The following is a 72089-nucleotide window of genomic DNA, read 5'->3' as shown; positions in this document are numbered from 1 at the left end:
TTATGTACCTCATTTCAGTGTTAATATCTATTTTTAATCAAGAAATATGAGGTTTTACATTTAACTTTGAAACTTTTTAAAGAAAAACAAGAGTTTAAAGTTTTTGTATTATTATTTTGTATTTATATATTGCCCAGAGGTAACAAATGTATACAAGATCGATCAACACATTTTTATTTTCAACTTTAAAAGTTTATTAAATAAGATATATTACAATAATACAAATGCACTAACATTAATACTCTCAGTCATAATTTCGTTAATGTAATACTGAAAAATTAAGAAGTTTACAATCATTAAGATAACCTGTTTGAAGCTTTTGTTTCTGCTTTCAGGAGTAATTATATATTTAGTCTTTTAGGTTTGAAAGATGATGTTTGGATACATATGTAGTGAACAAATGGTGGTATTATATCAAAATGTTAGACATATTTTATAAATTGGTCCATTTCTCTAAATAAAATATGTTGTGCAAAATACATTCCTGTGGTAAAATACTTAGCGTTAAACAGATTTTATACAAAATAAAATATGCATTGATTAGTCAAAACTTCATAAATAGAACAATAGCACACTTAAACAAATTGTAAAAATTCTTTTTTCTTTCTATTCCAATAAGGTTAATACGTGAGAGAAAATACATGAAAATAAAAAACACGTTCAAAACACAAGGAATGTACATTATTTAAACTATTGTTTAATTTATTCATCAAACAATGTTTTCTGAATTTTAACCACAAACATGACAGTGCTGTTAAGATCAAATTAGTTAGTTCAAAATACGTTTCAAGTAAGACTGTACAAAATATATTTATCAAAGAGTCAGAACATAAACGAAAACTGCAAATAAGCTAAAGCACTCCAAGAGGAAATAGAAATTTGCACATTATCTCATGCGAAAGATGTGTGACACCAAATATATCATTTTGAATTAATTTATTTCTGCATTAATTCTGCTCTACATGTGACGTGTGTTGCCAAAATTTATACCACTGGCGTTTGCACCTTTATTGGACCCATACTGCAGACTTATAATGGCATCACCTGCCTTCAGTTGTTCCTTTGTCCACTCTCTGACGTTAGGATCCGATTCTTTTGGTCCTAATGCCTTTTGGCCAAACTTGGAGCCCTGGGAAGATAATTGTATATGAGAGATTAGTGAAGGTTACTAAAATATCAAAAATAAATGAAAGCTCTTTACACGTAGTTTATTCTATATGATGTGGATCTAGGTGAAAAGATTTACTTATTATTTAGCAGATTCGTATAGAAGCCAAAATGTTTTGATGACTAGAATATTCATGGTTTTAACTCAGTATGAACGATGCTTTCAGATGTTAAAAATGATTAACTAGTTCAAAGTATCGTTGAAGTTGTGGTATTAGCAGTCCATATTTTCTGACTACAAGAACAAGAACCCAAGGTAATTGGAAAAACCAACAGCAATACAATTACATAAAGGTTTTAATGATACACGTGACAGTTGTGATGATATAGAAATGTAAAAATATTTATCCAGTGCAAAAGTATAAACTATGCCTAGTACTTATGTGCAATGTTGTGTGCATGTATGTGTATACATGTTTATATATATATTCTAAGTCTACAGTTATTACAGAATGGATTGTTAAAGGAGTTTTCGTACTTCAAAATTACAGTTTAATAACTTTTGAAAATGAGAATCTTTGAAATTGTTACGTTAAACAACTTGCCTTTCGTGCAAGGGATTCAAGACAAGTAACAACAGCTGCAAGGTTTTGCTGTTCCCATAAATCTACGGTTTGGAAGCATTCCTGAACGGCCACACCCAGTTTCTGAGCACCTTCTAGAAAGTAATTAATGTTCTCCATTTGTTTGAAAGCTGCTTTGGAGGTGTTTATTTTGTTCTCTGGAATTGTTCCGGGTTGGAGTGAGTTAATAAGCCTGCAGAATTAAAAAAAAATCTCGATAATTTTAAAAACTCGGTTTTAACAGATAATAATTTCTAAGTCAAAATTAAAAAGCAATTCAATTTCAAAATAAAAGCCATCATTCAAACTTTAGAAGTATATAACCGTAGTTATTCGAAAATATGAATTTATATCCTTTCAAAGGTTTGTTGATTTTAACGCAAAGATAAACGAGAGCTATCTGTGCCAGGCGTTCCTAATTTCGAAGTGTGTTTGTGTTTTCTAACAGCAAAGCCACATTGGGCTATCTGCTGGTCCACTGAATTTCGCAGGGAAAGCAGTTAATTAACAATAACTTTTTGGCTACTTTTTCAAATGCAGTAGTGGAAGTTGACGGTCACGCTGATAACAACCACATCCCAAACGAGCGCAATTTTTTTTTTCAGAGGGAACAACGGAACTTCAGCTCCACAGTCATGTTAATCACTTCAAAGTTCTTGACTATTTCAAAAGGATAATTTAAATTTACCCATTTATGAAAGTTTATTAATCTTTCAAGATAAATCCCAAAACATGCATCACATTTTACTCTCTTTCATGCATGTACGTTTAAAAATTTCAGGGTAAAGGCAATAAGATGAAACTCGCTATGGATTTTAAAGTTTGTTGTTCTTTTTAAATTCGCGCAAAGCTACACGAGAACTATCTGCGCTAACAGTCTTTAATTTAGTAGTCTAAGACTAGAGGGAAGGCAACTAGTCATCACCACCTACCGCCAACTCTTGGGCTACTCTTTTAGCAAAAAATAGTGGGATTATTTGTAACGTTATAATGCCCCCACGGCTGAAAGGGCAAGCATGATAGGGATTCGAACCCGCTGCCCTCATTTTACGAATCGAGTTTCATAACCACCTGTCCATGCTTGGATTTTAGTGTTTCTTATGTTCTGAAGAACGTATCCACGTTATAATTATGAAGATTATTGTACCTTGTTTGACAGACACATTTCTGAAGGCACGGTATGGCCAGGTAGTTAGGATGCTTGATTCGTAAACTGAGGCTTGTAAGTTCGAATCACCATCCCACGAAGTATGCTCGCCTTCTCAGCGATGGGGCATTATAATGTGACGATCAATCCCAGTATTCTTTGATAAAAGAGTAGAACAATAGTTGGCGGTGAGTGGTGATGACTAGCTGCCTCATCTCTAGTCTTTGATTGCTAAATTAAGGACAGCTAGCGGAGATAGACCTCTTGTAACTTTACGTAAAATTAAAAATGAGCCGAACCACATTTCTGAAATTTATTTAAATAATCATCTTTCAGTATACAATCCACAAGAAACTCTACTTAATGTTAACCAAAGTTATTAAAAAATGTCTTCAATAATGACTTGAAACAGATACCTGCATAGTACTTGACCGTCCTTTAGCACTTCATGGAATTCGGTCCGTTCTCCACTTGTATTGATGTCCAACCCGGTAATTTCTCTCACCCATTCCAATATCCTACCAGCTAATTGTGAGTCGAATTTTTTCTGAACCTGAAATGAAAAATAGTAAATGTTACATAAATCTGATCCTTAAAGCACTTAGAATATCTTATATTTATCGATCTTTGGTGACGTTCTCAAAGAAGGAAAAGACCTGCACTACAACAAGTGCCTCCCGACGAGGTAAAACTTTTTCACCATTTTGATCACTTTCTGTTAGTTTTCCGCCACCACTCGACAAGCACATTTGCTCAGGATCAAAGTTTATTTGGTTAGATGGATTATAGCAACCACGTATAGTCCTAGTTGAAATGTTATTATTATACCTGCTTTAATTTACAAATAAATTTACAATACGCAATAACTAAAAAAAAAAGTGTGATATATTTTTGTTCAGTGTATTTGGATACATATATATACATGGCGTCAGAAAATGAATTTACCAAAAAGAAAATTGAATAACATTTGTATTATTTCAGATAACAACAAAGCTCAAAATAAAACATCTTCTAAAGGCTTGTGAGTTTTATTTTATTTAATTAATAAACCTTTATATTTTCTCTATCATTAGCTATTATCAACCTAATTCTTTCTGAGAACATGTTTTCCAACCCGATTGTAGGGATGGATAAGACAACATCACAAATAAGAAGTTTCAGTTTCTTGTTTTGTTATGATAGACATTCGTTGTAAAAAGATCCAAAGGGATGAAATCAATATAACACATTCATAAATTTGTTCGTTTGTTTTCGAAAAATTTCGCGCAAAGCTATACGAGGGTTATCTGCGCTAGCCGTCCCTAATTTAGCAGTGTAAGACTAGAAGGAAGGCAGCTAGTCATCACCACCCACCGCCAACTCTTGAGGTACTCTTTTACCAACGAATAATGGACTTGACTGTAACATTATAACACCCCCACGGCTGAAAGGGCGAGCCTATTTGGTGCGACGGGAATTTGAACCCGCTACCCTCAGATTACGAGTCGATCGCCTTAACCCACCTGGCCATGCCAGGCCCATTCATAAGTAATGTAGGTAAAAACGATGATAATTAACTCCAATAAAACAAACAAGCCTTCAGAAGATACTTTGTTTTGAATGTTGTTGTTAACTCAAATTATAGAAAAGTTTTCAACTTTTTTTTGTGTGTATTAATTTTGGACCACCCTGTATGTGTGTGTAAGTTTGTCGATAAATAAGGAGCGTCAACCTATGGGGAAAAATCATTTATTTATATATGATATGAAGCACAGTCGTAAAAACTGAAATTAAATAGTAGTGTGATAAAAATAATAAGAACATTACAATAAAAGTTTTTTTAAAGAAATAAGACTCAGAAGAAAGAATGCTTCCTAATAACAGTTAACATAAAAGGGAAGAGAAATGTCACTTAGATTTAACCAGGCATCATAGAGAAGTTACTGCTGAATTAGACACTTCTGGGGTATTGGTTTAAATAACTTGGGTCCTGGGTGGCCAGGTGGCTTAAGGCGTTCGACTCGTAATCTCAGGGTGTCGGGTTCGAATCCCCGTAGAAACCACACATGCTCGCCCTTTCAGCTGTGGGAGCGTTATAATGTTACGACCAATCCCACTATTCGTTGGTAAAGGACTAGTCCAAGATCTGGTCTTAAACTGCTAAATTAAGGACGGCTAGTTTCCAGAGAGACAGAATATAATAATTATATTTACATGACTGTTGTAACTTCCAATAATTTTGAATCAGTGTTAGAAAATAGTTTTTGTGCTAAGCAAACGATTCGAGTATGAAGCAAAAATATATCTAAGATTCTTTGTTACTTGTTCTAATATATGCTAGTTTTGAACTAACATATTAAATAAAACTTAATTAATATCTTTGACAACTAATTGGACTGAAGGAAGTACTATAATAGGAAACATAATATCTGAAAAAAAGAAACGTTGGGAAAAGTTTTCATTTTGATTTTATTACATATTTTTTCTTCTTGAATCTAGAATCTTCCTTAATAGTTATTTAAATATTTAACTGAAGCTTGAGCCTTGATACTTCACTTCAAGTTTCATGTTTTTGTTTCTTGATAATATCATAAAAGTTATCACGCACATCTTGTTTATCTTAAACTGTTTACGTTCATTAATGATATGTTACTTTTTAAAATCTTATCCACTTAGTTTCTTTTACGTTCTAACAGATTAGTCATAGAAAAGAAACTGCTAACATCATGACAGTGCACATATATATGATTGTCTTTCTTCATTTAGTTAAGAAGAATTATTAGTTGCTATTATTTGATGTTATAGAGAGTTAGAAACTAAGAGCATTTTAATACGTCTTATTAATTATCACAATCCAATTACTGTCATTAGTGTATATTTTATTTTTAAATATTTAAGTTGTAATTACTTTTCGATTAAACTTTCTCGCCGCCAGTGTTTAAAAGCTATTAATAAGAATTGTATTGTTGAAGATAAGAATAAATATTCTAGAAAGTTTCATACAATACAACAGTTGGACAACACCATTTGTGGTTAGTAGTTATCATACGAATATTTATGCTTTAAGTTGTAATTATTTAGTTTGTAATCTTCTTCCTGTCTAAAAGTTATTTATAAATATTGTACTGTTCGAAGTAGTCTTCCGGAAAACGAGATAAAATACAGTAGTTAGACGACATTACGACATTTGTTTGTTTGTTTTTGAATTTCGCGCAAAGCTACTCGAGGGCTATCTGCGCTAGCCGCCTCTAATTTAACAGTGTAAGACTAGAGGGAAGGCAGCTAGTCATCACCACCCACCGCCGACTCTTGGGTTACTCTTTTACCAACGAATAGTAGGATTGGCCGTAACATTATAGTGCCCTCACGGCTGAAAGACCGAGCATGTTTGGTGCGAAGGGGGTTAGAACCCGCGACCCTCAGATTACGAGTAGAACGCTTTCACCCACCTGGCCATACTGGGCGTCTACAACATTTGTGACCAGGAGTTATGAACATGTACAACATTTGTGACCAGGAGTTATGAACATGTACAACATTTGTGACCAGGAGTTATGAACATGTACAACATTTGTGACCAGGAGTTATGAACATATTTGCCAATACTTCTTTTGATTCAAAAAAGGTGATAACTTTTTAAAGAAGACGACAAAAATGTAACATGTTTCAGTCAAAACTAAAATTCGTTAGCAAATCACTACAAAAACAGTTTTTACCAGTTAGTAACACACATTATAAAGAGTACATTGCACTGGAAGCGTAACATTTTGTAACAAGAGTCACATCTATCTCATATTCAGAGCACGGATTGGAGATAATATCAATTGTTTAATGTACACTTTCTTCTATATAAACTATTACTATAACTTATAAAAATAATATGAATATTAATATTCACTCTGAACACTGGAACTGGAAATGAAAAATGAAGAATATTAAACATTGCAACATCTTACTGTTCCATCTGTAAACTCGCAAAGATACATATGAGCTATCTATGGTAAGTATTGTACGATTAATAGTGTAACTATTTATCTATTTTCAACTATTTTTAGATAGATTTTTAATTACATTATGTGCTCATTATAAAGAAGTACAGTTGAGGTATAAATGAAAATTTCTTTCATCGTATCAACTAGTTTAAACATCTCATCAATCAATCAGTTATGACATTTTCAGATCATGATGCAGCTCAGACATTAACCATTTGGATGTAATATAAACACTTGATTTAATGTTTGAACTCTAGTCTAGGGAAACGTTCATTAACCTGCAAGTTGAATATACTGGCCCTATTTATCTCAAATTACATTACTTACACTTATTTTCACGTAGTTTAAAGAGGAAATGGAACTAGATTGGTGCTTTTTATAAGTGAAAGATGATGACTTTCCTCAAAATTTTGTTTTATTTATAAACATTGTCTAATAACCCCGATAGACTGTTTCAAGTATATTGATGACAAATATACTTATAATCGCCATAGTTCAGTTACGAAAATAATTGTTTGGATTTGGTTTGTTTTGAACTTCGCGTAAAGCTATATGACGGCTATCTTCGCTAGCCGTCCATAATTTAGCAGTGTAAAACTAGCTGAAAGGCAGCTAATTATCACCACCCACCGCCAACTCTTGGGCTACGTTTTTACCAACTAATAGTGGGGTTGACCGTCACATTATAACGCCCGCACGGCTGAAAGGACGAGCATGCTTGCTGGGACGGGGATTTGTACCCGCGACTGTCAGGCTACGAGTCGAGTGACAAAATTTTGTGAACAATTAAACCTGTTATAAAAACGTTAACTAAAATATGTAGTAAAGCCATGTATTATTTAACCTCCCATGCCTGCATTCAAGAGTTAATTCAATCGGTTATTAATTACAAATATTATACTTTTTTGTAGATAATATTCTATTTCCTTGTGTTTGTAAATTTTAAACTGAGATTTTAACGTTTCATATTGTGTACATCCATTTCAATTTCCAACTCTTAAAGTGTGTGTTTTCTTACAGCAAAGCCACATCGGGCTATCTACTGAGCCCACCCAGGGGAATCGACCCCCTGATTTTAGGGGTTTAAATCTGGAAACATACCGCTGCACTAGCGGGGTACTAACTCTTCAAGAAATACTCACTTATATTCTTATACAGTTCTTCCACGAATGATTTTAGGTCTAACTCATAGATAATTTATGGCGTACAGAATCTGTGAGGCAGACTTTTCTAATTCTTCTAATATAAATGATATATATATATTTTTTAAATCGCACGAAACTTTACCCTCATAAGTTGTTGGTTTTAATTAAGCACAAAGCTACACAACTGGCTATCTGTGCTCTGCCCACCTCTGCTCTACCGCTGAGCCACTGGGGGGCTTATCCACATAAGAACAAAATACTATGCATTTACTGTTATTGCCTTATCAATAATATTATTGCATTTTAAACCTATATTGTACACACCACAAGTAAGTGATGTTAAATAATCTGTATATACATGGTGAATGATGTCAAAGAACCTGTTTATACATAGTGAATGGTGTTAAAGAATTTGTATATACATTCTGAGTAGTGTTAAAGAACCTCTGTACACACATAGTGAGTAATGTTAAAGAACCTGTATACACATAATGAGTGGTGTTAAAGAACCTGTATGTACATAGTGAATGGTATTAAAGAACTTGTATATACATTCTGAGTAGTGTTAAAGAACCTCTGTATACACATAGTGAGTGATGATAAAGAACCTGTATACACATAATGAGTGGTGTTAAAGAACCTGTATGTACATAGTAAGCGATGTTAAAGAACCCGTATATAGATAGTGAGTAGTGTTAAGGAACACCCTCTTTCATCCTCAGTACGTTATTCCTTTTTATTATCAAACACAAATCTGCACAATTAAATTATATAAGAATTTTATGATGCTAAAACAATATTAACTTAAAAAGTCTTATACTTAATGAACAACATTTCAACAAGTTAACCCCTGCTGGAAATTCAAAGAAAAACTGGTATAATTTGTTTTGTTAAATGTTTTGATAAAGTGTCTCAGCACGAATATCGAAATTTTGTACAAAAAGCATTAAAAGACAACTCCTTTCCATCCAAATATGGGTGAATAAACATATACCATTTATTGCATGTTAAACTGAAACATATATTAATAATATTTGTTTCCCTCTTTTGTGAGCAATAATAAATTCTTACAAGTTTGAAAAACAGAGAAATGAAAGGTTGTGAAATAAGTAAAATTAAATATGAAATATTAAACAAAGAAATATTTTATTGTAAATCTATTTTAACTGGTAGTGGTAATCTGAATTAACACTGATACGAAGAAGATTCTCTATCAGGGTTTGAGACATCTCAATAAATGTATTTTAAGCGTTCATAAAATGTATGAGCACTCATATTCAGTATTCTAAGTATTTTTTAAATTAAATATTAATTAAAGTTTTGTTAGAAATCCTCTCATGGCTTATCCTGTGTAATAAACACGATTCAGAATGTGATGCTTACCCTTTCATAAGCTTCAGCGGCTAAACCGGATTTGTATGCTCTGTTTTGGGCCATTCTTTCAGTTCTCAGTTCAATAAAATGTTTTAGCTAGGTCCGATCTTGTGCGCAAGGCGGCAAAACGTATTCTGTATGGTTGAAAAGACTGATGAAACTAGTCAGACACGCCGGTTCGTGTGCCACTTAATACTGCCCCAATACCAACAGAAAGATAAAGTTGTCACGTGACTCTATCGAAAAACCAATTGAATAACACCTAAAAATGAGTCATACTGACCCTAACTCTTCCTTAAAGCCATGTGTATGGTCTAGTAACGTTACTAACGTATAGTTACTGCCTATTGTTTATCATTATTATTACGTTACAGTATTTCTGTGTCAGTAATCCAGCAAATAGGTTAGGGAATGTGGCATTTTCCAACAACATCAGAGAGATTTACTTTCTATATAATGGTGACCTATTTCGTTCAATAGCTATTTCGAAGTGAGTTTCAGTTACAACTAGACAAGTTTAATACTTAAAAAAGTACATTTGTTTGTCCAGATGTTTCAATATGTGATGATATTGCAAGTTGTTATTTTCTTACTTAACCTGTAACTTCACCTCATTAAAAATGTGGTTAGTTTTTTACCTGCAGTAAACTGACAATATTTGTTTCAAAAACTGAAGACGTGCACAAAGCATTTTAATAAAATGGTTATAGTAGAAGCTCATTGAAGAATTAATGGCTAAACACTGGTAATATTTGTATATTGCGATTCTTTATGCTAATTTTGAAGTTTCATAAAGTTTGTTTAGCACGAAGCTACACTAGAAGTTATCCTATAGTTATCCATCAAATGAATCGAATTCTGAATTCTAACATTATACACCCTCATTCTTGACATCGAGATATCGGGGAACAAGCTGCTGTTTTTTTTTTTTTTCTGTAAACATCACAAACAGGATCTGTAGTTAGTTCTGAGAACTTAAAGTAATAAAGAAAACACACTATTTTGAAATATAAATCTGAAGATGAATACGGATCGTTTGTTACCAAACTGTTTACACGTAAGGCCTAAGTTACGAAAATAAGTTAAATAATTTATTAAAAGCCAAATTTTCGGGAACTAACTAATAAAATATTTGTAATCAAATTTATTCTTGTCATCAAATTGAAAACTTTCATTAACTGATTAGGGTAAGAATAAGTTGACTGTTTTCAGATTCTCTTTCAAAGGAGTTAAAAATAAGGGCCGCATTCTCAACTGAATAGTCTTCCCTATATTTCCTAATTTATTTTTCTGTCATCTCGCTCAATCGCTCTATAAAACATGCTAGGCTACGTTAATGTGTTGTATGTATTTCTATTTTGTTGTTTATATATATATACATTTAAATGTCTATATACATCTCCATTTTCTAGTTTTACATTAGTTTACTAGTTTAGATATACTTAAGTATGTATTATATATATTTATCTGTCCATACCTCACTTTAAAAACATGTCTAGAAATCTTACTTTGCATATCTGTTTGGACAGACATTTGACTAGCCAATGAATATTTGTTGATATCATTCCTACAAAAAATGCTAAACATTTCGGATGAGATCCACCTCTTTTCAGACAACATCCGGGACTCTGCCAAGGGTAAAAGGTTAGTAATGGCGGACTGCTTTAAGTCACTGACAAGAAGGGGAATCTAAATTATAAGATCTCATGGAAGCCATAAACCATATTGTATTTCGTTTTGCCTTCAAAGAATTAAAATACACAAAACAAACAAACAAAAACGTAGCTACGCACATATATCTTACTGGTGTTACTCTTTGTAATTATGATAAACGCGGTTTTTAGAGTTGTGTGCCTGCAGACTTGCCGCTGATCCACTGGGGGGGGGGGGCTAGATAAGAATATATTTAAGAAATCGTGTTTTTTTTTGTTTTTTTTACTATAACCCTAGCTGATAAATTAAATATGTTCACTAATTTATGCGATAAGGTTGAAAAACAAATACCATTACTAGTTTAAAACTCCATACTACCTCCACAACGGCGACCCTAGGGGTCTTACAACGCTAGAAACTCGGTTTTGAAAACCATGGCTGTCACTAAATTTTACCATTCACAAGTGTAACTTAAACTACAATCAAACAAACAACATACTCCATAACTAAACATCTCCCGCTGCAACAGCGGTAAGTCTACGGATTTACAACGCTAAAATCAGAGGTTCGATTCATTTCGGTAGAATGACCGACATGGCCAGATGGTTAACGCACTCGATTCGTAATCCGAGGGTCGCTGGTTCAAATTCCCGTTACACCAAACATGCTCGCCCTTTCAGCAGTGAGGGCATTATAATGTTACGATCACTCCCATTATTCTTTGGTAAAAGAGTTGGCGGTGGGTGATGATGATTAGTTGTCTTCCTTCTAATGCTAAATTAGGGACGGCTAGCGCAGATAGCTCTCGTGTAGCTTTACGCGAAATTCAAATCAAACAGACACTTCGGTAGGCACAGCAGATAACTCGATGTGGCTTTTCTATAAGAAAAAAAAACATACAAACACACCCAAAACGAAACATTACTTATTCTACTCAGTCAGAGAAGTGGATAACTTTTCGGGTTATTACACTTTACCAAAGCCGAAAGAAAATCTGTGCAATATACACCGATTTTACTAAAAAGAAAACTAAAGAAGTTTTGCATTCAAAAATAAAAATAAAATTATAAAGACTCGTTTTGAAGGTATTAAATATGTGTTGTTATTATAGGTTGAAGTGTATCTAATTCAGTACAAAACTTCTACTTTTGTTTTTTTATGTACATTTTAAATCGCTTAGCAATTTGCTCAAGACTATTCTGGAAATAAACCAGACCAGTAATTTTGTGCTACTCGTCATCTGTTTTTAAATAATAAAGGAGTTAATATTTTTCGTATGTGTAAAACGAAATATTAATCTTGGTTGTTGTAAAGCCCAAAGCCACTGGGGAATAATAGAATATTAATATTAAATTATTGATAAAATTACATATGATTTATGGATGAAACATTATATCGTTTACAGTTTTCTTATTTTGTTCACAGTATTAACGTACTATTTGTTTTAGATTTACCTGTTTAAGTAATTCACTCTTAACTATTATTAGAAGACGTTTATGATTTTAATTTTCTGAACACTATTCAGGGTATGAAGTTAGGCTTGAAAATTAAGCCTAAAGTCTCACACGAATCTCAAATGTACCACTTAACTCATATTTCGTGTTAAGATTTTAGATAAATTGATGTGATATGTAGACTATACCTGACAAGATAGAAAATGTAAGTATTATTGTTTCACAGTGAGTTTCTTCTCATCAGTAAGTAAAGAAAATAAAGATTTCGTAAATATCAAAATGTCAAATCAAGTGTTTGCCAGTGCATCGATCTCTAATGTTAGGTTTAAGGTCCATATGTTTTGAATCAATTTTTCGCAGCGGAAAGGAAGAATTTTTATAAATCTCTTATTTGAGATTTGTGAAAATCGATAAACTTTGTTTCGTCTCAGTCACTAATGACATAACACAATTTTATACATATGTATCTTGTTCTTAAATATGTTACGAAATAAACTAACGACAAATAAACTATCACCCTTAGTTTGTTTGTGTTTTTTGGAATTTCGCACAAAGCTACTCGAGGGCTATCTGTGCTAGCCGTCCCTAATTTAGTAGTGTAAGACTAGAGGGAAGGCAGCTAGTCATCACCACCAACCGCCAACTCTTGGGCTATTCTTTTACCAACGAATAGTGGGATTGATCGTAACATTATAACGTCCCCACGGCTGGGAGGGCGAGCATGTTTGGCGCGACGTGGGCGCGAACCCGCGAATTACGAGTCGCACGCCTTACGCGCTAGGCCATGCCAGGCCATCACCCTTAGAATCATCAACCTTATTATCGAAATGATCAGGATAATGAGTGTATCAGTTCAAAGAAAGTTTAATCAATGACCATATTAATTTCATCATAGAAAAGCTTGCTTAGCAATGAGACTTCACTAAACTTTCAAAGTTATTTAAAAATATTAATATATATATGTGTGTATGTATGTACGTATGTATAAATGCTTAGAAATCGTGCATTTGACATTTAATTCATTTTATGTTATCTAATACTTTTAACTGAGTGATGGTTTAAACATTTGCTTATATAATAAAAGTTATATTGTTTGATGGTTTATTTATATTTAATTATGAACCTGGCATGTCTAGGTAGTTAGGGCGCTTAACTAGCAATCTGAGGGTCGTGAATTTGAATCCCGGTCAGAACAAGTATTTTCGCCCTTTCAGCCGTGGAGGCGTTATAATGTTACGGTCAAAGAGTAGCCCAAGAGTTGGCGGTGATGACTAGCTGCCTTCCCTCTAGTCTTACACTGCTAAATTAGGGAAGGCTAACGCAGATAGCCCTCGTTTAGCTTTGCGCGAAATTCAGAAAAAACAAATATCTAATCACAAGTCTAAGAATTGGTTGTAAATTTAGCAGCTGGAATTTTAAACGTTTGTTTATTATGTGAGAACGTTTACTGTGTGTGTGTTTTCTTATAGTAAAGCCACATCTGTCTATCTGCTGATTCCACCGAAAGGAATCGAACCCCCTGATTTTAGCTTTGTAAATTCATAGACTTACAGCTGTACTAGCTGGGGAAACGTTTACTATATGAACAATGTAACATATGTGCTTTAAATATATATATCGTAAAAAACAATGGGTTAAAAGAACTGCACTGATAAACAAAACCAATAACCTATCAATCTTTTATATTGATTATGAGATGATGAATATCGGAATATATTTTCAAGAGTTCTGAGAAAACCGAAAAGTGATATTTTGATCGGTTGGTCAACGTCTAGCGGGAAATTCGATGCTTTCAGTGCTGTCACATTTATATAACAATGAAAACTATTTACATACAAATTTGTCGTGTAATGCCCAGACTAATTAATTTCCAAGCTAAATTTAATTCTGAGCGAAACTTTATTGTTACTATACGCAAAATCGAAAAAAACAAAAAGCCTGCCAAGTACTCTCTGAAATTTAATTAGATTTGACGATAGTCCTTGAAGCTTGTTGGTTAAGTTCAACTACGCCTGCCAGGTAGTCGTTAAAGTTCAATCTGTCTGATATTTCTTTTAGTATCTTAGTCTAATGGCCATTATAACTCAAATAAACCTGGCAGGCAATGTTTGAAGTTCAACTTTATATACCTATTTATTATTCGTTGATTTTCGTGTCCTCTGTTTAATAGTGGGGAAAATTTAAGTACACCTGTCAGGTAGTCCCTGAAAATCGACTACATCTATCTGATAGCAGTTGTATGTTTTACTAATCCTAATCTATAGCGTCGAAACTGGATTATTCAAGACTGGCAATATTTTAAGCTTTATCACACCTATCTAGAATTTATTCAGAACTAGGACACCATGCACGTGTAGCAGTAGAAAGTGTGATGATATTAATATACAAGCCCTTATTCAGAACTAGGACACCATGCACGTGTAGCAGTAGAAAGTGTGATGATATTAATATACAAGCCCTTATTCAGAACTAGGACACCATGCACGTGTAGCAGTAGAAAGTGTGATGATATTAATATACAAGCCCTTATTCAGAACTAGGACACCATGCACGTGTAGCAGTAGAAAGTGTGATGATATTAATATACAAGCCCTTATTCAGAACTAGGACACCATGCACGTGTAGCAGTAGAAAGTGTGATGATATTAATATACAAGCCCTTATTCAGAACTAGGACACCATGCACGTGTAGCAGTAGAAAGTGTGATGATATTAATATACAAGCCCTTATTCAGAACTAGGACACCATGCACGTGTAGCAGTAGAAAGTGTGATGATATTAATATACAAGCCCTTATTCAGAACTAGGACACCATGCACGTGTAGCAGTAGAAAGTGTGATGATATTAATATACAAGCCCTTATTCAGAACTAGGACACCATGCACGTGTAGCAGAAGAAAGTGTGATGATATTAATATACAAGCCCTTATTCAGAACTAGGACACCATGCACGTGTAGCAGTAGAAAGTGTGATGATATTAATATACAAGCCCTTATTCAGAACTAGGACACCATGCACGTGTAGCAGTAGAAAGTGTGATGATATTAATATACAAGCCCTTATTCAGAACTAGGACACCATGCACGTGTAGCAGTAGAAAGTGTGATGATATTAATATACAAGCCCTTATTCAGAACTAGGACACCATGCACGTGTAGCAGTAGAAAGTGTGATGATATTAATATACAAGCCCTTATTCAGAACTAGGACACCATGCACGTGTAGCAGTAGAAAGTGTGATGATATTAATATACAAGCCCTTATTCAGAACTAGGACACCATGCACGTGTAGCAGTAGAAAGTGTGATGATATTAATATACAAGCCCTTATTCAGAACTAGGACACCATGCACGTGTAGCAGTAGAAAGTGTGATGATATTAATATACAAGCCCTTATTCAGAACTAGGACACCATGCACGTGTAGCAGTAGAAAGTGTGATGATATTAATATACAAGCCCTTATTCAGAACTAGGACACCATGCACGTGTAGCAGTAGAAAGTGTGATGATATTAATATACAAGCCCTTATTCAGAACTAGGACACCATGCACGTGTAGCAGTAGAAAGTGTGATGATATTAATATACAAGCCCTTATTCAGAACTAGGACACCATGCACGTGTAGCAGTAGAAAGTGTGATGATATTAATATACAAGCCCTTATTCAGAACTAGGACACCATGCACGTGTAGCAGTAGAAAGTGTGATGATATTAATATACAAGCCCTTATTCAGAACTAGGACACCATGCACGTGTAGCAGTAGAAAGTGTGATGATATTAATATACAAGCCCTTATTCAGAACTAGGACACCATGCACGTGTAGCAGTAGAAAGTGTGATGATATTAATATACAAGCCCTTATTCAGAACTAGGACACCATGCACGTGTAGCAGTAGAAAGTGTGATGATATTAATATACAAGCCCTTATTCAGAACTAGGACACCATGCACGTGTAGCAGTAGAAAGTGTGATGATATTAATATACAAGCCCTTATTCAGAACTAGGACACCATGCACGTGTAGCAGTAGAAAGTGTGATGATATTAATATACAAGCCCTTATTCAGAACTAGGACACCATGCACGTGTAGCAGTAGAAAGTGTGATGATATTAATATACAAGCCCTTATTCAGAACTAGGACACCATGCACGTGTAGCAGTAGAAAGTGTGATGATATTAATATACAAGCCCTTATTCAGAACTAGGACACCATGCACGTGTAGCAGTAGAAAGTGTGATGATATTAATATACAAGCCCTTATTCAGAACTAGGACACCATGCACGTGTAGCAGTAGAAAGTGTGATGATATTAATATACAAGCCCTTATTCAGAACTAGGACACCATGCACGTGTAGCAGTAGAAAGTGTGATGATATTAATATACGAGCCCTTATTCAGAACTAGGACACCATGCACGTGTAGCAGTAGAAAGTGTGATGATATTAATATACAAGCCCTTATTCAGAACTAGGACACCATGCACGTGTAGCAGTAGAAAGTGTGATGATATTAATATACAAGCCCTTATTCAGAACTAGGACACCATGCACGTGTAGCAGTAGAAAGTGTGATGATATTAATATACAAGCCCTTATTCAGAACTAGGACACCATGCACGTGTAGCAGTAGAAAGTGTGATGATATTAATATACGAGCCCTTATTCAGAACTAGGACACCATGCACGTGTAGCAGTAGAAAGTGTGATGATATTAATATACAAGCCCTTATTCAGAACTAGGACACCATGCACGTGTAGCAGTAGAAAGTGTGATGATATTAATATACAAGCCCTTATTCAGAACTAGGACACCATGCACGTGTAGCAGTAGAAAGTGTGATGATATTAATATACGAGCCCTTATTCAGAACTAGGACACCATGCACGTGTAGCAGTAGAAAGTGTGATGATATTAATATACAAGCCCTTATTCAGAACTAGGACACCATGCACGTGTAGCAGTAGAAAGTGTGATGATATTAATATACAAGCCCTTATTCAGAACTAGGACACCATGCACGTGTAGCAGTAGAAAGTGTGATGATATTAATATACGAGCCCTTATTCAGAACTAGGACACCATGCACGTGTAGCAGTAGAAAGTGTGATGATATTAATATACAAGCCCTTATTCAGAACTAGGACACCATGCACGTGTAGCAGTAGAAAGTGTGATGATATTAATATACAAGCCCTTATTCAGAACTAGGACACCATGCACGTGTAGCAGTAGAAAGTGTGATGATATTAATATACAAGCCCTTATTCAGAACTAGGACACCATGCACGTGTAGCAGTAGAAAGTGTGATGATATTAATATACGAGCCCTTATTCAGAACTAGGACACCATGCACGTGTAGCAGTAGAAAGTGTGATGATATTAATATACAAGCCCTTATTCAGAACTAGGACACCATGCACGTGTAGCAGTAGAAAGTGTGATGATATTAATATACGAGCCCTTATTCAGAACTAGGACACCATGCACGTGTAGCAGTAGAAAGTGTGATGATATTAATATACGAGCCCTTATTCAGAACTAGGACACCATGCACGTGTAGCAGTAGAAAGTGTGATGATATTAATATACGAGCCCTTATTCAGAACTAGGACACCATGCACGTGTAGCAGTAGAAAGTGTGATGATATTAATATACAAGCCCTTATTCAGAACTAGGACACCATGCACGTGTAGCAGTAGAAAGTGTGATGATATTAATATACAAGCCCTTATTCAGAACTAGGACACCATGCACGTGTAGCAGTAGAAAGTGTGATGATATTAATATACGAGCCCTTATTCAGAACTAGGACACCATGCACGTGTAGCAGTAGAAAGTGTGATGATATTAATATACAAGCCCTTATTCAGAACTAGGACACCATGCACGTGTAGCAGTAGAAAGTGTGATGATATTAATATACAAGCCCTTATTCAGAACTAGGACACCATGCACGTGTAGCAGTAGAAAGTGTGATGATATTAATATACAAGCCCTTATTCAGAACTAGGACACCATGCACGTGTAGCAGTAGAAAGTGTGATGATATTAATATACAAGCCCTTATTCAGAACTAGGACACCATGCACGTGTAGCAGTAGAAAGTGTGATGATATTAATATACAAGCCCTTATTCAGAACTAGGACACCATGCACGTGTAGCAGTAGAAAGTGTGATGATATTAATATACGAGCCCTTATTCAGAACTAGGACACCATGCACGTGTAGCAGTAGAAAGTGTGATGATATTAATATACAAGCCCTTATTCAGAACTAGGACACCATGCACGTGTAGCAGTAGAAAGTGTGATGATATTAATATACGAGCCCTTATTGGCCAAATACTATAGCTTCTTTTCTATTGCTTCAATGCTTAAAACCTCGCGAAAGGTACAAAAGTATACAGACAACAAAAAGAAGGCTAGAAAAAATGTGTAGAAAAGGTATACAGAGCGCTTTTAGGGCATTTTATTTCTTAGAAAATGAACTACGTCATCTTTTGATAACAAGAAATAGGGTACATTAAAACGAAAAATGAAACGAAACACCTTAATTGTTTTCTAAACTATGTTCTTCAGATGAATTCTATAAAGATTAGCGCTATTTAACATTAACTGCAAAGTGCTTAAAATAATCCACTTTATTGTCGTTCTCTAAACAACTTTACACACAGGAATAAATTTACTTCAGAGCAGCAACTGAAATAAAAGTTACAGAATGGGAAACTGTTAGTCCTGATGATTTGTACGAGATGGTTCTTCATTTTTAATATTTGGTTTATTTACATAAAGCATCAACCGAATATGTATTTCATATAACATAAAAATAACAATAGAAGTTATGTGATTTCACATTCCCTCTCTATCATCTAAGCTGTATATATAATTTTATAGGATTTTTATTCTAATTTTTTCAAACTCTTTTAAGATAACAGTCAAATTTATAATTTTTTCTCCTGTCTTGTAAATTTTCATTTGAAGTTCTGGGATTTTCTTTCTCTTCTCTTATATTTTTTGAAATATCAGAAAATATATTCAATTTATTTGATATATTATCTTATTTAAAATGCCAAACAATTTATTGGGCTTTCGACCTTTTTTCTTTCATCATGTTAACTGTCAAGTACATGCTTACGTCTTTTTCTTGAAATATATTTGCAAAAGTTGTATAAATTCTTCGTTTTCTTCTGATATCTGAACTATTAATAATAGTTATCGATTTTCCTTTTGTGTCTCATTTGCTGAAATATCAAAGTTGCGGAATTTCATCCTTATACTCTTACAATACAATATAAAATGTAGGTTTACTTTCTTTCATCTTTTATATTAATTATTAACCAAGGTTATAGGATTTTTGTCTTTTTTTCTATCACCTTGGATATCAATAAAATTAGAGGATTCATTTTTTCTCTATAATTTAAAATATAAGTAAAAAATATGGAATCTTCCTTTAAAATATTTGCCAACATCATGTTGTTATTTTCTCTTCTAATTTTCTAAAATATCAGTTGTATAATTATTTCCCTCTCCTTGATCTTTTATACTAGTTGAACTATATAACTTGTCATTTCTCTTCTGTTATCTTATAAAATATCAGTTGTATAATTATTTCCCTCTCCTTGATCTTTTATACTAGTTAAACTATATAACTTGTCATTTCTCTTCTGTTATCTTATAAAATATCAGTTGTATAATTATTTCCCTCTCCTTGATCTTTTATACTAGTTAAACTATATAACTTGTCATTTCTCTTCTGTTATCTTACATACCAATCAAAGCTACATAACATATCTTAAATAATAGTAATATTTTTTATTTTATCTCATTTTAAAATACTAGGCAAAGTTATAGGACTTGTTGTTTCTTCTATCATCTAAAATGTCAGCCGAGGTTACAGGATATCTTCTATTTCCTCATTCTTTTAAAATACAAGCCGTTTAAGATAACCACTAAAATAACATAAAAAATTCTTGTTACCTTCTGTACCTTTCAAAGTATCCATCAAAATTAAAAATTATTTTTTCTTTGTACATTTAAAATATAATTACAGATTATAATCACATAATATTATAAAACCTCTGATAAATTTATCAAATATTTTGCTCCTCCTTTTCAGGTATCCAAGATGAAAAAATGTGAAAAGACCCGCTTTTCCTTTAATATATAAGATATTAACTAAAGCAAGAGAATTCCTAAGTTTTCCATTATGATCGTAAATAAAAATTAAAGTTGTATAAGTTTTTTCTTCTTAATATGGCCTGGCATGGCCAAGTGGTTAAGGCACTCGACTCCTAATTTGAGGGTCGCGGGTTCAAATTCCCGTCACACCAAACATGGTCGCCCCTTTCAGCCGTCGGGATGTTATATGTGACAGTCAATCCCACTATTCGTTTGTAAAAGAGTAACCTAAGAGTTGGCGGTGGGTGGTGATAACTAGCTGCTTTCCATCTAGTCTTACACTGCTAAATTAGGGACGGCTAGCGCAGATAGCCCTTGTGTAGCTTTGCGCGAAATTCAAAACAAATAAACAAATCTTCTTAATATCTTAAAAACCATTGTACAGAGGTTTATCATTCTCTTATAAGATCACAAATGCCAAACATAGGTAAAAACCTGGATCGGTTCAAAAGTAGAGCTTTGCATTTCGGAACTGGCAAATGCGATACCTCAAACTATTTTCCACTCTTTGAACTGTGTGTGCGTTATAAGAGTGACAGTTAATCCATCAACATGGAGGGTTTATAGTATGATACCTGATTCTCTCTGGTCAGTTGTTCAAAATGATAGAAAGTGACAGATATCCTTAGCAACTTTTCCAACTATAAAAATTTCTTGAATATCCAAAATATTGCACTAAAATATATATCTTCTGCATTTTCCACTATTTTCTAAAATTTCAATTAGATAAAACGATTTTTGCTTTAAAATACAAACCAAGATCATAATATTTATGTTTTCATTTATTATTTTAAATATATGTATAATAAAGTTCAATGACTTTCCGATTTCAGCTAAGGATTCTAAATTTTTCTCCGTTGTCTTCTAAAATCCGCTCTCCCCATGATAGTCATTGTATTTTTCTTTATTTTCTATCTTTTACAACAGGGGCGGGCAACTTACTTCTCATAGTGGCCACAACTGTGACTAATAAAAACAGCGTTGGCCACACTATTAAAAAAGAGAAAACAAAGATGTTCGTTTAATCAAAATAATTGCAATTCAACTAACCTTTAATGTGAAAATTGATGGGGTTTTCATCAGCAAGTTTCTTGAAATTTGACTTAATATCTGTGCTCAATGAGCATCTTTGCTCTGCCTCTAAATTTATGTCAGTAAGCAGAGATCTGTATCTAGCCTTGAGAAAATCTAGCGTAGAAAAAGTTGACTTGCACACCCATGTGGATCCAAACATGGAAAATACTTTTGAAATCGCTATATTTAAATGTGGAAGAATCTCATTTATCAGAATAGTTAGCCATATCTCTCTGATAAAACATTTTTATTTACCTTTAATGTGTTTTGTACTTTGCAGGGTAAGCATCTCGTCTTCAAATCCACACTTATCTTATCCACAGATAAGAAAAGATGTAATTTCCTTACTGAAATTTCCTAAGTCAAAATGAAATGGATTGTGCAAAAACTTAAATATCAATTTCAAATTTTTAAATTCGGAGAAACGTTATTCAAATTTTTGAGATAAATTTTTGATCCAGTTTACATAGAAATCATCTTTAGCATCAGAGAAATCATAGTCCTTATTATTTTCTAGAAAAAAAAGTATTCAACTTTGCAAAATGTGTCAAATTATTCTTTTGTAATTGTTGCCCAAGGAGGTTTAGCTTTAATTGAAATTTATGAATAGACTGTGATTGCTAGCTTATTATTTTACCTTTTCCCTGAAGCTTCGTATTCAAATTATTCAAGTGAGCTATCATGTCGCACAGAAAGTACAAATCACACTGTCATGACATTTCAGGGAAATTTTTATTCTTACCTTTTTCAACAAGATACTCGTTTATTTGAGGAAATAAGGAAATAAGTTGTTCCAAGACTTTTTCTCTACTTATCCATCTTACATTTGCAAAATCAGTAAGATCATTAAATGTACAGTCACTGCTTTTCTTCAAAGACTCAACAAACTGTCGATGGAGGAGAGAGAGTCCACTTTTAATATAATTCACAATTTTTACGACAATATCCATCAAAATTTTCAGTTCATCTCTTTCAGACATCTGAGCACATAATTTTTTCTGATGCAAAATACAATAAAAATATGGCAGCGTGGACTTCACATTATTTTCAATTAAATACTGCTTCAAAAGAGAAACAAATCCTAGTTTCATCGCAGTCATGGCGGGAGCACTGTCTGTTGTGACAGAAATCAGTTTTTAAAATTCAGATTGAATTTTTTTGACATTTCAAAAAATTTTCTAAAGATGTTTTTTCCACATGTTTGATCTCGTAATCCACAAAGGCTAAGCATTTCTTCCCTCACTTGAAGATCTGAAATTACATATCGAACCCAAAATATCAATAGTGCAGTGTCACTAACATCTGTTGACTCATCTAGTCCTAAAGAAAAATACAGTCTTTTAGTTGTTCAGGCAACTGATTTCCTATGTCATTCGCTAACTATAGCATTCTGCGAACAATTGTTCTTCTATTTAACTGCAAATTATTTACCTTTTAAAGAATATCATCTTTTATTTTTGAATCATATTTCTCCAACAGAGTTTCAATGACCACAATCAATATTTCTTTTAGTAGTTCAGCATCAGAAAATTATTTATTTTTGAGCTAGAATTCAAGCTACCTTATAGCTAGCTAACGTAACTAGTTCTATTCATAATAAAAATATTTTTAGGCCTCCCATTTGTTCATGAAGTTGTGCTTCAGACAGCTAATTTCATTCGTAAGATTTTTGCTACGAACTGGAAAATTTATTTCAAATTCGTTGTGAAAAATTGTTGAAAGTGTTGTTTAAGGTTGTATACTTAATTTTCTTAAAAAACATTGTTACACAGAAGACGCACTGGTTTATTATCTGTTTCAATCATTACAAATTTTAACTCCAATCTTTCATTAAGTTCTTGTTTCACGTTTCTCCAGTCACGCGCCATTTTCTTTTCTTCAGTAATGCCAGAATGAATTAAATTGTCTTTATTTTTTAAATGTTCACCATCATCTGGATTCTTTCGTTTTCAATTTATCCTCTTATCCATATCATGGGATTAAAAATAAAATATATTTAAACACTTGAAAGTTGCAAAATAAAAATAAGTTTGCAAACGCATGCAAGACAATGCACACTCGATAACAATAATTTAAACCAGACTGACGTTACAAAATGGGCAGAGTCTGTGGCAGTGATGAAGCGAGCGACATTAGTGATGACCTGAGGCAGTGCAATTGCTGATTACCAAATTTGCGATACAAAAGAAATGATGAAAAAAGTTGATTCCTAAACTCCAGCTGGTCACAACTGTGCTATCCATTGGGCACATGTGGCCAGTACCCATGGAGTTGCTCATCCCTGTTTTAAAACATCATCATCAAATATATACATTTTGCTCTTCTTTTGTATAATCTAAAACCATAACCATAATTATAGAAGTCCCCTGGGAACTATACGGATTTACAACGCTAAAATTACGGGTTCGTTTCCTCTCGGTGGACACAGCAGATAGCCCGATGTGGCTTTAGTATAAGAAAAATACACACACACAAGTTATAGTATATTTTTTCATAACTAATATATAATTTCATTTCACATATTTTTTCTTCTACTCTGTCATCTGGGCAGGACATAGCTTAGTACTTATCGTACCCGGTTCGAGTCGCGATATAATGCTCACAAGTTTCAGACGTAATACATTTAACCGTTACAGTCAATCTTGCTATTAGGTTTAAACATATCTTTTATACAGTGACATTTGCTGTCGGGTCACCCTCCTTATGAATCATGGATGAAAATGCATGAACTTTGGAGTTTCTGACCTAGAATTTTACTCCATGTGTCGCAAAATGTTCCATTTCTTCTAAAATACCAAATACCCTCTACCATCCAAAACATCAATCAAAGTTATGGAATTTTGTCCTTCTTTACGTCTTAAAATTCAAAGAAACTATATTTAATTACATTATTTAAAATACTGAGGAGACTTTTTGCCCCTTTTTCAACATATGTTTTTAATAGGTCAGCAGGACCTTTAAGACTTGTAACGCTAAAATTCCTGGCTCAGTATATTACTAATTTGTATATTCAAAATCGTTTTAATGTAACGTACTGAAGTTTCTGGAATATGCTTTCAAGTAGATATTTGAAATTTTCTCAAGTTTATTAATTATGAATTTTCATAGAATATATTGAATAAATTTATAGTGAGAATGAATTTTTATAGTGAAATTAATCACAGGAAATTACAGAACATAAATATAAAAACTTACTGTTTAATTAATTTATTATGTTGTTGTTTTCATTTTTAGCGAAAATCTACACAATGGACTCTTTCACAGAAGGGAGTGAATCCTTTAGCGTTGTTAAGTCAGTAAGCTTTCAACGGAAGACTTTAATTGGTGAATTAAAATATACTCGATTCAATTAATTTTTCAACAAAATGATGATTTTCTTACGTACGTTTCAACAAATGGATTTTATTCGAATAAAAATCTGCTTTGTAGTGCCGGCGGACATAACCTGAATGCCTAAATTTATCATTTTTTTGGCAAGGTGACTCATTGTTTTCATTGAAAGGTCTAAAAGAGATTAAGTAGATATACCGTTCTATTTGCCTATTTCATTGCCTACTTTACACGCTACTATATAGGTTAGGGTGTGTAACCGTCAAGATGGCGCTGTTGATAATGTCTCAAGGTGTGTGTGACTTAGAGATTAGTTTTCGCATTTACAATCTTTATTTTATACTTATTATACTAATATTATAATAGATAATTAAAGGCCGATATATGTAGTCGATTTTTCTTTTTAAACGTTTGTGTCTTATTAATATTCTGTAACACTTATCAACATTACTATGTCAATTAAACGATTTGTTTTTATCACTTTTATCTTGCATAACTGTTTGTTTTGAAGTTCGCGCAAAGCTACTCTAAGCTAGCCGTCCCTAATTTAGCAGTGTAAAACTACAGGGAAGGCAGCTAGTTATCACCACACACCGTCAAATCTTGGGCTACTCTTTTACCAACGAATAGTGGGACTGACCGTAACATTATAACGCCCTCACGGCTGAAAGGACTAGCACGTTTGGTGCGACCGGGATTCGAACCCGCGACCCTCAGATTACCAGTCGCACGCCTTAACACACTTGGCCATGCCGGGCCTATCTTGTATAAAAGACCCTATATGGTAAAATTGTAAACCTCTTGTATGAAACACAAGATTTTAGTTATTATTGAGCTTTAATTTTATCGGTGAGTATAAAAAACAAAAAATAAACTGTTGTTTGAAATTTCCAATCAGAAAGACACTTTGGCACCATATGAAACAAAAGCCATGTTTAAGATTTCAAACCCACGTGTAGCTTTGCACGAAATTTAAAAACAAACAAATCAAGGCACAGACAAAGCCATAGATAATTTAGAGGCCCGGCATGGTTAGGAGGTTAAGGCGCTCGATTCGTAATCCGAACGTCGCGGGTTCGAATGCCTGTCACACCAAACATGCTCAGCCTTTCAGCTGTTGGGGCGTTATTATGTGACCATAAATCCCACTATTCGTTGGTAAAAGAGTAGCCCAAGAGTTGGCGGTGGGTGGTGATGACTATCTGCCTTCCCTCTAGTCTTACACTGCTAAATTAGGGACGGCTAGCACAGATAGCCCTCGAGTAGCTTTGTGCGAAATTCAAAAACAAACAAACAAACAAGAACTGTTAGCAGCATCCGACATCTACACGTCTAATCTTTACAGAATAACAGAAGTGAAACACATTTCTTCATTAGTTTACTCCCAGCCAACAACTACAAGAAAAATAAAAGTAGTGGATAGATAGATGTGCCCTGACAGTTGAAGAACTGTTTTATAATGTGCAAATACAGAAACGTTTCCTTCAAGTTAGGGTCCGTCGTTGTTTTATCAACTGTATGAACAGTTACTATATCAGACAAGGTTCCATGCCTAACGACATGCAGGTGATTAACAAGTGAAATTCCATACTTGCCATCTAACTGGGATCATAAAAATTGGTATTGGTAAAAAATTCGACTCTATATCACGTCGCCTACTGTTGTAACAAACTGTACTTTGCCGACTGACATGAATACCGCTATTTAGGCCAAGCATATCTATTGGTATTTTGGTTGGTATATTCTTTCCAATGTATGTAATTTTAACCGAGTTAAAATTAAATAAGATTTGTATTTTATATCACCAAATATACCGGAAAAGAAGTCAGTACAGTGTCAGTTAATATGGTGGTGGTATTTATATCTGAATTTATACCCTGTACCCAAAAGATACCATTCAAGTTGAAAATTTCATTTCCATGGTACGTTCTATCTTTAATGTACACAGCTCACTTGAAGTCATGTTAAATAATATTAGGTGATAAGATATGAAGTTGGTTGTTGGTGTTATTCTTTGATGACCAGTAATGGTAACATATATACTTGTACTAATGAATCACTTCTCACAAGACAATTGTACAGATCTCTTCTTTATTTTGCTTATTTCATAAGTGAGTATGTGTGAAGAAATAATGTTTGTTGTTGATGGAAAAGACGACGTTCGAACTCTTTATTTTTATTTACCTGTAGAGTATAGAATATATTTTTGTTATTTTCCAAATGGTTTATAGTCAGCCAACACTGAACAAACACTATAGAGCATCTACCTCTGTGCTGCGTACCAGTTGTCAGCAGATTGGTTACAGTTCGGTAATGCTTGCATTCTGAAGATTTTAAAAAGAAAGAAAATGTAAGAAAAGGTCAGGGTCATTTAGGTTTCACGCTCATTGGAATAACAATCGAAAGCTTAAGCTTCACTTGCAATATTAAATATTCTAATTTTAGATATTAGAGTCTGTGCGTTTCAGTACCAACTGTAACAAGTTACCTTTAAGTTAAATTTCTCTCTTAGAAACAAACGTTCAATAATATCACGACTTTACCTAAAAGTTGTGAAACAAGATTATTCAGACTTAGTTTTAAAACTACTTAAAAACTGTAAAAAGTACTTTTTAGGATACTAATTTAACAATGCAAATATGTCATACACATTACAAGTGCTGAGATTTGTCCTTGTGTTCTGGAACTGTGTGTTTTATTAAATTAACTTGATAATATTTTCTTGCTAGAACGAAACGTGTTTCTTTGTTAACTGATTCTTGTTTTACTTGTTTTGTAAATGACTGCTCACAATTTGTGTAGTTAACACGCTGGCATCGTGGCCTCTTTGCGCCGTCTTAAAGGCACTTATGCACTTCGTACCAATCAATACATTCTAACTTACTAGAAAAACAAACACATGGTTCTCTCAGGAATTTGAGGATTTATCATAACATGAGGATCTTTCTATATAATATTTAATTTCAATAAGACAATAAACAAAAACTTAGCATTTCATTTATTGTGTTGTTTATATTATGCTAAATAAGGAGTGTGTGTGTGTGTTTTTCTGTCTGTTTTTTTATTGCAAAACCACATCAGGCTATCTGCTGAGCCCATCGAGGGGAATCAAACACCTGATTTTAGCGTTGCAAATCCATAGACTTACCGCTGTACTAGCGGGGAACTTCCTCTTTCGGTGTACTCTTCCCTCTCTTACGGCGAGTAGAAACATCATTTTCTACGCAGCTAATGGTTAAATAAGGAATCTTCATATTAATAGATGAAAAAAGAACAGTTTGTAGCATGCTTTACTTTTAAAATATACTGAAAATATAACTGAAATGCTGACTGTGATGGTGTAAAGCACTTTTATTTAAGTTACTATTAGGTGAAAACTACCAGCTTAAAATATCCTTAATTTCGACTGTTTCTTATGGTTGTTTCGCGTTTTATGCAATAGACCAATTTAAACGTATTTGTGTCTAATTCTGGTTATTTTAACCATATTCATGTTATTTTAGAACACAAAATAATTCAGTTTTAGATCAACTCAAAAATAAAAACAGAAAATGTTTCTATAATCGCATTAAAGGATATCTGGTTTTTATAACTCCTAATCGACTAATCAGTATTGTTTAGAATAAACCAATCATAATCATTATCTTAAATATTAGCTAACATAATACAAGATAAGTAAACAATTGCGAATTTAAAATCAGATTCATAAACGAAGTAAGTAAACAAGGCTGTAGATACTGTAAATATTATTTACTCAAACTGCAAACTCCTGTTTTGGTTCTATGATGTTACCTAGAATTACATTTGATGGAGTCAAAAAACGGATTTGTTGTTTGAATAAATAATGTCCACGGTGTCTAGTCTTATTTTCTTACTTGTGTACAATCTATATCTGCAGGTCTTTAATTTCCCAATTATTTATTATATTGTTTGGTTAGTTTTTTTGTGCTTAACTGTTGGGAAAGGATTAATTGATATGATGACAGCTAACTTTATACATTGTAATGATAATAAATATAACTAGTAGCTAGATGATATGGTTCATGATGATTTATTGTAGCTATTGACTATTTGATCGCATTAGTTCGAGATGTAAAATGTTAAGCTGCAGTTGGAGATTATCATGAAGATTTGTTTAAGAATATAATGAGCATTTATAGTTTTTGTGTAATTAAATTTTCTATCTATTACGCACAACAATGGGCAAATATATGCTTAGACTCACGCAACCCACACTAAGCACTGATAAAGTTTTATCAGTAGAAAAGCAACCTTTTCAATCAAAACATATACATCTGAAACATCGCTTTAAATAAACCTTTGTGCCTTTTGAAGTAATTATTCTACGAATGTGTGTAAAAAAATTTGACATTATGTGTATTGGTCTTTTATCGCTTCTTCACTTTATACATAATATAAGGAGTTGGCTCCCTAAAGACACCGACTGTATAGTGTACAAAGCATTAAGTATCTACATTTTACAATCATCTAATCCTCATCTATTATCAGCTGGTAAACCCTATTTCATCATGTACTTAAGTAAAATATAGAAGAAAAATAAATCGACTTATCAGTACCCTCAGGGATCTTCTCTGTACCTTATTTAGTATTCTACAAAAGATTTGGATGCAATATACCAATCCGTTTTGTTGTAAGTTAGCAAGAACATAATACTAACAAGGAAAATTACAAACGGGCTCTTTTGAACAAATTTTCTTTTCATTGTAAGGCTAACGTGCGTACTTTTTGTGGATTTTTATATGTGTGCACCCTTAACAATTAATAGCAAAGGTTTTAAACTGTTGTTTGAACTAAATCATCACTTTAAGACGCTCTTTGCCTGAGCCTTCTATTATGGTTTGAACAATTCATTGCGATCTTTATTATGAACCACATGATAAATAAAATATGACTGTAGTATATGTCATAAACAGAACAGAAAAGAGAAAAAGCCTGTATACGACAAAATATTTCACGAAAACATGAAAAAGAAAGTTGCAGATAGGTATTCAAAACCAGAAAAATCAAACCCTGTCTGGTATAACGAAAGGATAACGAGAGAAGATCATTCCTTTAAAAAAACTAAAGTCAAGGAGAAACGGGTGACGTAATCGTAACGTTACGAGATATTTTCTGCTCGTGAGTCGTGTATACATTGCAGTGAACCAAAGGACTAGGGCATGACACAATTGTTTATCCCACTTTCCTTTTATGGGCAAACGAGACATACTACTCCTGGCTGGAGTAATTAAATGATGTGTGTAAAGCAAAATACGTAGTTGGAAAAACTAGTTCGTGATTTTTATTTTCTTTCTCTTATATATTGTTATGGTTCGATTTATTTATTTTTCTTGGCAGTATCAATCATACACCCAGAAAATTATTATGTACACGCGATAGTTATGTGTAATTATATACATTATTATGTTGTAGCATTTTCAACATTTTTTTTCGATACTTTGTGCGCTGTTTTTCATTTTATTTCTGTCTCATAGAAATTAATTTGTTGTCATGCCTTGAACGGATATTTCTTACTACTGTAAGGAAAGGTAGTAATCCGATCGGATCATAAAATTCATGAATATTCTCGGATTCGGTTTGAACCGGACCAGAAACTGAAAACCCGGATTGACCCGGGCATAGATTTTCAAGTCAGAAGCTGTTCCTGTGTAGAGCAAATGTGTTTGGTTTGTTGGCGAGACCTACACAATGGACTACCTATGCTTTGCCCATCATGGGTATCGAAAACCCGAAATTTAGCGTTATAAGGCTTTAAACTTTCTGCTGGGCCAGTGGGGTCAGGGCAGATCAATACAAGACACGTTACTTTTTATTTTTAAATTAAATATATTGTGACTGTTCTTAAACATGTTGTACTCATGGTTTTCATTAAAGCATGGAAAAATTTACCATTCATAAGTATCAGGTCATCCCTTAAGTAATGCCCGATTTCAGGTTCAGAAAAAGAGAAAGGATTTCAAACGCTTTTAGCGTTATTTAATCAATAATGTATGTTCTATTATTATTAATTACTTCCTACCAACGTCTCACAAGCTTCTGTATGCCACTTCTGTAAAATTATTGGGGTTTGGAGGAAAAGAATGTATAGAGGGTAGTTTTGACATATTCATGTGTTCCAAGCTCTTTTTCCATCAAGATAGTTCTGAAAACTTCGGAATAGATGATGATCAGATGGGACAAGGTCTGGAGAATAATGAAGATGTGGAAGTTTTTCCCAGTCTAGATCTTCAGTCTTTACAGATGTGATCTTTGCTGTATGGGGCCGTGCATTATCCTGGTGTAACACAAGACCTTTACTATTGACCAAAGCAGGCCTATTTTCTTTCAGTGCAACATTTAAGCGCTCTAAATATTGACAATTAAAGTCTAAAGTAATCGTTACATTGTGTGGCAACAGCTCAAAATGAATCACACCAACAATATTCCACCAAACGCTTAACAAGATTTTCCTAGGATGAAGGTCCATTTTCAGCTGTACTTTAGCTAGTTTATCTGCACTAAACCGTTGTCTGCGGCTCTTAACATTTTTATGAAACATCAAATTTTAATTTTCCTGTCACTAACCTGTTCAAGAAAGGTGAGTTACGTTCACGAGAGTGCAGAGAAGTGCAAATGTCCATTCTTGTTCTAAGATTGGCTTCTGTCAAATCATGAGGGATTAATTTTCCAAGTTTTGACACTTTTCCAAGCTGTTGCCGATGATGGTGAACTGTTGAATAGGTTGAATTAAGTTTCTGTGCTATTTCTTCAACTGTTACCGCACAATCTTCATTAAGTGCAACCAGCAGCAAGTCATCATTAACCTCAACACGAAGACCTGAATGTGGTACATCATTTGAGCTGTAGTCACCTGATCTGAACTTCTGAAGCCACTTTCGACATTTTTTTTTCATTGAGAGACTCCGCACCATAAACACCTTGAACGTTTCGTGTAATTTTTTGCTGCACTATTGCCTTTTTGAAACTCATAAAACATTATATGCTTAATGTGCTCTTCAGACACATTCATCTTCATAAGGGTTTATTTGATTAAAGTGGAGTTGGGTTAGTATCTTTCATCTGTCTGAACATTTTTATTCACGTCCTACTACATATTTTAGTCACTAAAGTCTTCTACAAAGACAGAAATGATGATGCACTTTCTGTATTAAATTTTCGGACATTACTTATGGGTTGACCTGACACTATAGTTTAATTGAAATGCGAGCTACAATTTCCAAGTGCTACTACAATTCATTCATTTGTCTTACAAAATAACAAGAAATAAAATTCCATTCAAAATAAGTACGTAAAAAATGCGAATATTTTTCCTTCAAAAATGTCTAGCCCCCCCGCTAGTACAGCGGTGTGTCTCCGGATTTACAACGCTAAAATCAGGGGTTATTCCCCTCGGTGGGCTGAGCAGATAGTCCGATGTGGCTTTGCTATAAGAAAAACTCACAAACACTCAAAAATGTCTAAGCCAGCTTTTAACTGTTAATCCTGAAGTACTTATTACGTGTCATGCATACAACACAGTTAAAAACAAGCAAATAATTCAAAGTTAGATCCATTTATATAAATATTATATGTATATGAACTTACGAACTTTTACATTTATATACTGTTATTTCAATGCTGTAAAATGAATATTATTCTATTCATACCGAACAAATGTTTTTTACAAAATTCCCTGAAAGTTTTATACTACATAAGGCACTTATATGTAAAATAAAATTCTTAGTGGCTCACTCATGTGCACCTAACATACAAAAGATCTTTATTTGGAATGAGAAGCATGTAAGAATGCAGTAATGGAATGTTTTTCTTATACAACATTCTCGAAGTTCTCTTTTCAAAATCTCTACGACATAGTATAAATATTTCGACAGATACAGATTTATGGAATGTTTAAGAAGTTGAGTGGTTCTGGCACTGTTTGCATTCTACATTCTATCGGTTTCCTGTTGACTTTATGAATTTGACCGTTCCGTCGTCGTTAACGTCAGAAGCCAAGACTTCCATAAAAGGCAGAAGAAGCAATGAACACACACGAGAAAGAGGCTAGCTGGTCATTCGCCGGCTACGCTGACGCAAGGACTAATTATTTATAAACTTCGTGTGTCTTTTCACGCCGGCAAGATGGAACCAGATAATTTTTTTGTTTTTATTTCTGACGCTTACTGACCTGTTGCTTCTTTTATTTGTTAGTACTTGTTAGATATATTATACGTATACATTAAATTTTACGTTATGATGTAACATACGAAACAATAGTCAATTAAATTGCCCATCGTTTATACCATTAAAATCCAGATTTCGATACCTGCCATGGACAGAATAGCTTCAACTATGGCCCATTGTGCTACATTGTTGCACTTAGCAACAAAATCAGTTAAAACTACAAGAACAATATTCTGTATAATTAGTTGTCAGCTCAAAATTATACAAACTTTCTTATTTAAAGCCATATTTACTACAGTTAGCCTTGAAATAACTCGTACTCTGGCAAAGATGGATGAATATTATTATTTTTTCAAAGATATCCAAAAGAAGCGTATCAATATAAGTGAATAAAGTTAAATATTGAAGCTGTTTTAAGCATTCTATTCATTATTTTACACGAGAAAGAATGCTTAAAACGACTTCAATGTTTAACTTCATTTATTTATTTGATATGTTTATTTTGGATATCTTTGTAAAAGAAATACTATTCATTCATTTTTTTTCATCATCTCATAAGAATGTAGGTTAAAGCTTTTGAGTGGTATATAAACAGGCAGAGATATGAACAAAAATAAGGGCGTATAGGTAAAAAAACGTGTTGCGATTTAAAAAAGACTTTTCCCCACCTTTAGGTTCTGGTCTACAAATTACCGAAAAGCTATAGATTATTGCTCCAATACTGGTAGAACATTCTAGATATCTATGAAAAATTTAATAATAAGTTGTTTTTGGTTTTCAATAAAGAAGACAGACAAAATATAACATTTTAAATTATTTTGAAACTTACACAAGAATAAATCTCAAAATGATTATTATGTTTCTTGCAACACACTGAAAATCTCTTTAGAAAGTTTAAACACAAGTTTTGTTATTGTTTTTTTTTTTTTATTAAAGAAGCGGCAAAACTTATAAACATTTTAAATTACTTTGAGAATTGCTTTACTTACTGTGTACTACAAACATAAAATATGAACATTTTAAATGTACTTGCTAATGAAAGTAAAAAAATATTGAACCCTTATTATGCTAAAAAGGGTTTACAAATAAATCAAGACAATGGTTATTCGCGAAATTATGTTTGCATCATTGAGGCTTTGACAATATAAACAGCACTAAAATTATTATATCTGCCTTGTGTTACCTTGACCATTAGACGATAATGTGTGTCTATGCTACCTGTCCCGAACTTGGAAGTATAAATTAGAGGAAAACTAGCTGGTCAACACCACTTACCACCAACTCTTGGGATATTTTAATCGAATAATGGAATTTGATCGACACTCGTAAAATACACCTACAATCCCAAAATGCTGAGTGGGATTTATTTTTATGTTAACAGGTCGCGAACAATAGAACCTCAGATTTACAGTCCAGTAAGTTAAATGGGAAGCTTTCGGCTCGTGTGGAGATCCTCTTTGAATCTGTGTAAGTAACCATATTTGTTGACATTGATCGAGTTCCCAGAATTTGAACCGTCCCATTTATTGATTGAATTGGTAGAAAAAGGTTCTTTAATTTGTATTACAGTTTCCTCTGTCATGTTTATTTATTATAGAACCATCTGTTACAGAGAATACTTGAATAAATGGTGATAATAACATTAAAAATTCTAATTAAACATAATAATTCCATTTCAATACAAACAGTTGTTTCCTGTATGTATTATATAACGAGTTACAGGTTTGAATTGAATCTCCGAGTTCTGAAACAAATAAATAAAAAATCTCCATAGCAAGCTAGTTAGCAGCTTGGAAGCGACAAAGAAACAAATCATAAAGCTCTTGAACATTCTAAATAATGTTTGAATGTTTTCTTATTGTGTCAATAATAATTAATTGTAAATATAAAGATAAAAGTATTTATCTATATCTATCTATCTATATATATATATATATATATATATATGTTAACCTTCGTTTTACGCTTAAAACTAACTATACTTGCTGCAGTATATTGGAATTCGATAGGCATTGAAGCTTTTCACCCTGAACGGCAACTTATGAGCTTGAGATAATCGGACAGAGAGACTCCCAGGATTTAGATATCGCTATCTGTGTATAATTTTAAATTACATAAAAGAGGATAGGAAGCCAATATCAATACCGGTCACCACAGCTTTGTTCGGCTAAGAAATGAATAACGGAACTGGCTGTTACTCTTATAAGGCACTCACACCTAAAAATGGGAAGGTGAACTGGCTGTTACTGTTATAAGGCACCCACAGCTAAAAATGGGAAGGTGAACTGGCTGTTACTGTTATAAGGCACCCACAACTAAAAAGGGTAAGGTGAACTGGCTGTTACTGTTATAAGGCACCCACAACTAAAAATGGGAAGGTGAACTGGCTGTTACTGTTATAAGGCACCCACAACTAAAAATGGGAAGGTGAACTGGCTGTTACTGTTATAAGGCACCCACAACTAAAATGAACTGGCTGTTACTGTTATAAGGCACCCACAACTAAAAATGGGAAGGTGAACTGGCTGTTACTGTTATAAGGCACCCACAACTAAAAATGGGAAGGTGAACTGGCTGTTACTGTTATAAGGCACCCACACCTAAAAATGAGAGCGTGTTAAGATGCATCCTTTCACAAATTTTAGACCATTCGATTTGCATCACAACAGACTAGCTATTAGGCCACACCTAGCTCATGACAGTTCAAAGTGTTTTCATATCTCAGTGTCACCAAAGAATAAAAACGATCCCAATAACGTTTGAGTATAAAAAAAAGTCATGATTTATACTTAAAATTGCAACATTTTAAAAGGTTTTTCTGGTAATCGAAGTTTTTACTTGCTTAAAAATATTTTGTTTTGTTGCAAAATTAAAGATATTATTATTCTTTGAGATGATTATAATTTGAAGCTTATTCAACGTTCTAGCTCAACTTTCTATTTAGGTCCAGCATGGCCAGGTGGTTAAGGCATTCGACTCGCAACCTGAGGGTCGCGGGTCACACCAAACATGCTCGCCGTAAAGGCGTTATAATGTGACGGTCAGTCCCACTATTCGTTTGTAAAAAGAGTAGCTTAAGTGTTGACGGTGAGTGGTGATGACTAGCTGCCTTCTCTTTAGTCTTACACTTCTAAATTAGGGACGGCTAGCGCAGATAGCCCTCGTAAAGCTATGCGCGCAATTCAAAACAAACAAACAAACATGCATGTGGGTGTGAGGGGGCTTTTAATGAGATATTACCAGTCTGACGCTGTGACGGTGGTAAGGCCAAAATCAGGGGTTCGATTTCCTTCAGTGGACACAGCGGATAACTCGAAATGGCTTTGCTATAAAAACACAAACCACAAGTATTACCAAAATAATTAAATCGTAGAATGTTCACAAATTTATTTGCTTCAAAATAAGATTTGATTTTAACTAGCACTTACCTGAATTAAAGTTATTTGTACGTGTTACCTATCTAGTATTATTAGTGGTTAGCGTTTAAAAAATAAATAAATAATGTATGCAAAGTAAGATTAATGACACTGCATACCACACTCAAACTTATAGTATAGCTATTAGTGGCACCATCTATTGAACCACTTTAGAACGACAGCACTTAAGTATCAATTTATCGCTAGTTCGTGAGTTGGTCAGTGAGAAGTTTATGGACTTAAACCTTCAAAATCTGGGATTCGACTCTCCCTAATGAGAGAACACATATGGACTGTTGTATGGTCTTACGCTACAACGATTACGATCAATTTATCTAGCTGAATATAAAATTACAAGATAAATTTCGCAAAATATAAGATTACGTTTAGTTAGGTACCTCATAGATCATTAATTACAGGAGTTTGTTAAAAGAAATTCCGATATACTTTAAAGTACGTCTCATTATCTGTATCTCATCAAGTATGCTTGTGGAAGCACCGCTATAGGATATTTGTGTCCGACATTGTATAGTTCTGACTCCTCTCAGGCAAAGTATTGTGGGAACCCATAATCCACAAATGACACTCATCAATTATTATACCACATGACATGTTCACAGGAGAAAACCCATAACATACACTAATCTGTATAAGTATCTATGTTACACTTTGAGATAGGTAGGAAAGTGACACACACACACAAAACCAAACTAGTTCAAGCTTCTGTGAAATGGTATTTGTCGTATATAACCATTACTTCTTTAGAAGCGAAGAAGATTAGTAAATGCTTATGAATTTTCAATATTCAGTTTAGAATGATGTAATTAATTGTGTGCAGAACGCTTGCACAAAAAAAAATCCAGAATATATTTTCCTATATATATTCCATACTTGTTAACGAATGATAAAATAGTTATTTCAATTGTAATATCTTCGTTATATTGTGAAACATAACGGGAAATATTATAAAATTAAATTTAAGTAACAGAGTACGTTGTATTAAAAGTATTTGAAATAAAACACGTAGGTTCAAGCCTACGAAATGGGCCCAGCATGGCCAAGCGTAATCCGAGGATCGCGGGTTCGAATCCCGGTCGCACTAAACATGCTCACCCTTCCATCGTGGGGGCGTTATAATGTTACGGTCAACTCCATTATTCGATGGTAAAAGAGTAGCCCAAGAGTTGTCGGTGGGTGGTGATGACAAGTTGTCATCCCTATAACCTTACACTGCTAAATTAGGGACGACTAGCTTTGCGCAAAATTCAAAAACAAACCCTACGAAATAATGTTGAAATTGGACATGCTGACAGCTAATAATGGATTTAAGAACCACAATAATGTTATAAATTTAAAAAATTCTCGAATGAAAATGAAGTAATGCTTAATAATTTAAAATATCTATTGTGATGGGTTACACTGATCAAACAATGCTTTAAAGGCCAAGAAATGTGCAAAACACAAGACAACACAGGTGTATTAATCCTAGTTACTTTAGCAGTGTAATTGGCATGGTACCCACATTACTCCGTACAAGTTTTAAATAATTGTAGCAATAATAGTACAGTTAGAACATAATTACGTCCAAGATTTTCTTGTAAAAGCAAAGTAAGCAAATATACACTGATACCACAATTCTAAAATATGTTATATGAATGATTATAGAATAAGATATATAGTATCATTAAATATCACACTAGGACCCTAGTCTGACCAAATGTGTGATATCAATGCAACTCTTTTCGTGTCTTGAACGTTCTTCCTACTTCAACAGTAATAAGATAATTTAAGACAATGGAATACAATTTGTTAGTATTGTGAGGTCCAAATTCTAGTGTAGTACATAAAACATACACAGTGTTGGTTATTTTTTTAGTTTAAAATAAACACATTTGTTCTCAAACGTTTCAAACTATTTGACATTTACGTACATTGAAACCACACATTTAGTACAAGAAATATGCAGTAAAATCACTGTTTTGAAATGAAATAACTTTATTCTTGAGCTAGTCACACATTGATAATGGTTATTACTTCCATTTTGATGTTTCTGAACTTCTCCATAGATTTTGGTGAATTCCTTAGACTTGTACTAATGTATTCTCAAGTAGTATTGTTTGGATGAACGTTTCAAATAATTAAAACATATGTCCTTAATTTTACTTGTGATGTAATTAACTTATGTGTGTCAAAAGACCATTGTGATAGGTTTGATCTTATTTATTGTGGATATAATGGTTATTTCTCTCATTGATATTCATGTCATCCTTTCGTCATGATCTTTCGCAACTTAGAGAGAAGTGCAAGGATTTTCCTTATAATTATTACATCTTTAAACTGAGTTGTATTTGTTTGTTCTAAAAGACACAAGTAGCATTCATATAAACTTATTTATTTTGATCAAACTTAAGAAAATAACACTACCAATATAACACTGATGAAACCAACTATATCACAATGAAGCCAACATAAAATGTAAGAAAAAAATAGACATTTTCCTCCATTACAGAGACTACACCCTCACAGGAGCTAGTGGAACAAACTTGTGTTATGACAAAATGCCAAGATGCTAAGTTTAAACTTGTGGTTGGTGTGGTTGTACGTTATAACATACTCTATGATATCAGTCTTGTTTCTAAACTTTTGCAAAACAACCAATCATGCCATAAACTGTTGTCGGCCCGTCATAGACAAATGGTTAAGGCATTCGACACGTAATCACACCAAATATGTTCGCCCTTTTAGCCGTGTGGCATAATAATGTCACGGTCAATCCCATTGTTCGTTAGTAAAAAGTAATCCAATCTTGTGTGATCCATATATTTATTACCCCCAGTGGCCAGTGGCTCAGCGGTATGTCTGCGGACTTACAACGCTAACAAACGGGTTCCGATACCCGTGATGGGCAGAGTGCAAATAGCCCATTGTGTAGCTTTGTGCTTAATTCTAAACAAACAAACAAACCAATTATTTATATCGTACGATACAAAGATAGAATATATTTATAGAATTGATTTTATTTAAGATTCTTAGTTACTTTCTCAGTCTGTTTATTCTAATATATTACATAGCTTTCTGCTTGCCATGATATAGAAATCTCCTTTTTAAATCTTTGAATTCATTCCTGAATTTTGCAGTGTCTAACACTGTTTATAAGAAATTCTATTAAAGCCTTCAGAACAAACCCATTTACAAAATATTTGCCTTTGAAAATCAAACTTTGTGGAATAATTATTTTAAAGCTTACCAATAGGTTTTGGGAATTGTCTCTAAAATGATCAAATATTAAGTCGCTTGTTTCGTTTGTTTGTTTTTTTAAATTTCGCGCAAAGCTACACGAGGGCTATCGTCCCTAATTAGCAGTGTAAGTCTGGAGGGAAGGTAGCTCGTCATCACCATCCACCTCCGACTCTTGGGCTACTCTTTTACCAACAAATAGTGGGATTGACTGTAACATTATAATGCTTCCACGGCTGAAAGGACGAGCATGTTTGGTGCGACAGGGATTAGAACCCGCGACCCTCAAATTAGGAGTCGAACGTTTTAACCCACCTGGCTATGCTGGGCCTCTATTAAGTCGCAAATCTGCATCCTATAAAAAGTACTTCCTTTTTTCATTTTTATTTGAAGTTAACCACAAAGCTACACAAAGAATTGTATGTGTTCTGCCCACCACGGGTATCGAAATCACTTTTTAGCGTTGTAAATCTGCGTACATATTGCTGGACCACTGGGGGAAGGGGTTTTACTTCACTTTTGTCCAAAACAATTTTACAAAAGAATTTTCGTTATTTTTTTATCATTAGGGATTATCTTTTGGCCATTTCACTACTCGCTACAATAAACAGTAATTTTTAATCATACACATGTCAGTCAGAGATATATTTCGTGAACCTGTTATAAAACTTTTAAGTTGTCTATTCAAGTGGAGATTATTATATGAAATTTGTTTCGCTCAAATAAAACAATGTAAAAAACGAAAAAAACTTTGATACAATTCAACTCGAATGATTTTTTGTTCCGTTATAGTAATTTTTCCACGGTTATTTGATTTATTTATTTATTTGTAAGCACAAAAGTAATTAAGGGGGTTTATATGCTCTCTCCACTGGGAATATGAAATCCCGATTTTTAGCGCATAAAGTATAATACTTGCCAATGAACCACAGGGGTCTATCGTTGTTAATCAGTAACATGTACTTTCACAGAATTATCAATAGATGGCAATAGCCGCACTTTCACTTTGATATAATTATTAATTTTTAATTGGCCTCTTCTAATTACTAGAAGTACTAGGATGATAAAAACTGTATGATTAACGACAAAACATGTTATTCGTTTTGTATTATTTTTCTTAACTGTAATTCATTGTTATTTTATTTCACTATAAGAAGCCTATAGAAATCTAAGAAAATGTTTTACTTGTTATGACTTAACAGATTTAATATTCAAATAAAATCGCCGATTATATTTATAATCATTCGAAATACTGGGCGAATAATTTTACATCGTAAACAACCACAGGCAAAATCACAAGTTATTACGTATTAAAAACACAGTAATTATGCAAGCATCAAGTTCTTTGTGCAACAAATAATGGTCATAAAGCGCCCGGCAATATTTACTTCATAATGTTTAAGGTTACTCAACCGGTAGGTGATAAGTCTGTTATATACAAACATGGCAACGGAAGAGAAACCTCCACAAGATGCAACTCGTCGTCTTCAACCTAAAAAACAAACTTTAGATGATGCATACGCCGCTCCAGCAAATTTTTTAGAAATTGATGTTCTCAATCCAATTACCCATGGTGTTGCACGGAAACGATATACTGACTACGAAGTTAGAATGAGGGTAAGATTTTCATTGCCGTGTGTCTTTACCCCTTGCTCAAGTCAACCGTTAATTTATCCTTACGCTTTTAGGCCTAATACTAATAGTAATTTGGTGCTAATCCAATAGTACAGCACTCGGCGTTTAGGTAGGTTCTAGTGGTAAGGTTAATTTAACGTTACAATATTTTGCTATTTATACAGATGGTAATATAAGTGTAACATACTTAGAGATTTAACCCCGACTTCGACCAAAAGCTTGTCTGCATTTTCCTTACGCAAAATTATTTGCCGAATTCAAATATGTAAATCTTAAATATACCCGAAGGGTGAAAAGGCTACAAGATATGACTTTAAGCAGAATACCGTCATAATCATATCTAAACTCGTCTGAAAAATACCAGTGTCTTTTCTAACACAAATAAACTGTGGAAAGCTTGTAGATATAATACAAATGACACTTTTTCTAAAAGGCATGATCAGTAGTTTTAAAATAAACCAGTATGCAATAAAATCAGTTGGGTATTAACTATTATGGTAGTGGGGGAGTGTTAAATCTAGTTATAGGTAAAGTACTAAAATATTTACATGAGTAAAAGTACTGTTACTTTAGAAAATATTCACCCATGTAAAGATTAAAAGTACCTGTTGTTGACAACTCCTTAAGTAAAACTAAAAGTAAAAAAGTACTGAATATATACAGTACTTAAATAGCAATAAAGTGAAAAGTAATGAATATTAATTAATTATAGCATTATTAAAATTAGCCTGCATTCAATTTAAATTAACATATAAAAGGCACTGACAAATATAAAGTCATTTAACTTTATTTTAATTTTATTAAAACAATCAGTATTACTGTCTATGGTACAGCTCTTCACACACTTTACATATTTAGCTTAAGCAGCAACTGATTTTTCAAGATTCATATTAACTCATCTCAGTGTAAACAAGAGCCTTTCAGAGCTAAACAAATGTTTGCATGCTGGAACTGAATTTTTCAGTGTTGTTTTCAGTGAAAATAAGTCTTTCAAATAAGGATGATTATTGATGTCAGACATGATGGGCACAGTGGGCTGAAATTATCACAGTCAATACTAGATGTAAAATGGCTGTATTTTGTTCATGCTGAGCATTATAGGAGATGCTACTACTTGTGATTGTCTTATTTTAGAGTGTGTGTGTGTGTGCTCTGACTGATGTAAACAAAAACTATTACTATGGCAACCAGTGTGATTGTCTCCAGTTGTTTTCAAATGTAACAACAGTTCTATAAAAGAAATGTAATGGAATAAAAGTAGATAATTTCTTTGTGATTTTACTTAAGGAAAAGTAAACTATTTTGTATTGTACTTAAGTAGCAGTAAATCTATGAAAAGTAGTGTAATAAAGTAACACTACTTTGTTTCTCAACAACGATGGTTAAATCTCATTTTTATATTATGCTTTGTGCTTCTGTTGTTTTTTTAATTTCACAAAATCATTCATGATGTTTTTTTTTCCTTTTTATATTTCCTGGGGTGTTAATTGAATATCCACTGTAAAGCAAAACTTTGACAGAGTTGTATAACTTGTTTTTGCATTGTTTAGGTGTCACAAAAGTTTTCAGTTCCAAATTCTGTTTTAGTTTTGAAATAAATTATCCTAGTGTTAATGCATTCAAAAGCAATAGAACTTAACTGCTTAAAAATACAACTTAGTACTGTTGCTGGTTTATTCTCTCATGATATTCTAATGCACTAAGGGCCAAACAGGAAAAATGTTTGTGTTAGAAAAGACCCAATAATCCAAGTGCTTTTGGAGAGAGAATTTTCCTTTTGCTATTTGTATTTATCAAAAACAATAATAACAATGTTAGTTGTAACTATCCAGTAATGAAAAAAATTATAATAATTGGAAGCTTATTTTGATTATTTTTATAATATTAATCAATTTAAAAATAATTTTGATTATTGGATAATTGGAATAATCAAACACAGTAGTTGATTATATTGGTTACTTTAATAATAATTTTCATTTTTTCATGGGATACTATTTGATATAATCAGTCATATCCAGTTTTATCACTTAGCCCTAGTGATGATTGTTTAGGCAGACCAGTATTATTGGTAGACATGTGAAACTATGCTCTTTGAACTTCTTGAAATTTTAGGCCTTGGGTTAATATCTTATGATTTCTTATAACTGTTTCAGTTAATTTCAAATTATTTTGAGAAAACAGTAGAGAACTTGGATTAATTTGCTTATTGCATATATATATATATATAATTTTATACTGAAATACTGTTATGAGGTTAAATTAATATTTTTGTTACTTTTACATTTGCATCTTTAATTTTAATGTTGTACAATGATGAATAGTAATTGTTAATCTCCATTATTTTATGTTGAATATATAATCTCTTTCTTATAGTATTAAAAAAAAAAAGGATGGAAAAAAGATGACTACAATTACCTCACAGTAGTCTACAAACTTGTATCAAAAAATTGTCATTTTCCCTGTCTGGTTAGTAAAATTAATTGCTTATGCCCACTTTAAATTCAGATTAGGGTTAATTTTATTTCTAGAATAAATATTGAACGACAGTGAGAAATCATATTAAGTTAATTGAAATAGTTGGTACAAAATGTATGTACTATAACAGATATATGAACATAAATAAAAAAAAGGGAAAACCTAAGGAAAAAAGGAAAAATAAGAGAGGGAGATGAAAAGTAAAGAATGTTAAAATTTAAATATTTTATAATCTTCAAATTATTGTGAGAAATTCTTGGTACTATTAAGTTCTAGTCTAACACATCATTAGATATAGATTTAATTACATAGTTTTAAACTGCTAAGCTATATCCATAAGCAAAAGCATACCATGTGTTTAAATGCACTGCAGAGTTATTAACCATGTAGGTTTAATACAGTTTATCATGATTTGTTTTTGAGTGCATTGTTAGCATTCAGTTATGTAGATATAAATACAATGGTGTCTTGCACTTGTACATACCACAACTGATTATATTTCTTTGGGTAATTTTTTTTGTATGCCACCTTATCAATAACCTTTAACAAGCTAATTTTACCAAGTTCAACTCTTTCTATTTAGGTAAAAAGTAGCATCTTCAAAAAAGATTTGAAGATCATAAATCATTTCGAGTTATGATATCTTATTGGATAAAACATTGGCTTTAGAACTGTGAGGTGAGGGTCCTGGGTCAAGTTACAGTAAATATCTTAAAATTTCCAAACTCATTAAAACAAGTTTTTTTGTTGTTTTTTTAAATATGTTTATTAAAGTATATTCTGCCATTGATTATAAAGAAAGTACTACCACTTTCCCACCCCATAGTATACCATAACCTCTCATTTCCTAGTTAACCATATTAAATTTAATAAACTCAAACTTCACCAACAAAGCGTCAGGAAATGCAGTAAGGTGATAAAATGTTGGTATGTTCCTTTGAGAACTAATCAAAATTAAAGTCATTCATGAAATCAAATTGTGGCATGTTCATAGATTAATTATTGTTAAAAATCAGTTACGTTAATAACTTCTAATATATATAGAAAAGCCAGTTTGTTTTAATAACAATATGTTCCAACAATGGCTTTTATGTCATAATGCTTAGCAGCCAAAATATAACCTAATACTGTTGCTTGTTTGTTTATTGAAAGTATAAAATGAAATGTATAAGCAACAAAACTGGAAAAAGGTTCATTGAATTCTTAACGTAGAACTGCCATTGATTAAAGAGTTTCTTTTTTTTTATTAAAAACAATAGCAGTATAATAGAAAATAGCTTAATTAAGAAACAATAAGTTTAAAATTTTATCAGTATTTTTACTCTCATGATACATTTTATGCACTTAGCTAGGTGCTCCCACATTACTACATCTTTACTTTAGGGTTATTATATCAATGCTCACTATACTTATAAGGTTTCACAGCACATCCTCCCTTATGGTCCCTTTGCACCCACATCAATAAAATCATAATGGGCATATAGATAAGTGTATTTTGGCTTTTATGACGTCATATTTTGAGAAATAAGTATGATGTGATGCACATTGCTCTTTGTAGGTTAGATAATATACTGTAGTTTCAAGTTAATTAATAAAGACAACCTCTCTATCTTATCTATACATTTTCTGTTTTGTTCTTATACTTCAACTTTGTTTTCAACAGTTATTGTCTAATAAGGTTATGACCTTTGAATTTTGTGTAAAAAGTGAATATTTGATAAAGCAATATCTTAGTTCAATCAAATGAATTCTTAAACTTTTCTGCTTCATAAATTTCATATTCCACTTGCATTTGTCCCTTTGCCCTCTTTTTTGGTACTTTTCCTTTTTATTTCTTGCTTTATTAGTTTTAGTGATTTTATCAGACGAATACTTTGGTAGGGCTTCCTTTTGGCTTTTAGCATGAAGTTCACACAACTTTTCAATCATATAAACTGTTTCTTGCTTTAATCAAACTTATAATAACACACTGCTATAATTATGACATGAAATTGTTGTAGACTTAATGATGTTACATGCATATATGTCATTCCAATTGTTGTTTGTTACATGATGACTGTGCTGGAATTTATTGTACTTTTATTCTGCTTAATAGTTTCTAGCATTGTGCATCTCAAAGTGATAAGCTTGCCAAATTAAAACATTCATGTATTTCTTGTATGAAATAATGCCCTAGAATTATCTTGCTATTAAAATAATCCTGTATAATACTACAAGTAGTAATAAAGTAGTGTAATGTCTATCTTGAATTTTTTATCATTCATTGTGGAGGTAAAGAGATATTTCGAACATTTGTTTAGGAAAGATAATTAAGGCTTATTGTTTGCTCATGTTTGTAGATTAAAAAGATGACGATTAGAGGGTATGTACCCATTGCCTGAGAATTGAGTAATGTGAAGTTGTTTCAAAAATGTGAAATGCTTTTTTAGTTATTTAATGAGTTATTTTACAACAGTAAGTGAACTGTGTTTGTTGTTTACCAGATCATTAATAATTCTTATCACTGGTTTAGACTATGGGTTAACTCTACTTTTGTGGAAATACACAATAAAAAAACATTAAATCCCAAAGAAACACCATTAAAGTTATACCTTAAATTTAACCCATTATAATCATCTATCAAGCTCACCTCCCAAAATTAATGTTAAAAAGTAGTGTAGCTTGTTATATCTAAATTTCTAATAAAAGAAAAAAGTCAAAGTCCAGAGCCACCATTTTACACCATCAGGTAAGCTATTCCGTAAGTTATTTGAAGATCTATGTTTTCAAAGTTTGTTTATTATGTCTTGATATTTAAGTTACAGTGCCATTATCAACTCTACTTATCCAGAATCAAAAGACTTGATTCACAGTAGTATTTAATATGAGAATCTCAGATGTGAATCTCTTGTGCTTTTGTTTCAAAAGCAAGTCTTTAAGCTTGTCCTCATACTTGAAATATTTGAAATCACATTATTTTCATATATTTTTTCTGTACCTTTTGAATATATCTATACTTTTCATATAATAACTAAAACTTTAACATAGAATCCAAAGGTATCAATATAACCTTGTATATAATTAAGATATTGATAAATTTTGCATATTTATATTTTTTCTTGTTTTAACCTTTGCATATGGATCAGTCAGTTTGACTTCTGTTGTCACCACAATGTGACTGTGAAACTGTACGTTCTATAATCTGAATGATCTTGAGGATATCATTATGAAATGTGGCAAGTTTTAATAAAGTTTACAAACTTGTTATACATTGAAACTCAGATTTCTCATTGTAAAAATACATCTTTTTGACATATCTTATTTCCTTTTATAAATAGCTTGACTTATACAACACTCTATATGCATACAGTTTCAATCTCCATTAGCCATTACACACTCCTACCTACTCTCATATGTATTCATGTGAGACATCTGCATGCTATCATGCAAGTGATCAAGGCACAAACCTTTATCAGTGAGAAGGTCACACAACTTCTATTGCCACTAGTGTCTCTTCTTTAATGCAGCCTGTAATTGTTTCTATGTTGGTAGTCTTACGTGGTCTCGCACCTCTTCTACTTGCTTATTGCTTTGAGGGTTTAGACTTCAACACTTTGGTTACTTTCTCAACCTTAGTTTTTCTGTTTTCCACTATATCATGTTTCTTCTTGTCCAACCTTTCTTTGCTAACATGGCTTCTCTGTTGGTGAGACCATTTTGGTTTTAGGATTCTTTTTTATTAAGGGTACATTTTGTTTCCTTCTCATTTGAACATAGCCTTTCCTGCATCAGGAAATTTTTTTGGGTCATTGTTGACTCATCACTAACCAGAGTTGTCATGATTACATACCTTTTGTTCCTCATTGGCCTCCCAGTTTCCTCCTGAACTTGTTCCTGAGTCTCACCCTTCTACTTCCTCTCCTTTTGGGTTCCAGCCTCTTAAACTTATATATTTTGCTGTTAATACTTGTAATAGTTTCTTGGGTAACTGACAGTCTTGAGACTACATAATAGGTTCAGGTTCTATGAGGGGCTGGGTTCTTCACTTTGCCCATTTGTGGTAGTCTTTCACCATGGACCTTTGGGTTTTGGAAGTTGTCTGAGAGAGTCTGGTCCACTGTTTTGACTCTTTTTTTTCCTGTGTTGTCCCACCATTCAGTTCCCTTCTATTCAGGATGCATTTTACTGCCAATGTATTTAAGTGGTGGTAGTAGATCTGCTTCACAAGTATGTCATTAACCAGGGGATTTATATTGTTTGGGTTTTTATTCCTATCTGTTGTTGTCTGCAAGAAGTTTGTAGATTGGGTCCCTGTCATATAGCTATTGGTGCTGAATTGTTTGATGGATGGTTAGATGGCCTCCCTATATTTTCTCATCTCTCCTGGAACCAACTGTTACCTTTGTTTTGGCCATCAGGGGGCATGATTTTCAGTTCTGGACTCTTTTGTTCAAGATTGCCTTGTCTTAGTTTTTTGTTGCATGGTTATTGGTTTTGCTCATCTTCATCCTTCTTGGGGCTTTTGCTGCTTCTGTTGTGTAGATGACTGGCAACTTCAAGCTTCCTAATAGGCCACCTCTGCCCTTCATACTCAGCTTTTCCCAAGAGGAGCTGCTTGTGTTGGTGGGATGAAGAGGTCTTTACTTGCTCCTGTGCAATACCTCATTCTTTGTTGCATATTGTTCAATTCCCTAATCAATGTGGTCTAGCCTTTTCCCCTTAGTTTGTGAGTTATGGAGCTACTGGTCTCAACTTATCCTCCTCTCTTTTACACATTGCACTAAAGATTCTGTCTCTTTTTTAAGGATGTGGACTTCATTAGAACCCCTGATTCTTCTCTGTCATGTGCACATTCAACTCCTTCATTGGCCTTTAATTGTTTATTCCCTGGTATGCTTCCTTGTTCCATTGACCTTTCTCCTACTACTTTTTATGTGTTGGATTTGCTTAGTGTATTCTTCCCTTTCACTGGATGTTTGTCAGCATTCTGTTTTTGTCTCTTCACACCATATCTGTCACCTTTTTGTTTCCTTCTAGTAGAGGATATTATTCCTGCCAGTATGTGAACAACTCCTTATACAATGACTGTTCATTATCTTAGCCATCTGGCTGTTTCCTGCTCTTCTAGTTTTCATCTTCCTCAAGACAGTGTTTTAAGTTTCATGATTTCTCTGTGTGGGTAAGTGGCCCTTTTTTTTTTTCCATTTGTTTTCAGGGGCTCTTTTCACATCTCTTATCTTGCTTTGTGGTGAGTGTTGCCTAATCAGTTATACTTATTCTTAAACCTACACTGTAAGGCCTGAATGTTATATATACCCACCACTGAAATGGGGTATTTCAAATACTACTTGTAGATATATGTTATGGTAGTTTACTTCATAAAGATGCTCATCCCGTACCACATACTCATGGACTAACATGAGCAAAGAATATTGATATCACTGCCAATCCCAGGTGATCCATGTATTGCAAGTCACAGTATTGGTCTACTTTTCAAAATAAAGTATCATGTTTACCCATTACGCTGCCTCCAGTGCAGCATTCCTCTGTATTCTCCAACATTTTGTTTTTTCATTCTTCTAGTGGAGTATGGGAGTCCTTGCCACTTACCAGATCCTAGCCACTGTGGTAGTGATGCACATCCTACTGTAGGTCTGTTGTACAATTTCAGATGCTGCCAAGTGTTGCATGATGCATTCTTCTAACATATTGTTCTCCCTGTGGCTGAGGCACCCCTTCTTCCTACTGAAATGCAGGATCTTTTCAGTTAATGCAGCATTTTTTGTTTAGTTTTTTTTTGGTGGCTTGTTATTGATTTATGTGTGGACACACTTCTCATCTGACTTCTCACACTTCTGGTGTTGGATATGTATATACTGCTCAATCTCAAGTGATTACATGGAAGAGATGGTGCTAGCAGTGATAGGAGTTGTGTAACACTGTAGCATTCTCATTTGAATAATAGTTTCTAGTGTCTAGATGTCTCACACGTGAGGTAGGCTAAAATATTGAGGCTAGTAGTGAGAAAATATCTGTATGTGGAAGGTACTACAAATTGACAAAAGCTATTTGTGAGTAGAGGTATCTATCAGAAATACATTTTCAGTATAGGAAAATGTTAACTTTCATCATATAGTTTTCATGTTTCATTTGTTTAAACTCTAGAACTTCCTAAATGAATATTGAAAGGCTTTATTTAGTAAATTTTTCTAATGTATTTCTCTACCTTAACATTACTGTTTTGGAATTATTAATATGCAGTGAAGTGAAAAGTTAAAAAATATGAACTAAAATTGAAACACATTTTTTTTTTAGAATGACTACAAATTATAATTATGTACCCTAACAGCCTTAGCTTCTAACCTTTTGGCATCTGCTCCATTTTAATGTCATTACTTTCCAGTTTCTTTTGACTTTTACTGTAGGTGAACCCCAGTAGACCATAGCAAGATAATTTGGTGGGGTAAATGAATGAATCAAGGTACACCATTTGACCTTAAATCACATGAATTCCACATTTAACTTTATTTCATTTAACAAGTTTTTAAATTTTACATTTTAGCTAGTTTTTTAAAAGATATAACAATATTTAAAATGTATACATAAGAAAGAATGAGAATTTTTCTATTTAATTCAGTATTGTTGCCCTATTTGTACTTGGGATCAAGTTTTGATAAGATTATCATTTCATTCTGTGTTAGATGTTTAAATATAGATTTTAGAACACAAATATATCAGGCACTATAATAGAATATGCCATAAATGATATAATTTAATTGGCATTTTAACTAAGTTATTAATAGGTGGAAAAAATTGTTAGCTACTTGGACTAAAACAACAATGATACACACATAATGAATCTTAAGCATGACTGTTTACTAGGTCACCTAACTGAACTAAATTTATAGTGAATCAATGTGTTCTTTCTGTTGGCTATAAATGTGCCAAATAACAATGTTGAAGAGAGTACTAGACATGTCTTGAAGGACGGAGATGGATGGGAAGAACATGTCATGTGGGTGGAACAAATAGTGATATCTCAATAAAACAAAGAGGAAAGCTATTAAAATGTTATATTCTGACTTCAAAATACCTATAGTGTGTGTGTGTGTGTGTGTGTGTTTCTAATTATTTTAACACTGTAATCCAAATAAAGAAAAACTATAAACGAAATGTCAAGTGCATCATGTGACATAAAGTGAAGATTGTGGATTTGAATATTTCTTTGTGAAACTAAGAAATTAAAAATTGGTTAATAAAAAAACTCCATTTTTATGCCAAGCTGATTGACATACATTGATAATAAAGTAGTTTAATTAACATTTGAATGTAATTCAGATAAAGGTTTTGATATGCACTTTGACCTTGACCTGCATATAGAATGAGTTGTGAGAATATAGCCAGTATAGCTCTATACTTACTTCAAGATTCAAGGATTTTCGACACTCTTATACAGATACTTTATCCTTTCCACAAACTAATTGTTCGTTGTACACAAAAAGTACTCAGGTTTCCGCATGTTCAAATGATAATTTTTCATACCATAATGTTTATGCATAACAAGCAACCAATTGGTCCATCTAGGCTGCCTTCTCTTCTGAACTAAACTAAAACTTGTTAAATAAAAATAACCCTTAAAGCTATCCATTATGAATGTAAAGAAAATTTAATATATTTGTTTTAGATACTTAATATAATTAACTAAACTGATTATTTTTGTTTTTTCAGAGTGGTTTGTGTATTGTTTTGGAGACATGAGATTTTAGTTAGCATATAATTATTTTTTTACTTTGTTCTGTCATATAGTTTTCAACATCATTGTTAATTTTCCAGATTTAGCAAATTATTTGTACATACTGTAGATCCTTTTTCTGAGATGATTAGAGCCTTTTATAAGAACTTGTAAACATGTATGCAGAAGATCCTATTGTTTTACTACAATAACCTGGTTTCATAACTTGTGTATGAAGTAGTTTGAAAACTTTTACATTGTTCCAACTCTGATTCTATGTTTTCTTGCTAAAATACAAATAGAGTTGAGCTATCATTATTGCTCAGATGTTGTCTTTCTAATGCATTTTGAAAACTGAATATTTATCAGCTTTCAAAGATGTTGTGTCATTTAAGAACTAGATGTATCATTTTACGAAGGTATTTTAAGAAATTAGGTATGTGTCACTATATCACTTTATTATTAAAATCTGAATGTTTATCACCTATCAGAGATGCTGTGTGTCTCTCAATAACTGTGAATGTATCACTTTACCCAGGTTTTTAAGCTATTAGATATGTGTCACTGTATTAAAATGGGTTTAAGACTGCAAATATACTGCCATGCAAAAGTGTTTTGAATGTTCAAGATCCACAGAGCCTATAGCTGTTATAAGAACAGTGCTTAAAAATTTTAGTTTGTATTACACAACTTCACTAGTTTTTATTCTTTATAGGTTGTATTTCAGTGTGAATCAACTATTAATATATCTGCACGCCTTTGCAATTCAACTGATATAAAAGTTACTCGCACCATTTTATTTAAAAACACTTACTGCTTTATACATGTGTACTTATTATAAATTCTTTCATTGTCATCAGTATTATTTCAAAGCTCATGCACATGTAATTGATTTCTTAGGAATTTTAAAAATCTGTTGAAATTTGTATTATTGGTAATGTTCTTTAAAATAAGAATTACAATTGTATACTTTTTTGTGCCAAGCATACTTAGTGGAAAACAAGGATATGTAAAAGAAATATTATTATAGTGTATTGTGTAAAAGGATTTACTGTTATACATTTATTTTAATATCTGCATTCATTTCTGTTTGATACATGTGACGTATAACATTGGATGTGTATTGCACAAGTCCTGGTTATTCTCTAAATTTCTAGAAAATTTCTGAGAGTAAGAATCAACAATATGTGCTTAATGAATACACCAGCATATTTTTGAATACTCTTGAACTTTTGAGAATCTTGTCTAATGAGTACAAAAGCTAGCTATCACAAGACATGGAAAGATAGCAGTAGAATATTGTTTGGTTGATACAGTCAATATACAAGATACCTCAAAAGATATAGCATTGACAAATGGAAAGGTACAGATATTTGACCAGGAATGTTTATAGATTTTGAACACTACAGACTTCAGGGAATTAATTTTGGATGTTAATATTTCCACGATGACATTAAATATCTTCATCAGTAAAAAAAAAAGAGTTAACTTGTAAGTAGTGTGAAGTCAGACAAGAATAGACAACTAGTTAGCTTAAGCAAGGTGTAACAAAATCAACTCAATTAATTTTTGTGTTGACTCATACTAATTTTCATTTCTAGACCAGATAGAAGACTCGGTATAGTTTGCAAGTTTGTAAAACTCTTGTATATAAACCATTATTTATAGTAGCTGTTACTATAAATTGTATTGTTGTTTTTATATTAAAATATATTTGTGTAAGAAAAAATTGTTTATCAGTGTTGTTGGCAAATATCATAAATTTGATACATATTCACATTCAATTAACTTCTAAGTTCAAATTAATATTTCTGGCTATTTGGAATCATAATATGTAACAATTGTCACTTGACTTTACAAACGGGTACTATATTTGAAGAATGTGAATGAAGTTTGATGTGAAACTTATTTTTTTATGTGTATCATTTACAGTATTTAATAGTAATATTTATCCATTCTTACAAATCATTTTTGAGTTTTTTGATATTGAAAGGTTTAAAGCAACAAATCATCATTGAATGTTGGCTGGAAAATTTAAAAATTGGTTTATTTTGCTGCTAAAGTTTTCCTGGGGGTGATCAGCTCATCTCAAGAAAAATACATCTTTCAAAGAAAAGTATAAAGCAAGTATCAGAAATGTTGATTCAGCAGTATAAAAAATATTGTTTAATAACAACTAGAGTAAGTTTTATTTAAAATTTTTCTGTGTGGTATTCAATGTTTTTTGTTTAGTTTTTTTACAGATATCTCACTTGTAGTAGTAAACAAGTGTGAACTTATATTACTACATGTAGAACAAACATCTTGTGTCTGTAATTTTTAACTTATTTAAGAGTGATTATAATAAATGTTTAATGAAATGGATGAAGTAAATTCTTTACTGTTGAATCTCTTTACACAGACAAATTTGCCTGTCTTTAAAATGAAGGAATCAAGTGTAAGAAGACGTTATAGTGACTTTGAATGGCTAAGAAATGAACTAGAGAGAGACAGCAAGGTAAAATACATAAAAGTGTCAGGTGTTTTACTTTGGAAATAATATTTACATGCAAGTTATGCTTTGTTAAATTCATATTTATATAGGAGTACTTTAGAATAAAACAAATTTTATCATAAAATTCAGCAAGTCGCATGATGGCTATATCTAATATAAAATCATAGTAGAATAGAAGTATCAAAACTTCATTTTGACATTGTTTGACATTTCTTAAGTAGTGTGATACCACCAAAAATTTGATGCTTTTCAAATTGTGTATAACATTTCTTTCTAAAACAAAATATTCATCTACTCAATCACAAATGTGTGTGTTCCTATCAGAGATTTAGGATTTCCAAGATGGGAATATTCATTATACTTAATGACATTAAAAAATAAAGGAATATGGATCAGTTTGCAGCACTAGGAAGATATATAGAAATAGATCTGCAAAAGGTTGAACCATAGCCCAAGGTAATCAAAATGCAGCACATTGTAAAAAGTGACAGTTCACAAATGCTAAGGTCATCAGCATATATTTCAAAGGGAGTTTCAGGTGGAAACAGGGCTAGCAGGATATGCATTCATCAAGATAAGGCTTCTACTCTTACTTCATATTTGACTATCTCACACTATAAGCAGCTGGAGAGTGAAATGGTTATTCATGATAATTCAAAACATGTACCATTCAGTTTCCTGGATGCAGCACCTAAGGATTTTTATTTGATTAGATTGTTAATATCAGTGCTCATAATTCTTGTACTCATGGATTATGGAAGGTAACAAGGAACACTAGTGTGCTTTGTCTTTGAACTCGCATTAGGGAGGTTTTTTGCCATGAAAACTACAATGCAGGATAATTGGCAAATGTATTTTCATGAGATATAGCAAAACCAGATATGTTAATATGAAATGCAACAATGTGATTAGGCTTTAAACTGATTTTTATACTCTTGGTATTCATTGACAGGCCTAAAAGATCAAATAAGGAATATAGTGCTTAAAAATTATTTTGTTTAGTGATAAGTATAACCTTTTATAGTAATGCTTTAGCAGCAAAATACATTTACATACAAACAATTAACATTATGTACATGAACTAATAGTTTCCTTTCTAGAAGGTTTGTTCATTTGCAAGAAAATTTGACTGATGAGTCTGAACACTTTTAAGTAATATGTATATATAATCATATTTATGCTAAAATTGGTATACTACACCTCAGTTATATTTTAAAATAGAGCTAATTCTTGAATAATATTTAAAGTATAATGAATTAATTATAAAAGTGGATTATTTCATTGGCAGAGATGGTGTATAATGCTAATTTCAAAGCTACAGTATGTAAATGGTAGATGACTTCACAAAAATGCTACTTGCTAGGTCAGTGGCATTTTAATATTTTACAGCTGATGAGTGATCCTGATGAATCAACTGGTCTTCATTTTATCTATGTACTTTTCATGTGTAAAATAAAAATACTGCATTAGCTTCAAAGAAGGCGCTTGCAAATATATGTTCGACCTAAATTTTAGTAAAATAATGGAATAGTAGTTATAAAACTTTATTCTTTCTCTGGAAAATTCCACATGACAGTGATGAAAAGGTTTTTTTTATTGTTAGATTATTTTCTGTGTTCTTTCATTTCATTTATCACTTTGTTCAGTGTTAATTATATTTTGCCATATTTCATTCATTACCTTGACATGAATTTGTAGCCAGCTAATTCTCAAGTGTAAAGAATACCATTTATAGTTTAGTAATTTTGATGACTTTTTTTCTATGTTCCCTCATGATTTTCTAAAGAACTGTGTCAGGTGACTTCATAATATAAGATATTGCTATGAAATTGATGTTTTTAAGCATGTAGTATCATAGCAGCATCTTTTTGTAAAATGGATGTTCTGTAGATTTGTGTATTTGCACAATTTTCTTTTTTAAATAAGGCTATGAAATTTCTATATTCCATCAAGAATGAGAAAAAAAATCTAAACACAAGTATGAAATTAAATGGTCAATGGTGAAATAAAAAATAAATTTATAAGGGACTATTCAGATAAGGTAGACTTGCCTCTGAATTATTCAAAGCCTCTCCTTCTCGAGTTTGAACTCATCCTATTAACAAAATATGTTCTACAATGAATGAAGAACATTTGGAAATTTGTTTGTTACATGTTTTCTGACAGTTTAAGTTCAAACTTAAAGGGAAAGGCTTCAATATTTCAGAGGTAAGAACCTGCTTGAAATTCATTTTAATTTTGCAAATGTAACATTTTTTGATTGATGAAAAGACTTCTCTGATTAAGTACATAATCGTAGCATAGGCAGCCCTGAATTGGTATTAAACACACTTACACATACAGTACCATGTGTTATAGTAATAAAACTGCACTTGAATAGTAAAACATTCTGTAGAAAATAAAACAATTTTTTGAAATAATTTATGTTATAGAAACCTAACAGTATTATATATAAGGCAAGTTGACAAGCAGAAAATACAATGTATTGCTTGGTAAATTTATATATTCCCAATTTCAAGCATAGGAATAAGAAATCAGTTTCCACATGTGAAATATTTAAATGTTTTAATTGATTTAGAGAATGTGCTTTAAAATACATCACCTGGTTGTTGCATGTACGTTTATCATCCTTTTTGCATTTTTTGTTAGTAAAAAAAAAAATAAGTACTGGAGATTTGTCTGAGTAATTGCAGGGTAAGTCAGGTATGGCTTAGTGCAGTTTAAATAAATATCAACAAATGCTAAATAATGTTATTTCTTGTGTAGATTGTAGTTCCACCTTTACCAGGCAAAGCTTGGAAGAGGCAACTTCCATTCAGAGGTGATGAAGGAATCTTTGATGAAGAATTCATTGAAGAAAGGAAAAAAGGACTTGAAATGTTTATAAACAAGTAAGTTTTATAAAGAACTTTAAATCCTGAAGCAGAAAAATGCATAGTTTGCTTTCATTTGGCATTTGTAAAAAGTGATGATGCAACTAAGTTTGAAGTGAATTTCATGGTAAGATAACTTGTGAAATTTTTGTCTTTTAAACAAGAACTGTAGGGAAGTTCCAACATGAATTGGCCAAATAATCTGATAGGATCAGTTAGCAATATATCTTTATTGTTTAGTACCAGAAAGGATATTTTGATAACTGAACCACTGCCATCCCCTTGATGTGGATTTCTGTACGTGGTGAGGGGACCTCCCATGGTAGGCTCTGTTATTTCAGTTTACCTCCTCTGGGATCTAAACATCCATCAACATGTTTGCCATGTGTGGCAACCCGTGAAGGGGAGGAGAGGATCCTGGTGGTTGAGGAAGTCCAATCCTTACGTACCACCTTGGCCTTGAATTCCTGTAGACGGGCAGCCTTGGGGTGGCTCCCCTTGGGTCAGTTGGCTGGTCCACTTGGGCTAGGGTTAACCAAGTACCAGTGTTGGATGTTCTTAACAGGTGTTGTGGACATTGTATCTGATGCTGGTGTTTGGGTATACTGCTCATGAAACCCTGGTGTTGCTGCAGTGTCCTTGTTTGACATTGTAGTGCATCTCCTCTTAGAGCTCCATGGTGGGTGGGGTCAGTGGGCACCAAAATTTCCCTTTCTTTATTATGGATACTCCAATTAAAAATCTTAATAAAATAGTGAAAAAACAGTTTATAGGTAAACGATCACGTCTTGAAGATTCTGAGCAGCAATCCTCACCATCTGTACCACCTGTTGTACCTCATTTTCTTATACTGCATTTACTTTTAGACAAACCTTTAGGGCAAATGTTACCCTTTTTCATACAGAAGGGATTAGAGGGACTTGCTGGCTCTCCATGAGTCCATGAAGAAGCTTCGATCTGGTGATGTATTGGTGGAAACATCCACATCTCAACACAGTGAACTCCTCTTGCATTCAAAGGTGATTGGGGATATACCTATTGAGGTTACACCTCATGCTACTTTGAATTCATCATGAGGAGTTATTGTTGAGAGAGATTTGAAGAACATCCCAGAGTTAAAGATTCTTACTGGTTTCTTCATTTAAGGAGTTTCTGTAGAGAGGTGTATATCTACTTGCAAAGATGGAATTATGGAGCTGACAAATGTCCTTATTCTCACATTTACACCACCACATTTGCCTGTCACCATCAAGGCAGATTATTGTAATTGCAGAGTATGGCCATATATTCCCAACCCTCCCTGATGTTTCCAGTGTCAACGGTTTGGTCACTCGAAGACGTCATGTCATGGTTCCTTGTGCTCGTTGCAGTGACAAGAACCATGATGCCTACGAGTGTGAAACAGACCCTCATTGCATTAATTGCAATGGCTTTCACCCATCCTACTTTTGTTCTTGCCCTAAATGGTTGGAAGAAAAAGAGGTGCAGCATTTGAAAATGATTCATTACATTACTTATCCTGAGGCTTAAAAATTGCTGTCCACCACCTCATCTTGGACATATGCTGCTGCACTTTATTCCACACCTACAGTGGGAGTGCAGACAGATTTCTCTGTGCCTCCAAAAGAATCATTTTTCAGACAAATGAAAAGTCTTTTGATCTGCGTGGTTAGAAAAGTTGATGAATCAGCTTCAACACCTATTTCTGTCCTTATATGCATTCCAACAAACCCCAAGATCCACATCTTTTGGTTCCAGGTACAGGCATTTCCTCAGATAAGTTTTCTCCTCCCATCCCAAGATGCAAAACGTTCATTTGTTCATGTCCTCAGTCACTGGAATCCCCTTCCAACAGCAAAGACCTGCCCAATTGACCCAGGTCAGGATCCATAGAGGTTGATAGACCTCCCTCGAATAAGGAGAGTAAGGAAAACAGATGTGGTCGTAAAGAAGGGTTCTCCACCTAATTTGCCTACATGTAAATAAAAATGGCCACCCTGATAGAATGAAACTGTTGAGGTTTACATTCTAATCTAGATGACATCAAAACGCTGATTGCTTCCTTCTATCCTGTACATCTTCTTACAAGAAACATTTCTGAAACCTGCCAATACAGTCACCTTTCAGCAGTTTTCTCTGTACAGAAATGACAGACTGTGTGATGAACGAGTGCATGGAAGGGTGGCACTGTTGGTTGATCAGCATGTGCCCACCCTGTCTTTGCCACTCGACACGCCTTTGGAGACCACACCCATCCGTGTTTCCTTGGGTCATACCATCACTGTTTTTTCTTTCTACCTGTCATCTGGAGAGACATATGATCAAGCAGACCTTGATGCTTTTATTAAACAGTTGCCATCTCCATTTTTCATCCTGGGGGACTTTAATGGACATCATCCCCTCTGGGGAAGTGCTGATATTGAAAGGAGGTGTCACTCTGTAGAGCATATGCTCTCTGATCACAACCTTTCTCTTTTCAATACTGGTTCTTCTACTTAGTTCCATGCACCTAGTTAGTCCTTTACTATTATTTATCTCTCAATTTGCTCCTCTTCATTATTCTCCAATTTTTCATGGAGGGTTGACAATAATCCATGAGACAGTGATCATTTTCCTATATAGTCTTGAGAGAGACTGGCCATGGTTTGATGCCACCCAGTCTGCGTGTCCTGGTGGAAGCTGGACCAGACAAACTGGTCTTCTTTCACTGCTCTTGCAGAACTTGATCCTGCCATAGTCTGTAAGCCATCAACAAAGGACTGTGTGGCAGAAGTAACTGACTGTATTATACAAACAGCTGCTCAATGTATTCCTAAAACTTCGACACGTTTTCCACTATATCCTCGTTCATCGTGGACTCCTGCCTGCCACATGACACGTAAGGCACAAAAATGGGTCTGGGATACTATCCATAGATTTCCCACATTCTTGAATCGCATCGCTTTTCAGTGGGCCCATGCATAAGCTTGGTGGGTAAGACATCAAAGCTAGAAGAAATCTTGGATTAAGTTCACAACTGGTATATCTTCTATCACCAGTCCCAAAGTCATATTGAACAAGATTCAAAAGGTCAGTGGGCAATATAATTCTGTCCCCCTCTCGATCTTGCTCTTTGATGACCAGGAAGTAGCTGATACCCGGTGCATTGCCGATACTCTAGGTGAAAGCTTTTGCCGAGTAATTAACACTTCTGCTTCTTCTTCCACCTACTTAGTCATCAAGACTCGGGCAGAGCAAACACCTCTTTCCTTTCGAGCTGATTGTCTCTATGACTATAATCGCCCCTTTACACTGGTGGAACTCAAACTGGCCCTTCATTGGTCTGGCAGTACATCAGTTGGGCCTGATGATATAAACTATGACATGCTGCACCATCTATCTCTTGCTTCTCTTGCTATTCTTCTGATTCTTTTTAACTGGTTCTGGCAGAAGAATGTTTTTCCTGATGCCGGGTGCCAGGCTATTGTCTTACCTTTCTCTTAGCCTGGGAAGGATTCCAAGATTCCTTCAAACTACCGTCCAATTGCTTTGATGAGCTGTCTCTGTAAGACCTTAGAGAGGATGGTTAATGCTTGTCTTGTTTGGATCCTTGAATCAAACATCCTCCTCTCGCCCACCCAGTGTGGGTTCCGACAACAACGCTCCACCATGGACCACCTGATTTAACTTAACGTCAATCAGAGAAGCCTTTCTCAAACAGCAACATCTTGTATCAATATTATTTGACATTGAGAAGGCTTATGATACAATATGGAGGTATGGCATTTTGCGAGATCTCCATATATCTAGGTTACATGGCCATTTGCCCATTTTTATTACAAATTAATGGACAGGAAATTCTAAGTTCGTGTGGGTTTGACACTTTCCCATTCTTTTCTATAGGAAGTTGGAGTCCTTCAGGGCTGTGTTCTTAGTGTAACACTTTTCAGTATGAAAATTAATGCCATCACTGAACAACTCACTTTTATTTGATGCAAATGGGCTCTATGTCGATAACTTTCACATCTCATGTCAGTCATCGAACATGAGGTATATTGAGCGGCAGCTACAGACTGCCCTCAATTGTTTACTGAAGTGGACCACAGCAAACAGCTTTAACTTCTCTCTCTCTAAAACCGTTTGCATGCACTTTTGCCACCAACAGGGTATTCACCCTGATCCTGAACTCCATATTGGTGAAGTTGTGCTGCCTATAGTCCCCGAGACAAAGTTCTTGAGGCTTATCTTTGACTGTAAGTTGACCTTTATATCACACATCAAGCAACTGTGGGTCAAATGTACAAGAGCACTGAGCATCCTCTGTGTCCTCTCTTCCACAACTTGGGAAGCGGATCGACGTTCTATGCTAAAGATATATCGTGATATAAAGATATATAAAGATAAAAATCGACTATGGATCATTGGTCTATGGCTCTGCCAGACCATTGGCCTTAAAGATGCTGTACCCTATTCATCATCTAGTACTTCGGCTCTGCACTAGGGCTTTCCGCACTTCCCCAGTTCAGAGCTTATACATTGAGTCTCATGAATCTTCTTTGCACCTTTGCCATTTTCAAGTTTTTACCATATGCCTCGAAACTTTGTTCCTTCCCAAAGCATCCCACCTGGAGTTGTGTTTTTTTTCCTTGGTGGGCCATACCTTTTCAGAACAGCCGGTCTGTTATTGCTCCTTTTGGCTTTTATATCAGGGTGCAGTTGGAAGAATTGGGTCTATTTTTGGATAACATTGCTGTATCCACTGGTCAGCCCATCCCACCATGGCTTCTTACAGTTCTCAGTTGTAACCTATCTTTAAGTCATCTGAGAAAAGCAGACAATCCTGATTGGAAATAGTGTCTGCTATTTGCTGAACATCTTTCAAACCATCCTTCCGTTCCTATTTATACAGATGGTTAAAAATCAGGTGACTGTGTGGGCTATGCCATGGTTTGTTGTGGTTCAGTGGTTGCACACAGAATCCCCTCTACAGCTTCTGTGTTCACTGCTGAACTGTACGCCATTTCTCTTGCCCTGGATCACATATAAGTTAAGTAGTATACTGACTTGCCTAGTTCTCTACTGGCCCTGGAATCGCTTCATGTTGGTTCACACCCTGCTTTCCCTGATATTCAAAACTAACTGGCCCATCTCTTTAACATCTACTTCTATCCAGTTTTTCTGGATACTGGGTCACATTGGTATTTGTGGGAACTAGCTTGCTGATACCTCAGCTAAGTCTATCTGCTTTGGCACTATCACCACTGTGTCTGTCCCATACATGGACTATGGTCCTGTATTTAAGGCTTGTCTCTGTGCTAGCTGGCAACCGACTTGGGGTGAGCAACACAAAAACAAGCTTTTCAAAATAAAACCCTATATTGGACTTTGGCCATCTGGCGTCTGTAAGGATTGGAAAGAGGAAGTTGTTCTAACTAGACTATGAATTGGTCAGTTTTTTAACTCATCGTTTTCTTTTATCTGGAACTGATGCACCGATGTGTAGTTTGTATAACACTCAGATCATAATAAGCACATTTTACTTTCTTGTTGTCGTTATGACTCTCAACAAGTGCACCATTTTAAACATGTTCTGTCCCAAGGTTTCTCAATGTTAGACCGTGTTATTGGTGATGGTGACACTGTCCACCTTGGTAATGTTTTAATTTGTTTAAAGGCTATTAATATTTTTAATGCCATTTAAGTTCTTTAATTTACACATTACACCTTTTTAACATGGCTCCCTTTTAAAAGTCACTGTTCATCTACTTTAATTTGAAATTAGAAACTGGCCATAATGTCAAATAACTTGAAACCAGGACTGGAAAGGCCAGCTTCAGGTGATTAATGGTGGTTCTTGAACTTACCTGTTAGTCTTCCTGGCGAGTTATGATAATTACAGTTATGCTACAGAAAGTCCTTTACAACTTAAATTACTGTAGACTAGATGTAGATATTGGTTTTATGCTATTTATGTTTTTTTTTTTTAAACTTTGTTTGGTTTTACCTTAATTTCCTTTCATGAAGTTTGCTAAATTTACTTGACTTTTTACCAGATGTGTAGCATAGATAGTCTAGCTGCTCTGTGCCATAAATCATTAAGTCAACCAACCACTGCCATCTTTTGCCAATTGATTGTGATAATGTATCATCTGTTAATATTATTTTATTTACCAAACTAACAAGCATGTTTCAGTAGCTGTACAATTATCATCATGAATGAAATATTTTGGCTTAAACTTGCTAAAATTCCTTTGTTAAAACCAACAATATCTTCCCGTAGTTTTTGTTTTTCCTAATGACAAAAATTGTAAACCTGTGAAAATATACTCTTCAAAACAAGAAATGCAAAAGGGATATTTTTTTTATTTTAAAGAGAAATATATGTAATAATGTTACAAGTTCAGAGTATGTGATGTTACACGTGTTGAGGCACTGATTGTCAGACCAAAATGACAATAAAAGTTGTGCACTTTAAAAACGGAGGAAAACATTGGATTTTTCGCCAAAACGCATGCGTGTCCAATAAATTTGTTTGAGAGATCTGCATGTTCTGCAAGTGCAACATGTGCAAAATCCCTATAAAAGTGATGGGTTCTTGGTTTCCATAGCTCAGTGTTAAGCTACCGACACACAATACAGTTACGGCAAGACTGACTGAAGCACAACGCAACAACTCCATTGGTTGCTTGGAAGCAGGCGAATCTCGATCAGATGTTGCCAGAATGTCCACCCAAGCACCATCACAAGGCTATGGAATCATCACCAACAACGTGGATCAACTCTTGACTGTCCACGATCTGGCACCTCGTGTGACCACGCCCGCACAAGATCGCTACATCTGGTTATGTCACCTTTGGGATAGGACCACCACTGGGATGTCTACTGCCTCAACCATACCAGGGCTGTGTAGGATTTCCGATCAGGCCGTACGCAACCGTCTACGAGATGCAGGAATCTGACCTCGACGTCCAGTCAGAGGCATCATCCTCACCCAGCAACATCGTCAAGCACGGCTGCAATGGACTCGGGCACATCAGGTATGGCCTCATTGATGATGGAGGCATGTTTGGTTCAATGATGAATCACGTTTTCTGTTTCGTAGGCAGGATGGAAGGACCCGTGTTTACCGTCGCCGAGGTGAACGTTTTGCAGCAAACTGTGTGCAGGATGTTGACAGATATGGTGGTGGCAGCATCATGATGTGGGCTACCCTCGCCTACAATGCCAGAACAGACCTTTTGCACATTCAAGGGAATCTTACAGCTCAACGATACGTAGACGAGATTCTTAGGCCCCATGTGCAACCTATCATGGTGAACGTCAGCAACGTTTTTTCAACATGACAACGCTCGTCCTCACACAGCCTGACTCACCACTGTCTTCTTGAGACACCACAACATCAACGTTCTTCCCTGGCCCTCCAGATCACCAGATTTAAACCCCATCGAACATCTTTGGGACGAGTTGGACCGACGTCTGCGATGGCGACAACCTCAATCGCAGACTCTATCTCAGCTTGCAGCAGCTTTGCAGGCTTAGTGGACAGCCATTCCACAGGATGTGATTCGTCATCTCATTGCTTCCATGGGCAGGAGATGCCAAGCAGTTATTGATGCTCACGGGGGGCATACTCGTTATTGACGTTGAGTGACGTTAAACTTCACCTAGTGAGCGTGGATTTCGCCTTTGCAGACTTTGGATGTTCAGCAGTGAATGTGCAAAGTTTCACACATGTCATACAGAACTACCCGGAATAAACGTGTTAATAATTTGTCTCATATTTTGCCTTTTGCGTTTATTTTTTTGAAAAGTATATATTGTTGGTTTTAAGTTTCTGAATTATCATCATTAAACTGTAAATGAATTTGAAATGAACTCTTATAGAGGACAGTTATTCTATTTTGTTCGTCTTTTTTTAGAGTTGCTGGACATCCTTTGGCACAGAACGAGCGTTGTCTACATATGTTTCTTCAGGATCCAGTGATTGATAGGAATTATGTGCCAGGCAAGATAAGAAACTCATGAGGAGGAAGCCAGCTTATTGAATTAGCTGGTCTATTTAATTACAACACCATATTTGTCTGAAGTGGACAAATCCATGACTTGTTAGGAAATTCCTCTTTGGTTCATCATCCTGTGCTTTCTAACTTTACAGTTGTTGTTAACATTGTTTGCAACTGTCAAAAGTAATATTGAAGAAATATTTGAATTTGTAACGTGCAAGTCAAGAATTATTCATATTCACACACGTATATGTATATATATATATATATATATATACAGGCTGCCCAGTGGCAATAGATCCTATGAATTAAAAAGTATATAGCTTTCAAATGTATATTTGTAGTCCTGCTTTTTTTTTTTTTTTGTAAATTTTACTCAAAATTTTATAATTGGATTAAGAAACAACAAGGTTTATAAATAAACAAACAAGAAACAAACATTTATATAATTTTATGGTTGTATTTTGTATCTGTGACCTTTATTATATTCTTCCCATTTATTTCCATTTTTGTGTGTTCCAAACTATATGCATAGTCTGTATTGAGAAAAAAAAAGACAGAAGCTGTTAGTAATTGTTAGAAAAGTATACTTCTAATAGCTTTACTTTACTTTTCTCAAATCGTAATAAGTCGGATTGTAAGGCTGTGTATGAACTAGGATTTATTTTGAAGAAAAGACAGAAGCTGTTGGTAAGTTTTACATAATTAAAGTATAGTTTTAATATTTTACTTTTTTTTCATCTCTCAAAGCATAATAAATTGAATTTTGATGCTATGTATTAGAAAATAGAAATTTGTTTGGTAGAATGTTTTTCATTGTCTTTAAAAAGTGTACATTTGCACCCAAAATATCTAAGATCAATAAATTATACAAAAGTTTTGCCTTTACTATATTAAAATGTGGTTTTTGTTTTACAACCTGTCAATTTAACAGCTATCAGATTCCATGGTCATTACGTGTGGGTAAGATCAAGACCAGTGATTAGATATTACTTTAATGGAAAAAATTGCAAATTAATGGCTAAAGATCATAATTTAAAGCTGAAAATCAGAACCAATGATGTTATTAGTGGCTTGTGTTCAAGTAGTAGAATGATTAATAAAACTGATTGATGAAGATTATGGCTAAACCATAAAAATCCACAGAATAATTTTGATCTTCACCAAAGACTTAATGGGGTTTTATTGAGTGAGATTCTAACAATTTCTTTTATCTGTAGTCTTACAAGCTATGTTTATAGTGTCAGGTTTTGAAATCATAGATTTTTACACTTATTTCTTGTGCTGTCACTAAGTTAGCTTAAGTCAATGTAAGTGTTAAAATAAGGAAAATGAAAGCAGATGAAGGAATACAGTGAGCTTGTACACAGAGGTTTTCTTTAGTCAAAGCAGTAATGATATATACTGAAGTATACCCATGTAGAACAGTACTTTCACTACAGGGTTTCTTAGGACATAAATCATGCTACTCTGACTCTGGGTGGATTTGTCAGTAAAATGTGAAATAGAGCCATTGAAATTTCTCTTCATCTGGTATGTGTGTATGTGTATTATCAACATTTCAGTAACCATAGGAAAATGTAAAAACAAGAAAAGAGTAAAAATTACTTTCAACTTTTGGACCTCCTTAGAAACTAATATCGTGCACAAGAAGATAATTTTAGTAAAAGTTTTTAAAATAACCTTGTCACTTAAAAAGAAGTTTATTTATGGAAAACGTTTAATAACTTCAAATGTTTATTTTAAGACACAAGCAGGGAAAGCTGATAGATGTTACAGAAATGTTAATAAAATGTGGCTTAGTGATGAATTATAGGTTTATATTTTTATTCACCTAAAACTGAATTCATACACACAAATACAAAATGTAAATTGGATGTTATGACTAAAGTTTATAGTTTTGAGTTAGGCTTAAAATTGAATATATAAATGAAATTATAACAAATTGATACAAGGTAATGTTTTCCAGAGTTTTATATTTATGTTTCTATGGAACATACTGAACATAAATTACATTATTTTTAAGTATTATGTAAGTTTTTGAAAGATGAATATAGTAAGATGTCAAATGTATTTAGTTTGTACTACTTTCAAATATTCTGTTAGACTTCATATATTTCTTCTGTCTCTTCTTAGTTATACCTAGCTTAGTTATTATTTCAGTATGTTGTATAAACATTGGGTCTTTTTTCATCAGACAGTATTTCTATTTTAAATTAATTGTATTTCACATCTGACCTATTCTTTTATTCCTTTCCATATGCTGTCTTATTTGCACATTCTAGTGATCTCATATTCTGTATGTCTCTTTTTATCTGATAATGTAGTTCTGTTATTAATATAGTGTTGTGGTGTAAATTCAATGAAGAAACGTGGTTAGAATGTGGCTGTATTTTGTTTTTGCTTCAAGGAACTTAACAGGATATTTCACACACAAATCAACTGATCTAATTCAGATTTCTCATAGTAGAACATGCAACATGGGATATATTCATATAGTTATAACCCTCTTTATTTTAAGATATTTTTGCACTCTTTTTTTCTTTTCTATCGCGTGTGTGGACTGGATGGTTTATAAAAGTACTTAAATTTACGCATGAGAGTAGCAATGTAACTGTGCAGTATATGATATATCATGCAGTACTCTTAAAACGTTGTAATAAAGTAAGAATCATGATACTATTTGTTGTGTCCGAAAAGGAATTCCCATCTTTTACATGATTTCTTAAGAATTTTCTCTCGGATTTTATTGACAGTAATTTGTATACGTCAAACTGGAAATTACAACACTATTGTTAAAAGTAATGACTATTGTGAAATTCCCATCAGGTTTAGATGATTATTTTGATCAGAGGACGTTTCTATGACATAATTCAGAAGTCGGAAAAATCAACTGTATTTACTAACTACAACCTATCTGTGATAATACTTAAGCATCTGCAAAAACATGACAAACTTAGGTACGTTTAGATACATCAGTTGCTCGTGTAAGTGATGTATTTCAAAAGTCCAGCATCTAATGCAGGATTATTTCCGACTTACATTCTTTACAGAAGCCTAATATATTTTACTGTGTTTGATAACAGGTATTACATAAGCATATATTACACTTTAAGTAATGGCTTAGAATATACACTAAACTACATCATATACCAAAATCATAATTTTTCAATTACTCCAAAGAAGTATATTATAATAGTTGAAATAAATTTTAATCGTTTTTTTTTTTCAGAATTTTAATCAAGTAACTAATTTTGTGACTTTTTCACTTGAAACAAACTGACATAACGTATTTACGTATTCTCATTGCCTATTTTTTATGTTAAATAATCAAACAAATATATTAGGTAATATTCTTAAAAAATTAATAGAAAGTACGTTTCTAAAACAGTTTTCGAAGTTCTATGCCTAAAGACAAAACTTCTAGAATTATTTAAAATACAAAAACTAAAATTGTCTTTTTGTTTTTTTCTTCTGAGAGGATCGATAGACGTCGTTTTCAAAGTTATTACGAATGTGAACAATAGGTGGCGAAAAGTGTAACATCTGCAGAGCTGGAAGCGTGAGTGTGTTTTTCTTATAGCAAAGCTACATCGAGCTATCTGCGCTGTCCACCGAGGGGAATCGAACGTAGATTTATCGCTGTTCCAGCGGGGGACAGTGAGAATTTGTCCAATACACTAATAAGTGTATGCGAAATACTTCTTGTAGGAATGAAATAATAACATTTATTGTAGTTGATGTTTCAAATGTGTTTGAAGAATTTCTGGTAAATATGTGTGATAATTCAAGTGTTGATTTGTAATAAAATGTGGAAATTAAAACAATATTTTGTTTATTAATACTTGGATGATGATTGGAATCCTATACTTTTAATTTATGTATGCGTGAGTTGCAGTGTGTATTTATATACGAATATAAAATAAATGTGTAATTGTTAAAAAAAAAACAAAAAACTGTTGGCCAGGTAATTAGGGCGCTTGACTCATAATCTGAGGGGCGCGGGTTCAAGTTCCCATCGCACCAAACATGCTCGCCTTTTCAGCCGTGATCACGTTATAATGTGACGGTTAGTCCTACTATTCGTTTGTAAAAAGAGTAGCCTAAAAGTTGACGGTGGATTGTGATGACTAGTTGCCTTCTCTTTTGTCTCACACTGCTAAATTATGGACGACTAGCGCAGATAATCCTCGTGTAGCTTTACTTGAAATTCAAAAACCAAATCAGAAAACACGTTTTTATCGCTGGTATTGTTTTGTCGAACCGAACTTACTTTGATAATGGACAATACCAAACAACAACCCTGAATCTTAATGTGCTATCGTGATTTGATTACAGCACGTTCTAACTTTGCTGTTTACAAAAAATAGATGATCGTTCACATGCAGTCTTTTAGTTCACTTGTTCCACTATGGATCCATAAACCTGTTTTAACAATACGCAGTATAGCTGTATTAAATAATTACCGGAACTTTGCCATAGGTGTAGAGGATACGGAATATTGTATTTAAATTACTTATTTTATATCTGAATTGCTAAATATGGTATCATGTAACAATATTATAGGTTACTGCACTGATTCTAAGAATAAACTAATAAATCCAATATATATAGGAAGAAATAAGGTTAAAAGTATAACAATTATATATTGAACCAATAAACTAAATCTTAAAGAAGGGTCTAATCCAAGAGCTCATCATGTATGTGTACACTATATATATATATTATTTTATGTAGAAATATTACCACTACTACATTTTAAACCAGGAAGTCCCGGTTCAGTAATATAGGGCGTCAGTCAACGTTCGGACTTAGATGAATGAATCTAAAAATTCGGTAAATAATATTCTCGTCACCTTCTACGTTATACAATCACGAAGCGTATCCTGCAGCTAGAGGGACACGTATATAAAACACACAAGAAAAGAAAAACGTTAATGTTTGTTTGTTTCAAGTTAAACACAGAACCACATAGTGTTGAAATCCGGTTTCTAGCGTTGTACAGATATACAGTTGTATTTGTACCATTAGTCTTCACAGTATATAATTGAAAACAATCTAATTCAAATAATCAGCACAATTTAAACTTCGTTGCACAAAGAGGAATAATGTTAGTAAGGAAATGGTTGGATTAAGTACAACATTTTCTGGTAAATTATTAATTATTTTAAGGAACTTCAAGTTTCTTTATACGCTTCCCTGTACTGAAAAAAAACGACATTCATAGGCTACGTAGTTGATGGGTTTTATTCATAATAATCAAAAGAATATCACACAAATACCAACATTTACACTACTGTATGCTTACATCTTGAAATGTTTAAAAGCCAGATATGCAGTAAGTATGAGTCAAAATATTTAAACGGTATAAATGCAGTAAACACTATTCCCCAGTTTTCTAAATTTATCATTTGTGTGGATTGGCATTAAGTGATCCCTCACCCCTGGTGGGACAGTGGAAAGTCTATGATCTTACAACATTGAAATTCGAAGTTTGATTCCTCACGATGAACGCACCAGATAGCCCCAGTGTGGCTTTGCTTAAACAAAAGAGTAATATTACGTGCTAAGTAATATGTTTGAAGTTCATTCATATACTATTCATTATTTAATATGTTTAAAAGGTTTACAAATATTAAGCGTTATTATGCAGCAGGTTGTTATATATACAATAGGGGACATTATGAAACAAGTGTAAAGATTTTGTACATAATAAACAATATGGAAAAAGGTTATATGTATATTAAGCATTATTATGAAGCAGGTTTAAAAGAAAAATATATGTATATATTAAGCACTATTCAGCTCAATGCGAATATTCCAGTTTATTTTATTATATATGTTTATAATTGTATAAAGCTTGTCTAGATCTCAGTAATAAATATATATACACACACACACAGGTCGATCTGATTTTTGTTGTTCACTAAAGCAGATTTTACGGAATATAGAAGAATTATATATGTCTAAAGTTACGTGATTTCTAAACCTGAGTAAGCATCTTAAACACTATTTAGGAAGAAAAATTTACATGAATTCAAGCGTGTAACATAGTTTGTTTGTACGCTTGGTGAGCCAAGAATAAATAACGCGGTCAAAGATGGTGTCGCTTGGTAGCTACATCTTTTAAATATATGCATTTTTTCTACAAAGAGGTAACTAAGTCGATATTACCAGGCTCAGACCCATTTTATTGAGTGTTCGTATCGTGAAGATAAAGACAAGAAGATAATTTGTAATAATATTTCAACATTTTTATATCTTAAATTTGAATAAGCTTTCACTTATTAGATAGTGTTACTTGAGTCACTTGTTTTATTGAACACGGATCTTCTGTGCTGTGTAAATAAAAATTTCATAAATTAAAACGAGTGATTTGACACAAGTTTTGTATGTTCGAGTGATGAAGCTTATATATTCATGCAATTGGCATTCAATGCTTCAGCCAGACGACCTTATTTACGTAGAAATTTCAACCATTACTGTAATCATTTTATTTCTTTTGTTTGATTGTTGTTGTTTGGAATTAAGCACAAAGTTACACAATGAGCTGTCTGTGCTCAGCCCACCACGGGTATCGAAACCCGGTTTTTAGCGTTGTAAGTCCGCAGACATATCGCTATACCACTGGGCGCCTTTATGTTTGAAGCTAAACACAAAGCTATAAAATAAGTTATCTGTGTTCTGCCCACCAGGGGTATCGAAACTCGGTTTCTAGCTTGGAAATCCGAGACAAACCGCTGTGCCACTGGGATGGGGTGTTTCTTTATGAAAAGAGCAAACTATAATGAATCCCACGAACTTATTTTCATGAAGTGAAATCTCGTAAGCGTCATAAGCTTTTGTAATTTCCTTTATTTTATCAAAGAGTCCGTCACTAGTGCAGCAATAAGTCTACGGATTTTACAACGCTAAAATCAGGGGTTCGATTCCCCTCGGTGGACTCAGCAGATTGATCGATGTGGCTTTGCTATAAGAAAACACACACTCTTGTTATCAAAGAAGCATATAA

At 33.6% G+C, this 72089-nt stretch overlaps 2 protein-coding genes across 3 annotated transcripts; one reads left to right on the top strand and one right to left on the bottom strand.

The window, feature by feature from the left end:
- Positions 1-160: 160 nt before the first annotated feature.
- Positions 161-9569, bottom strand: LOC143229279 (myophilin-like). Its single transcript, XM_076461401.1, has 4 exons — positions 9377-9569; positions 3294-3430; positions 1713-1923; positions 161-1129 (listed from the first exon to the last, which is right to left on the bottom strand). The coding sequence occupies exons 1-4, from the start codon at positions 9428-9430 to the stop codon at positions 959-961; spliced, it is 573 nt and encodes a 190-aa protein (XP_076317516.1). The 5' UTR covers positions 9431-9569; the 3' UTR covers positions 161-958.
- Positions 9570-41252: 31683 nt separating this feature from the next.
- LOC143229277 (sorting nexin-12-like) lies at positions 41253-67448 on the top strand. Of its 2 annotated transcripts, XM_076461399.1 has the most exons (4): positions 41259-41524; positions 54130-54225; positions 56989-57113; positions 64994-67448. In XM_076461399.1, the coding sequence occupies exons 1-4, from the start codon at positions 41351-41353 to the stop codon at positions 65097-65099; spliced, it is 501 nt and encodes a 166-aa protein (XP_076317514.1). In that variant the 5' UTR covers positions 41259-41350; the 3' UTR covers positions 65100-67448. The 2 variants fall into 2 exon arrangements, with proteins under 2 accessions (XP_076317515.1, XP_076317514.1); XM_076461400.1 differs by lacking the exon at positions 54130-54225 and having other exon boundaries at positions 41253-41524.
- The last annotated feature ends 4641 nt before the right edge of the window (positions 67449-72089 follow it).

Source organism: Tachypleus tridentatus, chromosome 10 (genome assembly GCF_004210375.1).
Source record: "Tachypleus tridentatus isolate NWPU-2018 chromosome 10, ASM421037v1, whole genome shotgun sequence".
Taxonomy (NCBI): Eukaryota; Metazoa; Arthropoda; class Merostomata; order Xiphosura; family Limulidae; genus Tachypleus; species Tachypleus tridentatus.
This window is presented reverse-complemented; position numbering and strand designations above follow the sequence as displayed.

Coding starts and splice junctions, on each gene's coding strand:
- LOC143229279 (XM_076461401.1), bottom strand. CDS start 9,430: ATGGCCCAAAACAGAGCATACAAATCCGGTTTAGCCGCTGAAGCTTAT. Junction 3,431..9,376: donor CCGCTGAAGCTTATGAAAGG/GTAAGCATCACA, acceptor TTTTCATTTCAG/GTTCAGAAAAAATTCGACTC. Junction 1,924..3,293: donor GACGGTCAAGTACTATGCAG/GTATCTGTTTCA, acceptor TTAATTCTGCAG/GCTTATTAACTCACTCCAAC.
- LOC143229277 (XM_076461399.1), top strand. CDS start 41,351: ATGGCAACGGAAGAGAAACCTCCACAAGATGCAACTCGTCGTCTTCAA. Junction 41,525..54,129: donor ACTACGAAGTTAGAATGAGG/GTAAGATTTTCA, acceptor CTCTTTACACAG/ACAAATTTGCCTGTCTTTAA. Junction 57,114..64,993: donor CTTGAAATGTTTATAAACAA/GTAAGTTTTATA, acceptor GTCTTTTTTTAG/AGTTGCTGGACATCCTTTGG.